The sequence below is a fragment of the Triticum urartu genome, chromosome 5 (assembly GCF_003073215.2).
Source record: "Triticum urartu cultivar G1812 chromosome 5, Tu2.1, whole genome shotgun sequence".
Lineage (NCBI taxonomy): Eukaryota > Viridiplantae > Streptophyta > Magnoliopsida > Poales > Poaceae > Triticum > Triticum urartu.
The window spans coordinates 45,718,377-45,790,465 of record NC_053026.1 but is presented as its reverse complement, the minus strand read 5'-3'; the positions used below and the strand labels follow the sequence as shown (position 1 = coordinate 45,790,465).

General features: G+C 44.3%; 5 protein-coding genes across 5 annotated transcripts in view; 2 read left to right on the top strand and 3 right to left on the bottom strand.

Moving 5' to 3' along the window:
* Nucleotides 1–27,644: 27,644 nt before the first annotated feature.
* Nucleotides 27,645–45,808, top strand: LOC125555599. The gene is made up of 10 exons (XM_048718501.1): nt 27,645–27,735; nt 27,823–27,888; nt 27,972–28,145; nt 28,226–28,360; nt 28,458–28,600; nt 28,687–28,995; nt 42,485–42,643; nt 42,728–42,826; nt 43,035–43,181; nt 45,732–45,808. The coding sequence occupies exons 6-10, from the start codon at nt 28,948–28,950 to the stop codon at nt 45,750–45,752; spliced, it is 474 nt and encodes a 157-aa protein (XP_048574458.1). The 5' UTR covers nt 27,645–27,735; nt 27,823–27,888; nt 27,972–28,145; nt 28,226–28,360; nt 28,458–28,600; nt 28,687–28,947; the 3' UTR covers nt 45,753–45,808.
* Nucleotides 45,809–46,397: 589 nt separating this feature from the next.
* LOC125507787 (U3 snoRNP-associated protein-like YAOH) lies at nt 46,398–50,802 on the bottom strand. Its single transcript, XM_048672284.1, has 7 exons — nt 50,275–50,802; nt 49,785–50,121; nt 48,374–48,598; nt 47,846–48,059; nt 47,387–47,559; nt 47,203–47,268; nt 46,398–46,959 (listed from the first exon to the last, which is right to left on the bottom strand). The coding sequence occupies exons 1-7, from the start codon at nt 50,724–50,726 to the stop codon at nt 46,864–46,866; spliced, it is 1,563 nt and encodes a 520-aa protein (XP_048528241.1). The 5' UTR covers nt 50,727–50,802; the 3' UTR covers nt 46,398–46,863.
* A 3,069-nt stretch (nt 50,803–53,871) lies between these two features.
* Nucleotides 53,872–55,264, bottom strand: LOC125555598 (heavy metal-associated isoprenylated plant protein 35-like). Its single transcript, XM_048718499.1, has 2 exons — nt 55,176–55,264; nt 53,872–54,866 (listed from the first exon to the last, which is right to left on the bottom strand). The coding sequence occupies exons 1-2, from the start codon at nt 55,191–55,193 to the stop codon at nt 54,123–54,125; spliced, it is 762 nt and encodes a 253-aa protein (XP_048574456.1). The 5' UTR covers nt 55,194–55,264; the 3' UTR covers nt 53,872–54,122.
* Nucleotides 55,265–59,740: 4,476 nt separating this feature from the next.
* On the bottom strand, nt 59,741–61,840 carry LOC125555597 (cationic amino acid transporter 1-like). Its single transcript, XM_048718498.1, has 2 exons — nt 61,324–61,840; nt 59,741–61,192 (listed from the first exon to the last, which is right to left on the bottom strand). Exons 1-2 carry the CDS (start codon nt 61,730–61,732, stop codon nt 59,811–59,813), a joined length of 1,791 nt encoding a protein of 596 aa, XP_048574455.1. The 5' UTR covers nt 61,733–61,840; the 3' UTR covers nt 59,741–59,810.
* Nucleotides 61,841–68,958: 7,118 nt separating this feature from the next.
* Nucleotides 68,959–72,089, top strand: part of LOC125555596 (glutamate receptor 2.8-like) — a 7,907-nt gene continuing 4,776 nt past the window's right edge. The window contains exon 1 of the mRNA XM_048718497.1: nt 68,959–69,217. Within this exon, the coding sequence (XP_048574454.1) occupies nt 68,959–69,217 (259 nt within the window). The remainder of the gene's footprint in view (nt 69,218–72,089) is intronic.

Below are 72,089 nucleotides of genomic sequence, written 5' to 3'. Positions count from 1 at the left end.
GGCATAGAGTGGAACTAATGCCCTTAAGATCATCAAGAGTATATCCAATAGCAGCACGGTGCTTCTTCAGAGTTTTCAATAATTTCTCCTCTTCCTGCTTAGCACTAATAATAACAGGATATATCTTCTTTTCATCAAGATAAGCATATTTAAGAGTATCAGGTAATGGTTTAAGCTCAAACACGAGATCACCCTTGGCTGGTGGAGGATCCCCTAGAATTTCAATAGGCAAGTTGTGTTTCAAAATAGGTCCCTGTTTAAAGAATACTTCATCTATCTCCCTTCTTTCATTCATAAACATATCATTTTCATGGTCTAGTAAATATTGTTCTAAAGGATCATTAGGAGGCACGGCAATAGAAGCAAGACCAATAATTTCATCCTTACTAGGCAATTCTTTATCATGGGGTTGTTTACGAACTTTAGCAAAATTAAACTCATGAGACATATCCCCCAAACCAATAGTAACAATATCCTTTTCGCAGTCTATCTTAGCATTAACAGTATTCAAGAAGGGTCTACCAAATATAATGGGACAAAAGCTATCTTGTGGGGAACGAAGAACAAGAAAATCAGCAGGATATTTAACTTTCCCACACAAGACTTCAACATCTCTAAAATCCCAACTGGTGAAATAGTATCTCTATTGGCAAGCTTAATTGTAACATAATTTCTTCTATCTCAGCAGGTGCAATATCATGCATAATTTCTTTGTATAAGGAATGAGGTATTGCACTAGCACTAGCACCCATATCACATAAGCCATGATAACAATGATCTCCTATTTTAACAGAAATAACAGGCATGCCAACAACAGGTCTATGTTTATTCTTAGTATCTGGTCTAGCAATTCTAGCAGCTTCATCACAGAAGTAAATAACATGCCCATCAATATTATCAGCCAAGAGATCTTTAACCATAGCAATACTAGTTTCAACTTTAATTTGCTCACGTAGTGTAGGTGTTCTAGTATTACTCTTACGAACCACAATTGAAGCTTTAGCATGATCCTTTATCCTAACAGGAAAAGGTGGTTTCTCAATATAGGTAGTAGGAACAATAGGATCATTATAAGTGATAGTATTTTCTTCAACTTTGATAGGTGCAACTACTTTTACTTCAGTGGGAGGATTATATTTAAACCACTTCTCCTTAGGGAGGTCAACATGGGTAGCAAATGATTCACAGAAAGAAGCTACTATCTCAGAGTCAAGTCCATATTTAGTGCTAAATTCATGAAAAGCATCGGTATCCATAAAAGATTTAACACAATCAAACTTAGGTGTCATACCTGACTCCTTACCTTCGTCGAGATCCCAATCTTCAGAGTTGTGTTTAATTCTTTCCAATAAATCCCATCTAAATTCAATAGTCTTCATCATAAAAGAGCCAGTACAAGAAGTATCGAGCATGGAGCGATTGTTGAGAGAAAGTCGAGCATAAAATTTTGAATAATCATTTCTCTTGAGAGCTCACGATTAGGGCATGAATATAACATTGACTTAAGCCTCCCCCAAGCTTGAGCGATGCTTTCTCCTTCACGAGGCCAAAAATTATATATGTAATTACGATCACGATGAACAAGATGCATAGGATAAAACTTCTGATGAAATTCCAATTTCAATCGGTTGTAGTTCCATGATCCCATATCATCATAGAGCCTAAACCATGTCAATGCCTCTCCCTTCAAAGATAAAGGGAAGACCTTCTTCTTGACAACATCATCAGGCATACCTGCAAGATTAAATAATCCACAAACTTCATCCACATAGATTAGGTGCAAATCGGGATGCAATGTTCCATCTCCTGTAAAAGGATTAGCTAGCAGTTTCTCTATCATACCCGAAGGAATTTCAAAGTAAACATTTTCAGTAGGTTCAGTAGGTTGAGGAGAAACTCTTTCCTCTACTGTTCGGGGTGAAGATACCCCGAACAAGCCCCTCAAAGGATTATGTTCCATAGTAACAACTGACAGTAAATTTCAGCACACTATATAAATTTTTCCTTACCAAGTTCCACTTACCAAAGGCGCTTCACTCCCCGGCAATGGCGCCAGAAAAGAGTCTTGATGACCCACAAGTGTAGGGGATCTATCGTAGTCCTTTTGATAAGTAAGAGTGTCGAACCCAACAAGGAGTAGAAGGAAATGACAAGCGGTTTTCAGTAAGGTATTCTCTGCAAGCACTGAAATTATCGGTAATAGATAGTTCTGTGATAAGGTAATTTGTAACGGGTAACAAGCAATGAAAGTAAATAAAGTGCAGAAAGATGGACCAATCCTTTTTGTAGAAAAGGACAAGCCTGGACAAATTCTTATATAGAGAAAAGCGCTCCCAAGGACACATGGGACTTATCGTCAAGCTAGTTTTCATCACGCTCATATGATTCGCGTTTGTTACTTTGATAATTTGATATGTGGGTTGACCGGTGCTTGGGTACTACCCGTCCTTGGACAAGCATCCCACTTATGATTAACCCCTATTGCAAGCATCCGCAACTACAAAAGAAGTATTAAGGTAAACCTAACCATAGCATGAAACATATGGATCCAAATCAGCCCCTTACGAAGCAACGCATAAACTAGGGTTTAAGCTTCTGTCACTCTAGCAACCCATCATCTACTTATTACTTCCCAATGCCTTCCCCTAGGCCCAAATAATGGTGAAGTGTCATGTAGTCGACGTTCACATAACACCACTAGAGGAAAGACAACATACATCTTATCAAAATATCGAATGAATACCAAATTCACATGACTACTTATAGCAAGACTTCACCCATGTCCTCAGGAACAAACGTAACTACTCACAAATCATATTCATGTTCATAATCAGAGGGGTATTAATGTGCATTAAGGATCTGAACATATGATCTTCCACCGAATAAACCAACTAGCATCAACTACAAGGAGTAATCAACACTACTAGCAACCCACAGGTACCAATCTAAGGTTTTGAGACAAAGATTGAATACAAGAGATGAACTAGGGTTTGAGAGGAGATGGTGCTGGTGAAGATGTTGATGGATATTGACCCCCTCCCGATGAGAGGATCATTGGTGATGACGATGGTGATGAATTCCCCCTCTCGGGGGGATGTTTCCCTGGCAGAACAACTCTGCCGGAGCCCTAGATTGGTTCCACCAAGGTTCCGCCTCGTGGCGGCGGTGTTTCGTCCCGAAAGCTTCCTTATGATTTTTTCCAGGGTAAAAGACTTCATATAGCAGAAGATGGTCACCAGAAGGCTGCTACGGGGCCCACGAGGCAGGGGGCGCGCCCAGGCGGTAAGGCGCGGCTCCCACCCTCGTGGACGGTGGGTGGCCCCCCTCTGGAACTTCTTCCGCTCAATATTTTTTACTAATTCCAAAAATGACTTTCATGGAGTTTTAGGACTTTTGGAGTTGTGCAGAATAGGTCTCTAACATTTGCTCCTTTTCCAGCCCAGAATTCCAGCTGCCGACATTCTCCCTCTTCATGTAAACCTTGTAAAATAAGAGAGAATAGGCATAAGTATTGTGACATAACGTGTAATAACAGCCCATAATGCAATAAATATCGATATAAAAGCATGGTGCAAAATGGACGCATCATTGGGCCATAGTGGAGAGGAGTTCTACCTCTTGAGCTTGTGTTGGTTTTTCCCTTGAAGAGGAAAGGGTGATGCAGCAAAGTAGCGTAAGTATTTCCCTCGGTTTTGAGAACCAAGGTATCAATCCAGTAGGAGACGACGCACAAGTCACCTACTACCTACACAAATAATCAAGAACCTTGCAACCAATGCGATAAAGGGGTTGTCAATCCCTTCACAGTCACTCGCAAAAGTGAGATCTAATAAAGATAGTAAAGTAAATATTTTTGGTATTTTTGTTGTATAGATTGGAAAGTAAAGATTGCAAGATAGTAAACGAGATGCGATATAATGGAAAAGAGATGCAATATAATATAAAAGAGACCCAGGGGCCATAGGTTTCACTAGTGGCTTCTCTCAAGATAGCATGTATTACGGTGGGTGAACAAATTACTGCCGAGCAATTGATAGAAAAGCGCATAGTTATGAAGATATCTAAGGCAATGATCATGAATATCGGCATCACGTCCGTGTCAAGTAGACCGGAACGATTCTGCATCTACTACTATTACTCCACACATCGACCGCTATCCAGCATGTCTAGAGTTTTAAGTTCATAAGAACGGAGTAACGCATTAAGCAAGATGACATGATGTAGAGGGATAAACTCAAGCAATATGATATAAACCCCATATTTTTATCCTCGATGGAAACAATGCAATACGTGCCTTGCTGCCCTACTGTCACTGGAAAGGACACCGCAAGATTGAACCCAAATCTAAGCACTTCTCCCATTGCAAGAAAGATCAATCTAGTAGGCCAAACTAAACCGATAATTCGAAGAGACTTGCAAAGATATCAAATCATGCATATAAGAATTCAAAGAAGAACCAAATAATATTCATAGATAATCTTGTTCATAAATCCATAATTAATCGGATCTCAGCAAACACACCGCAAAAGAGTATTACATCGAATAGATCTCCTAGAACATCGAGAACTTTGTATTGAGAATCAAAGAGAGAGAAGAAGCCATCTAGCTAATAATTATGGACCCAAAGGTCTATGGTAAACTACTCACGCTTCATCAGAGAGGCAATGGTGTTGATGTAGAAGCCCTCCGTAACCGATTCCCCCTCTAGCAGATCGCCGGAAAAGGCCCCAAGATGGGATCTCATGGGTATAGAAGGTTGCGTCAGTGGAAAAGTTGTTTCATGGCTCCCCCTGATGTTTCTAGGGTATAAGAGTATATATAGGCGAAAGAAGTACGTCGGCGGACCTATGAGGGGCCCACGAGGGTGGGGGCGTGCCTACCCCCCTAGGCGCGCCCTCCTGCCTCGTGGACGCCTCGTGGCGTTTCTGACTTCAACTCCAAGTCTTCTGGTTTGCTTTCGGTCCAAGAAAGATCATCATGAAGGTTTCATTCCATTTGGACTCCGTTTGGTATTCCTTTTCTGCAAAACTCTAAAATAGGCAAAAAAACAAAAACTGGCATTGGTCCTCCGGTTAATAGGTTAGTCCCAAAAATAATATAAAAGAGCATATTAAAGCCCATTAAACATCCAAAATAGATAATATAATAGCATGGAACAATCAAAAATTATAGATATGTTGGGGACGTATCAAGCATCCCCAAGCTTAATTCCTGCTCGTCCTCAAGTAGGTAAATGATAAAAACAGAATTTTTTATGTGGAATGCTACCTAACATATTTATCAATGTAATTTTCTTTATTGTGGCATGAATGTTCAGATCCGAAAGATTCAAGACAAAAGTTTAATATTTACATAAAAACAATAATACTTCAAGCATACTAACAAAGCAATCATGTATTCTCAAAATAACATGGCCAAAGAAAGCTATCCCAACAAAATCATATAGTCTGGCTATGCTCTATCTTCATCACACAAAGTATTTAAATCATGCACAACCCCGATGACAAGCCAAGCAATTGTTTCATACTTTTGATGTTCTCAAACTTTTTCAATCTTCACGCAATACATGAGCGTGAGCCATGGACATAGCACTATGGGTGGAATAGAATGGTGGTTGTGGAGAAGACAAAAAGGAGGAAGATAGTCTCACATCAACTAGGCGTATCAACGGGCTATGGAGATGTCCATCAATAGATATCAATGTGAGTGAGTAGGGATTGTCATGCAACGGATGCACTAGAGCTATAAGTGTATGAAAGCTCAACAAGAAACTAAGTGGGTGTGCATCCAACTTGCTTGTTCACGAAGACCTAGGGCATTTTTCAAGAAGCCCATCATTGGAATATACAAGCCAAGTTCTATAATGAAAATTCCCACTATTAAATGAAAGTGACAACATAGGAGACTCTCTATCATGAAGATCATGGTGCTACTTTGAAGCACAAGTGTGGTAAAAGGACAGTAGCATTGCCCCTTCTCTCTTTTTCTCTCATTTTTTTATTTGGGCCTTTTCTCTTTTTTATGGCCTCTTTTTCTCTTTTTTTATTTAATCTGGAGTCTCATCCCGACTTGTGGGGGGGTCATAGTCTCCATCATCCTTTCCTCACCGGGACAATGCTCTAATAATAAAGATCATCACACTTTTATTTACTTACAACTCAAGAATTACAACTCAATACTTAGAACAAAATATGACTCTATGTGAATGCCTCCGGCGGTGTACCGGGATGTGCAATGATTCAAGAGTGACATGTATGAAAAATTATGAACGGTGGCTTTGCCACAAATACGATGTCAACTACATGATCATGCGAGGCAATATGACAATGATGGAGCATGTCATAATAAACGGAACGGTGGAAAGTTGTATGGCAATATATCTCGGAATGACTATGGAAATGCCATAGTAGGTAGGTATGGTGGCTATTTTGAGGAAGGTATATGGTGGGTGTATGGTACCGGCGAAAGTTGTGCGGTACTAGAGAGGCTAGCAATGGTGGAAGGGTGAGAGTGTGTATAATCCATGGACTCAACATTAGTCATAAAGAACTCACATACTTATTGCAAAAATCTATTAGTAATCGAAACGAAGTACTACGCACATGCTCCTAGGGGGATAGATTGGTAGGAAAACACCATCACTCGTCCCCGACCGACACTCATAAGTAAGACAATCAATAAATAAATCATGCTCCAACTTCATCACATAACGGTTCACCATACGTGCATGCTATGGGAATCACAAACTTTAACACAGGTATCTCTCAAATTCACAATTACTCAACTATCATGACTCTAATATTACCATCTTCATATCTCAAAACAATCATAAAGAATCAAACTTCTGATAGTATTCAATGCACTTTATATGAAAGTTTTTATTATACCCATCTTGGATGCCCATCATATTAGGACTAATTTTATAACCAAAGAAAATTACCATGTTGTTCTAAAAGACTCTCAAAATATAAGTGAAGCATTAGAGATCAATAATTTCTATAAAATAAAAACCACCACCATGCTCTTACTATATAAATGTGGCTATTTCTGTTTAGATGTGGTTTTTGCTCCCATTTAGTAATAAATTCATCTAGTTTCTGTTCCAAAGGTTCTACTTGGCACAAACACTAATTAAAACATAAAACCACATCTAAACAGAAGCTAGATGAATTTATTACTAAATGGGAGCAAAAGGCAAATAACAAAAATAAAATTGGGTTGCCTCCCAACAAGCGCTATCGTTTAACGCCCCTAGCTAGGCATAAAAACGCGAATAGATCTAGGTATTGCCATCTTTGGTATGCAATCCATAAGTGGCTCTCATAATAGATTCATAAGGCAATTTAATTTTCTTCCTAGGAAAGTGTTCCATGCCTTTCCTTGATGGAAATTGGAATCTAATATTTCCTTCTTTCATATCAATAATTGCACCAATCGTTCTAAGGAAAGGTCTACCAAGAACAATAGGACATGTAGGATTGCAATCTATATCAAGAACAATGAAATCTAGGGGCACATAATTCCTATTTGGAACAATAAGGACATCATTAATCCTTCGCATAGGTTTCTTAATGGTGGAATCCGCAAGATGCAAATTTAAAGAACAATCATCAAATTCACGGAAACCTAGCACATCACACAACGTTTTTGGAATCTTGGAAACACTAGCACCCAAATCACACAAAGCATAACATTCATAATATTTAATCTTAATTTTAATAGTAGGTTCCCACTCATCATAAAGTTTTCTAGGGATAGAAACTTCTAGTTCAAGCTTTTCTTCGTAAGATTGCATCAAAGCATCAACGATATGTTTAGTAAAAGCTTTATTTTGATTATAAGCATGAGGAGAATTTAACACGGATTGCAACAAGGAAATACAATATATTAAAAAAAATTATCATAATTAAATCCCTTGAAATCCGAAATAGTGGGTTCATTGCTATGTAAAGTTTTGACCTCTTCAATCCCACTTTTATCAAGTTTTGCATCTAGATCTAAAAATTCTGAATCATTGGGACGCCTTTTAACTAAAGTTGACTCATCTCTAGTCCCATCTTTATCAAGATTCATATTGGAAAACAAAGATTTAATAGGAGTCACATCAACCACTTTTAGATCTTCATCATTATTATGTAGGTCTTCCGGTTTAGCAGCCATCTTATTAACTAAGGTCGCTTGTTTATCCGAAATTTGGCCTACTAAATTTTCAAGATGAGCAAACTGATATTTCAAACCATAAAATTCCTTAGTCATATCATCGAGCTCTTTATTCATGTACTCCATAAAACTTTTTTGTTCTTTAAACTCGTTTCTGAAGAAAATATTGTGCTCAAATTGCAGACATAAAGTTCTAACGTTGTTTTCAATTTCTTCCAACCTCCTAAGGTGAGGATCAACAATTTTTGGCAAAGACATCAAAGCAAACAGGCACACCAACACACAAGCACACAAGAAGCAAACGAAAAGAGGCGAACGGAAGAGGAGCGAAGAAAAGGAAAACGTTTTCGAAAATTGTTTTAGAAGTGGGGGAGAGGAAAGCGAGAGGCGAATGGCAAATAATGTAATGCGAGGGAGAAGAGTTTATGATGTGTACTTGGTATGGCTTGACTTGGCGTAGATCTCCCCGGCAACGGCGCCAGAAATCCTTCTTGCTACCTCTTGAGCTTGCGTTGGTTTTTCCCTTCAAGAGGAAAGGGTGATGCAGCAAAGTAGCATAAGTATTTCCCTCAGTTTTGAGAACCAAGGTATCAATCCAATAGGAGACGACACACAAGTCACCTAGTACCCACACAAACAATCAAGAACCTTGCAACCAACGTGATAAAGGGGTTGTCAATCCCTTCACGGTCACTCGCAAAAGTGAGATCTAATAAAGATAGTAAAGTAAATATTTTTGGTATTTTTGTTGTATAGATTGGAAAGTAAAGATTGCAAGATAGTAAACGAGATGCGATATAATGGAAAAGAGATGTAATATAATAGAAAAGAGACCTGGGGGCCATAGGTTTCACTAGTGGCTTCTCTCAAGATAGCATGTATTATGGTGGGTGAACAAATTACTGCCGAGCAATTGATAGAAAAGCGCATAGTTATGAAGATATCTAAGGCAATGATCATGAATATAGGCATCACGTCCATGTCAAGTAGACCGAAACGATTCTGCATCTACTACTATTACTCCACACATCGACCGCTATCCAGCATGCATCTAGAGTAGTAAGTTCATAAGAATGGAGTAACGCATTAAGCAAGATGACATGATGTAGAGGGATAAACTCAAGCAATATGATATAAACCCCATCTTTTTATCCTCGATGGCAACAATACAATACATGCCTTGCTGCCCCTACTGTCACTGGGAAAGGACACCGCAAGATTGAACCCAAAGCTAAGCACTTCTCCCATTGCAAGAAAGATCAATCTAGCAGGCCAAACTAAATCGATAATTCGAAGAGACTCGCAAAGATATCAAAGCATGCATATAAGAATTCAGAGAAGAACCAAATAATATTCATAGATAATCTTGTTCATAAATCCACAATTAACCGGATCTCGGCAAACACACCGCAAAAGAGTATTACATCGAATAGATCTCCATGAGGAGAACTTTGTATTGAGAATCAAAGAGAGAGAAGAAGCCATCTAGCTAATAACTATGGACCCGAAGGTCTGTGGTAAACTACTCATGCTTCATCGGAGAGGCAATGGTGTTGATGTAGAAGCCCTCCACGATCGATTCCCCCTCCGGCAGATTGCCGGAAAAGGCCCCAAGATGGGATCTCACGGGTACAAAAGATTGTGTCGGTGGAAAAGTGGTTTCATGGCTCCCCTGATGTTTTTAGGGTATAAGAGTATATATAGGTGAAAGAAGTACGTCGGTGGAGCTATGAGGGGCCCATGAGGGTGGGGGGCGTGTCTACCCCCTAGGTGTGCCCTCCTGCCTCGTGGCGTTTCTGACTTCAACTCCAAGTCTTCTGGTTTGCTTTTGGTCCAAGAAAGATCATCGCGAAGGTTTCATTCCGTTTGGACTCCATTTGGTATTCCTTTTCTGCACAACTCTAAAATAGACAAAAAAACAGAAACTGGCACTGGTCCTCCGGTTAATAGGTTAGTCCCAAATATAATATAAAAGAGCATATTAAATCCCATTAAACATCCAAAACAGATAATATAATAGCATGGAACAATCAAAAATTATAGATACGTTGGAGACGTATCAAGGAGGAGGCAGGCCGCAAGAGGTGCCCCCCCCAAGGGAGTCCGAATTGGACAAGGGAGAGGGGGCGTGGCCCCCCTTTCCTTCTCCCTCTCCCTCTCTTTCCCTCTTCCCCCTCCGTTGGAAAGGAAGGGGCGACTAGGATTGGGAATCCTAGTAGGACTCCCCCCCCACTTGGCGCACCCCAAGGGTCGGCCTCCTTCCCTCTCCTCCTTTATATACGGGGGAAGGGGGCACCCCAAAGGACAACAGTTGTTTTAGCCGTGTGCGGTGCCCCCTCCTCCGTTTACTCCTCCAGTTATATTGTTGTAGTGCTTAGGCAAAGCCCTGCGCGGATAACATCACCAACACCGTCACCACGCCGTCGTGCTGACGGAACTCATCGACTCCTTCGTGCCTTTACTGGATCAAGAGTTCGAGGGATGTCATCGAGCTGAACGTGTGCAAAACTCGGAGGTGCCGTATGTTCAGTACTTAATCGGTTGATTCGAGAAGACATTCGACTACATCAACCGCGTTAAGTTAACGCTTCCGCTTTCGGTCTACGAGGGTACGTGGACACACTCTCCCCCTCTCGTTGCTATGCATCTCCTAGATAGATCTTGCGTGAGAGTAGGAATTTTTTTGAAATTGCATGCTACGTTTTCGAACACTGTTCCCCTCCTCTCCTCCTCCTCCCCCCTCCCACCCGCGCCCCAACACCGCCGCCCACGCTCTCCGGCCGCCCGCTCTCCGACCTCCCGTAGTGAGCTCCGGCTGCCTTGGCCCCTTCCCCTGCGACGCTGCGCGCCGCCCCTGCCCTGCCTCACCCCTGCTCTCTGCTGCCGCCGCGCCGCCCCTGCCTACACCGCCCCTGCCTTGCACAGCATCAAGTTAGAATTTGCAAAGATTTTGCAGAAGTTAGAATTTTTTATGTGTATGTATGTTCATATGCATATATGTATGTGTATATATGTGTGTGTCTATGTATATATGTATGTGTATATATGTGTGTATGTATATAGCATTTTTTGGTCCATGTATATATGTATGTGTATGTATGGATGAATGGATGGATATGGATGGATGTATATATGTAGAAAATGTTCATATGATTTTTTTTGTTCATATATATGATGATTTTTTGTTCATACATGATCATATGATGTTTTTTCTGTTAATAGATAATCATATATATGATGTTTTTTTGTTCATATGTATGCATGGATGTGGATGGATGGATGGATGTATATAGAAAATGATCATATGATGTTTCTTTATTCATAGAATATTTTTTTGTTCATAGAAATTAGTTAAAATTTACTAAGTTACTAAGTTAAAATGTTCATATATTGAAAATGAGTTAAAATGTTACTTACTCCCGGTACGCTCGCCCGACCAACTCTCAAGGGCCACCCAAAACCTAGAAGAAAGAGCGACGTCCCTGCAGATCTACCCCCTCCTCGATAACTTCGACATGAGGGGGGACGTCGGACATGCATGAGAGAGAGGCGAACCGCTCATCGGACATGTCATGTGGATTTTTTTTGTCCATATAGAAAACTCCGATGACTTCGACATGAAGGGGGACGTCGATCAACCCCCTCTCGCCCAACCAACTCTCGAGTCCACCCAAACCGGCACTGAAAAAGCGTTGTCGAGGCCACCCCAAACCCTATAAGAGTTGTCGAGGCCACTTCCCCCAAACCCTAGAAGCATTGTCGAGGCCACCCCAAACCCTAGAAGCGTTGTCGAGGCCATCGTACCGACTTGTCAAGGCCACCCAAATTTACCAAGTTAAAAGAGCGTTGTCGAGGCCACCCCAAACCCTAGAAGTGTTGTCGAGGCCACCCAAATTTACCAAGTCTCTAGGCCACCCAAACCCTAGAAGAAAGAGCGTTGCCGATCTACCCCCTCCCTGCATAGCGATTATTTTTTGCAGAGTGTCCTCTCCTGAAAGTATAACCCCGGCCTAATAACTTCGACATGAGGGGGGATGTCCCTAGTAGAAAAAGGACCTTTTGTCCCGGTTTATAAGGGCCTTTAGTCCCGGTTCTGGAACCGGGACTAAAGGGTCGTTACTAAAACCTCCCCCTTTAGTCCCGGTTCTTACACGAACCGGGACTAAAGGCCGTCCACGTGGCCGCTGTCTGGAGCTCCACCTTTAGTCCCGGTTGGTAACACCAACCGGGACTAAAGGTATTTTTACGAATTTTTTTGAATTTTTTTTTAAAAAAATTGGAATTTTTTTGAATTTTTTTCGATTTTCAAATTTCTGAATTATTTTCCAATTTAATCTCTAATCACCCCTCATCATTGCTCAATTTAACCTCTAATCTCTAATCACCCATCATCATTCCAAATCATCTAACTTCCCGGCCGGTCACCCATCCTCTCACTACTCCAGCCTGAGCACGCTTAACTTTCGGGTTCTATTCCCCCTCGTTCCCAAGTCTGCACTTGTTGTTTTCGTGACAATATATAGTAAGATGTCAATCCTATTAACCCTCAGGAGTTTAGCTTGAGCATGAAGTCACACGTTTCACTGTTTGAGTTTGAATCTATTATTCTAAAAAACAATAATTATTTAGTAACACTAATATTTCTTCAATAAGTAGTTTGACCATAGTTTGACCAAATTTGACCAAAATTCAAAAAATTGAAATAATTATTTAGTAACACCAATATTCTTGAATAATTATGTAGTAACACTAATATTTCTTGAATAAGTAGTTTGACCATAGTTTAACCATAGTTTGACCACAGTTTGACCAGATTTGACCAAAATTCTAAAAAATTGTAATAATATTTAGTAACACTAATATTATTGAAAAATTATTTAGTAACACTAATACTTCTTGAATAAGTAGTTTGACCAAAGTTTGACCTGTTTTAACCAAAATTCAAAAAAATTGAAATTTGAGCATAACTTTTTTTCCTTTTAGAATTTGAGGATCTAAAAATTTGCAAACAGGCCGTACGCTGTCAAAATCGGATGCGGATTTTCGTGCTGAACATTTTGATATATTATACGTTTTTTCTGACATCGTATGCAAAAGTTATAGCCGTTTTACATTTTCCCTACACTTTTTGCAAAACATGTCCAAATTTAAGTTTTTAAATTTTCCTAACTAGTACATGTAGTAACATAACTACATCTGGAAGGATTTTAATTTTTGAAGTTTTTATCATTTTCTTTTGCTTTTTACATAACTGAAAAGGCGATCCACGGGGGGGTAGAGTTTGAAAATGGGACCATTAGTACCGGTTCGTGGCACCAACCGGTAGTAAAGGTGCCACGAACCGGTACCTTTAGTACCGGTTGGTGCCACGAACCGGTACTAATGGGCATCGCACCCTTTAGTCCTGGTTCGTGGCACCAACCGGGACTAAAGGTCCCATATGAACCGGGACTAATGCTTGTACGGTGCCCTAGCCCCTCGAACCGGGACTAATGCTCACATTAGACCCGGTTCATAATGCAACCGGGATTAATGCTCTTTCTGGCCGAACCAAAGCCCTGTTTTCTACTAGTGGTCGGACATGCATGAGAGAGGCGGTCCACAACTAATCCATTGCTCATATATGCATATGATTCCTTGTTGCGATTAGCTAGGTCTATGTTTGCCACTAATTAATCCATCTCTCATGTTTGTATATTGCCATGCATGTTGTAATATTTGCAGAAACTATGGAAAGAGACTACAAACAAGAACAATTGTTGGGGGATATAATCCTCGCTGGAGGTGATCCCTTGTCGTTTCACAATGACACCGATGGGCAGGAAGGAGAGGATGACGGCTCCGGTGATCCAACAATGGAGGAGGAAGGAGATCATGATGATGGCTCCAGTCACCGAATGGAGGAGGGAGCTGTTGCAAAGTCTGGCGAGGTATATACATTAATTAAGCCTGTGCTGACTTGATGCATTAATTGTTTTGGTATGTACATATATTAACACTTCTTTCTTCTTTTATAGCCCTCCGAATCGAGCCAAACTTCCGTAAGGAGACGAGGCCCGATGAAAAGATTGCGCCGAGATGAAAAGTTCAGGATCACAGAAATCGCGAATGATGGCCAACCGATTGCTCCCAATCAGACCAAGGACGCATTTGTACATCAGTGCGGACCTATTGTTAGGGACATGGTCCCGATCAGCGTCCAGCAATGGAATAAGAATAATGACGACCCTAAAGTTTTGTATGTTCAGGATAGACTGAAAGGTGATCTTTGGACCTCTCCAATGACAAATTTCAGCCTACCGCCAAAGGAGGATCTGAATAACCCAGTTATAGAGCCAAAGGTCAAGAAGTTTGCTATTAAGAAGATGGCAGATCTATTCAGGAACTGGAATAAAGTGTTGAACACAAAGTTTGTCGACAAAGGGAAGACTCCAGAATTCACCGGCCGATATGAGAAGATAAGAGATCACTAGCCCGCATTTGTGGCGTACAAGCAATCGGATAAGGGTAAGAAAAGGTCAGTGACAAACAAGAAAATGCTGCAAAGAAGAAGGATCACGATCACACGGGGTCAGGTGGCTACTACAAAGCTCGGCCGTTGTGGGACAAAGTTGAGCAAGACCTGCTTGCTAAAGGGGTCCAACCAGTGACATTGAATTGGCCAGATCATTCAAGGACTTGGTTGTTCGGGGTTGGGGGAACTTTGGACCTAGAAACAGGGGAGTGTCATTGGACGGAGGAGCAACTTGCAATACCCATCAAGAAGCTTCAGAAATATATCAAGGTAGCGCAAGAAGGGACGTTCATTCCCGACAGAGAGAAGGATGAGCTGACAGAGGCCCTCGGGAATCCTGAGCACCCTGGACGAACAGGAGGCACACCAGGCTCCATTCCGTGGGTGGTTGGGTTTCCCGATAGTGGTGGTTACAGAACCCGAGAAAGAAAGAGGAAAAGGAAGTGAGCAAAATGCAGAAGCTCAATGCAAGACTAGCAAAGCTAGAGGAACTTGCAGCTACCGGCCAACCATCTCAGCGGCATGAAGATTCTTGCTTCGACGATGCCCCAGAAGCTACCCCACCATATCAGCGGAGAAGCAGTGTGGCTTCCACGGAGCTCGTTCAGCCTGATTTCACGGCTCCTTGCTACCCCGTGGATACTATCATGGAGGCTCAACATTGCGAGCTAATGACGAAATGGCAGAGCTAGACTTTGAAGGCGGTTGTCGGCTCTGTTGCACCTCCTCAAGCTAATAGAACTTTTCATTATCGTTCGATTCCACATGGCTATGCTATTGTGACGGTGGATGAAATAATGGAGGGATTTGAGGAGCTGGAGATTGACTACCCTACAGGTGAAGGGGAGAATCATCTGGTGAATGCTTTAAGGAGTACCTGTCTATGGAGGAAGGAGTACATCAAGCTTCCAAACTGGACGCCCCCTCCTCCTCCTCCTCTGGCGAGTCAGGGCACTCCGCCTCCTCCTCCGACGAGTGATCAGGGCACTCCGCCTCCTCCGGCAGGTGACGGCACTCCGGCTCCTCCTCTGCCTCCTCCGGCGTGTCGGATCACTCCGCCTCCTCCGGTGCGTGAGGGCACTCTGGCTCCTCCTCCGCCTCCTCCGGCGTGTCAGCGGACTCCGCCGCGTCAGCAACGGCGAAAGAGAGACGCCGCCACTCCAGCTGCTAGTAGTACAAGCAGAGGCGGGAAGCAATTCAAATATGGTCCATGTCTCAAGGCTCCAGAAAAGTTACCATATGAGAGGACCGACAAGGAAAACACGGACATCTGTGCTGCCCAAGTGAGGGACCATTTTGCACGGAAACCTCCACCTCGGAAGGAAATGTTAGATCCAGTGAAAGTGAAGCGCACTCTGAATGCCCTTAAGCGACCACCACCGCCTCCGCCGCAATCCAACTATGAGCGCATTATTGAAAGGGCATATAAGGAAGCGCAAAGGTCAGGAAGTACTTCCAGTGATGCAAGATTAGCACAACGAAGAAGTGGGAAAACAATTCCCCATCTCAGCGAACAGGCGAAGCAATCGTGCCCCCCACTCAAGGTGTCTAGCGATATCACCGCTAATCATCTGGGGCTAGTGCCCGGTACCAATCCTACTGATTACCTGAGTGATGATGTACAGTTTGAAATGTTAGAGGTAGATATCTTTAGATATGAGGACGGGAAGCCTCTCGTCAAACCTGATCATCCTCCTCTAACAATGATGATGCGAAGATTGCATGAATGGTACATGGATACCTACAAGTCTGGGACTCGGAAGGATAGTTTGATGCTGGGAATTAAAGAGGAGCACGACCTCGTTGGAACTGAGGTGTTGCCTGTTCAATTTGTGGAGTTATTCCAGTTATACAATCAAGATGCCCTCGACAAACAACTCATGACTTGCTACTGTCTATAAGTATTACTTCTGTAATTAAGTCTTTATAGCTCAGCTCTTTCACTGCATGTATATAATTATCCTCACTATACTATGCATATTGCAGATCATCGAATGCAAAAAAGCACAAATCTGTGACATTGGGTTCATTAACCCAAATACCATAAATGAATGGTCAGTTCAAAACAGAGTCGAAGATACTGAGGACAACTTGCTACCATCGTTACTTCAAAATCAAAACAAAGGGAAAATACTCTTTCCTTACAACTTTAAGTGAGTGTTACTGTCTTGTGCATATTTCGTTTTGCTTACTCGAGGGGGGCGCCTCTCCCTGGCCGCCGGCCTTATAGGGAAGGAAAGGGGGCGCCTAAGGCAAGGGAGTCGCTGGCCTCCTCTTGCCTTCTCCTCCACCCACAAGAAAGGAAAGGGGGGCGCGGCCAGTGCAGGAGCCCAGCGCAGCCGCCGACCCTCTTGGGGGCACCCTAGGCTGCCTCCCCTCCTCCTCCCAACTATATATATGAGAGCAGGGAGAGGGGCAACACACACCACGATCCTCAAGCCGTGTGTGGCGCCCCGTCTCCCTCTAGTTCTAGTTCCTCCTCCGTCCATGTCCGTTGTGCTTGGTGAAGCCCTATGGATAGTTTCACTGCCACCGTCACCACGCCGTCGTGCTGCCAGAACTCATCTACTACTTCACCCGTCTTGCTGGATCAAGAAGGTGAGGACGTCATCGAGCTGAATGTGTGCTGAACGCGGAGGTGTCGTGCGTTCGGTACTTGATCGGGCAGATCATGAAGGTGTACAACTACATCAACCGCATTGATAAACGCTTCTGCTTAACGGTCTACGAGGGTATGTAGACACACTCTCCCCTCTCGTAGCTATGCATCTCCATGGATAGATCTTGCGTGTGCGTAGAAATTTTTTGTTTTCCATGCAACGTTCCCCAACAGTGGCATCATGAGCCAGGTCTATGTGTAGATGATATGCACGAGTAGAACACAAAGGAGTTGTTGGTGCTGATGTTCATACTGCTTACCACCAACTTCTTATTTTGATTCAGCGGTATTGTGGGATGGAGCGGCCCGGACCAACATTACATGTCCACATACATGAGACCGGTTCCCCCGACTGACATGCAACCTGTTTTGCATAAAAGTGGTTGGCCGGTGTCTGTTTCTCCTACTTTAGTTGAATCGAATTTGACTACGGCCGGTCCTTGAAGAAGGTTAAAACAGAAAATTTGATAATCATCGTTGTGGTTTTGTGTAGGTAAGAACGGTTCTTGCTAGTTGCCCGTAGCAGCCACGTAGATATGATCAAAATAGAGATGTTCACCATTGATGACTACCCGATCTCACGTGATGATCAGACATGGGTTAGTTGATTTGGATCATGTATCACTTAGATAACTTGAGGGATGTTAATTTAAGTGGGAGTTCATTAGTAATTTGATTAATTGAACTTAATTTATCATGAGCTAGTCTTAATAGTTTTTGAATATCTATGTTGTAGATCAATGGCTTGTGTTATCGTTCCCTTGAATTTTAATGCGTTCCTAGAGAAAGCTAAGTTGAAAGATGATGGTAGCAACTACACGGACTGGGTCCGTAACTTGAGGATTATCCTCATTGATGCACAGAAGAATTATGTCCTTGATGCACCGCTAGGTAACCCACCCGCTCCCGCTAATCTAGATGTTGTGAACGCCTGGCAAACTCGGACTGATGACTACTCGCTAGTTCAGTGTGCCATGCTTTATGGCCTAGAACCGGGACTTCAAAGACGTTTTGAACACCACAGAGCATATGAGATGTTCCAAGATCTGAAGTTGATATTTCAAGGTAATGCCCGGGTTGAGAGATATGAAGTCTCCAACAAGTTCTATAGTTGTAAGATGGAGGAGAACAGTTTTGTCAGTGAACACATACTCAGAATGTCTGGGTACCACAACCACTTGACTCAGTTGGGAATTGATCTTCCAGCTGAGAGTGTTATTGACGGAGTTCTTCAGTCACTGCCACCAAGATATAAAGGCTTTGTGATGAACTATAATATGCACGGGATGGAGAAAACAATTATCGATCTCTTCGCAATGCTTAAGGCCGCGGAGGTAGAAATCAAGAAGGAGCATCAAGTGTTGATGGTTAACAAGACCACTAGTTTCAAGAAAAATGTCAAGGGAAAGAAAGCGAACTTCAAGAAGAATGGCAAGAAAATTGCTACTCCCGTGAAGAAGCCCAAAGCTGGACCCAAGCCTGAAACTGAGTGCTTCTACTACAAGGGAAATGGTCACTGGAAGCAGAACTACCCCAAAATATTTAGCGGATAAGAAGGATGGCAAAGTGAACAAAGGTATATTTGATATACATCTTATTGATGTGTTCCTTACTAATGCTCATAGTAGTGTCTGGGTATTTGATACCGGTTCGGTTGCTCATATTTGTAACTCGAAATAAGAGCTACGGAATAAATGAAGATTGGCTAAGGACGAGGTGACGATGCGCGTCGGGAATGGTTCCAAGGTCGATGTGATCGCCGTCGGCACGCTACCTCTACATCTACCTTCGGGATTAGTTTTAGACCTCAATAATTGTTATTTGGTGCCAGCGTTGAGCATGAACATTATATCTGGATCTTGTTTATTGTGATATGATTATTCATTTAAGTCAGAGAATAATGGTTGTTCTATTTATATGAGTAATATCTTTTATGGTCATGCACCTGTGACAAATGGTCTGTTCTTGTTGAATCTCAATCGTAGTGATACACATATTCATAATATTGATGCCAAAAGATGCAAAGTTGATAATGATAGTGCAACAAGCGCATGAAGAAACTCCATGCGGATGGACTTTTGGAATCTTGATTATGAATCATATGATACTTGCGAACCATGCCTCATGGTGAGATGACTAAAACTCCGTTCTCCGGAACAATGGAGCGAGCTAATGACTTATTGGAAATAATACATACTGATGTATGCGGTCCGATGAGTATTGAGGCACGCAGCGGGTATCGTTATTTTCTAACCTTTACAGATGAATTGACTAGATATGGGTATATCTACTTGATGAAACACAATTATGAAACATTTGAAAAGTTCAAAGAATTTCAAAGTGAAGTAGAGAATCATCGTAACAAGAAAATAAAGTTTCTACGATCTGATCGTGGAGGTGAATATTTGAGTTACGAGTTTGGCCTTCATTTAAAACAATGTGGAATAGTTTCACAACTCACGTCACCTGGAACACCACAGCATACTGGTGTGTTTGAACGTCGTAACCGTACTTTATTAGATATGGTGTGTTCTATGATGTCTCTTACCAATTTGCCTTTATCATTTTGGGGTTATGCATTAGATACAGTCGCATTCACGTTAAATAGGGCACCGTCTAAATCCATTGAGACGACACTGTATGAACTATGGTTTGGGAAGAAACCTAAGTTGTCGTTTCTTAAAGTTTGGGGATGTGACACTTATGTCAAAAGGCTTCAGCCTAATAAGCTCGAACCCAAATGGGAGAAGTGCGTCTTCATAGGATACCCTAAAGACCATTGGGTATACCTTCTACCACAAATCCGAAGGCAAGATCTTTGTTGCCAAGAACGGGTCCTTTCTAGAGAAGGACTTTCTCTCGAAATAAGTGAGTGGGAGGAAAGTAGAACTTGATGAGGTAGTTGTACCTTCTCTCAAATTGGAAAGTAGCACACCAGGGAAAACCATTTCTGTGATGCCTACACCGATTAGAGAGGAAGCTAATGATGATGATCATAAAACTTCAGATCAACTTACTACTAAACTTTGTAGGTCGACCAGAACACGTACAACACCAGAGTGGTACGATAACCCTGTCCTGGAAGTCATGTTATTAGACCACGGATTACCTATGAACTATGAAGAAGCTATGATGAACCCAAATTCCGACAAATGACTTGAGGCCATGAAATCTGAGATAGGATCCATGTATGAGAACAAAGTTTGGACTTTGGTAGACTTGCCCGTTGATCGGCAAGCCATTGAGAATATGGAACTTCAATAAGAAGACGGACGCTGATGGTAATATCACTATCTATAAAGCTCGACTTGATGCAAAAGGTTTTTGACGAGTTCAAGGGGTTGACTATGATGAGACTTTCTCACTCATAGCGATGCTTAAACCTGTCCGAATCATGTTAGCAATAGCCGCATTTTATGATTATGAAATCTGACAAATGGACATCAAAACTGCATTCCTTAATGAATTTCTTAAAGAAGAGTTGTATATGATGCAACCAGAAATTATTGTCGATCCTAAGGGTGCTAACAAAGTGTGCAAACTCCAGTAATCCATCTATGGACTGGTGCAAGCATCTCAGAGTTGGAATATACACTTTGATGAGGTGATCAAAGCATATGGTTTTATACAGACTTATGGTGAAGCCTGCGTTTACAAGAAACTGAGTGGGAGCTTTGTAGCATTTTCTCATATTATATGTGGATGACATATTGTTGATTGAAAATGATATAGAATTTCTGGATAGCATAAAAGGATACTTGAATAAGAATTTTCAATGAAAGACCTCGGTGAATCTACCTATATATTGGGCATCAAGATCTATAGAGATAGATCAAGACGCTTAATAGGACTTTCACAAAGCACATACCTTGACAAAGTTTTCAAGAATGGACCAGTCAAAGAAAGGGTTCTTGCCTGTGTTGCAAGGTGTGAAGTTGAGTAAGACTCAAAGCCCGACCATGGCAGAAGATAGAGAGAGAATGAAAGTCATTCCCTATGCCTCAACCATACGTTCTATTATGTATGCCATGCTGTGTACCAGACTTGATGTGTGTCTTTCCATGAGTCTGGCAAGGGGGTAAAATAGTGATCCAGGAGTGGATCATAGGACAGTGGTCAAACTTATCCTTAGGTACCTAAAGAGGACTAAGGAAATGTTTCTCGGTTATGGAGGCGATAAAGAGTTCGTCATAAAGGGTTACGTCGATGCAAGTTTTGACACTGATCCGGATGACTCTGAGTCTTAATCTGGATACATATTGAACGTGGGAGCAATTAGCTAGAGTAGCTCTATGCAGAGCATTGTAGACATAGATATTTGCAAGGTACACACGGATCTGAATGTTGCAGACTTGTTGACTAAAAACCTCTCTCACAAGCAAAACATGATCACACCTTAGAACTCTTTGGGTGTTAATAACATAGGGTTGTGAACTAGATTATTGACTCTAGTGAACTCTTTGGGTGTTAATCACATGGCGATGTGAGCTAGATTATTGACTCTAGTGCAAGTGGGAGACTGATGGAAATATGCCCTAGAGTCAATAATAAAGTTGTTATTATTATATTTCCTTATTCATGATCAAGGTTTATTATTAATGCTAGAATTGTATTGACCGGAAACTTAAATACATGTCTGGATACATAAACAAATACCGTGTCCCTAGTGAGCCTCTACTAGACTAGCTCGTTGATCAAAGGATGGTTAAGGTTTCCTAACCATAGACATGAGTTGTCATTTGATAATGGGATCACATCATTAGGAGAATGATGTGATGGACAAGACCCATCCATTAGCTCAGCATATGATCATTCAGTTTATTGCTACTTCTTTCTTAATGTCAAATACATATTCCTTCGACCATGAGATCATGCAACTCCCGGATACCGCAGGAATACCTTATGTGCTATCAAACATCACAACGTAACTGGGTGATCATAAAGATGCTCTATAGGTATGTCTGAAGGTGTATATTGAGTTGGCATGAATCGAGATTGGGATTTGTCACTCCGTATGACAGAGAGGTATCTCTGGGCCCTCTTAGTAATACAACATCACAAGAAGCTTGCAAGCAAAGTGACTAAGGAGTTAGTTACGAGATGATGTATTACGAAACGAGTAAAGAGACTTGCCGGTGACGAGATTGAACTAGGTATGGAGATACCGATGATCGAATCTCAGGCAAGTAACATACCGACAGACAAAGGGAAATACGTATGTTGTCATAAAGGTTTGACCGGTAAAGATCTTTGTAGAATATGTAGGAACCAAAATGGGCATCCAGATCCCGCTATTGGTTATTGATTGGAGAAGCGTCTCGGTCATGTCTACATCATTCTCGAACCCGTAGGGTCCGCACGCTTAACGTTCGTTGACGATATAGTATTATATGAGTTATGTGAATTGGTGACCGAATGTTGTTCAGAGTCCCGGATGAGATCACGGACATGATGAGGACCTCTGGAGTGGTCCGGAGGTAAAGATTAATATATAGGACGATGCTATTTGGTCTCCGGAAAGGTTTCGGAATGCACCGGGTATTCATTGGGTCATCGGAAGGGGTTCCGGGAGACATATAGGGAGTATATGGGCCTAATGGGCCAAGGGAGGAACACACCAGCCCACAAGGGTCTGGCGCGCCCTCTCCCTGGCCGCCGGCCCTATAGGGAAGGAAAGGGGGGCACCTAAGGCAAGGGAGCCTCCGGCCCCCCTCCTACCTTCTCCTCCACCCCACAAGAAAGGAAAGGGGGGCGCGGCCAGGGCAGGAGCCCAGGGCGGGCGTCGGCCATCTTCGGGGAGCCCTAGGCTACCTCCCCTCCCCCACCTATATATATGAGAGGAGGGAGAGGAGCAACACACACCACGATCCCCAACCCGTGTGCGGTGCCCCGTCTCCTCTAGTTCTAGTTCCTCCTCCGTCCACGTCCGTTGTGCTTGGCAAAGCCCCGCGGATAGTTTCACCACCACCGTCACCACGCGTCGTGCTGCCGGAACTCATCTACTACTACGCCCGTCTTGCTGGATCAAGAAGGCGAGGACGTCATTGAGCTGAACGTGGCTGAACGCGGAGGTGTCGTACGTTCGGTACTTGACCGGGCAGATCGTGAAGGTGTACGACTACATCATCCGCGTTGAAAAACGCTTCCGCTTAACGGTCTACGAGGATACGCGGACACACCCTCCCCTCTCATAGCTATGCATCTCTATGGATAGATCTTGCGTGTGCGTAGAAATTTTTTGTTTTCCATGCAACGTTCCCCAACACTTGATGTATCGCGGGCTTTGTTAATATAGTTGGATCATATGGTGTTTTCTCCTCTCTATCTTGTTGTGATGAATTGAGTTTTCCCTTTGAGATTTCGTTTTATCAGATTGAATACTTTTATGGATTTGAGAGCACTTGATGTATGTCTTGCTATGAATATCAGTGGTGACAATGGGGTATCATATCGATTCACTCGATATATGTTTTGGCACTCAACTTGTGGATTTCTAAGGTGACATTGGGGTAATCTATGCATGGGGTTGATGCACATTTTCGTCCTTGTTTCTTCGGTAGAAATCTTGGGGCACTCTTTGAGGTTCTTTGTGTTGGATTAAGTATTATAAATCAGAAATTGTTTGATGCATATCGTATAATCAACTCACGGATACTCCTGGTGACATTGGAGTATTTAGGTGACATTAGAGTTGGTTGATGTGTATCATATGGTGTTATTTAGTACAAACTATTAGATAGATCGATCGGAATGGATAACTTGGTGTTATTTTAGTACGAACTCTTGGGTAAGATCGATCGAAAAGGATAATTTTGAGGTGGTTTCGTACCCTACAAACAATTTCGTCTTATATTCTCCGCTAGATAAGAACTTTGGAGTGATTCTTCATCGCACGTTGAGGGATGGTTATATGATCCAATTATATTAGCATTGTTGGGAGATTGCACTAGCGAAAGTACGGACCATAGGCCTCATTTTCAAGCATTGCAATACTGTTTGTGCTCACTTTTGTTACTTGCTACCTTACTGTTTTTTATTGTTACCATTACAAAAAGCAATATCTACTATCATTACGACACTTGTATCACCATCTCTTCGCCGAACTAGTGCATCTATATAATTTATCATTGTATTTGGTGTGTTGGGGACACAAGAGACTTTTTATTATTTGGTTGCAGGGTTGTTTGAGAGAGACCATCTTGATCCTACGCCTCCCACGGATTGATAAACCTTAGGTCATCCACTTTATGAAAAATTGTTACTGTCCTACAAAACTCTGTGCTTGGAGGCCTAACACAAGTCTACAAGAACAAGTTGTGTAGTAGACATCTCCAGGTTACTTATTATTAATAACAACAAGCATTTTTCATCTGAAAGTATATTTAAAAGTGAAAACAATGTATTGTATTGTTTATCAAAATTGGATGATGAGATAGTTCATTGTGTTGGACTAAAATAGGAGAACACAACTTCATTAGAAACAATGATGCTTCTTATTTCAATATATACATAAGATTGTATACTCTGATATATAAGAATAATTATGAAAATAACTTTAAATACCTTATACATATCTCCTTCAATTTGATTCAAAGTGAAAGACAACACATTAACTATTATGTGCTTTGTTTATCTGGTTGTCGCATCATCTTTATCCATCAAAAGCAATGTATTTCAAGCCTGGATTATGTTGGTTGGAAAAAGGATCACAACAGAGGCACAATAAACTGCCTACAACTTAACACCATATCGGCATAGTTGCAGTGGGTAAAAGGATGTTGCCTCCGGAGTTAGATCTTAAGTTAGGGCATATACTGTAATGTATGGCCAGCCCCTCTTATTAAATAACTGCGGGCAAAAAATCCTATTACTATATCAAGCGGCCAGCTTGGTGAGCTACCAACAAAAAATACAATCAGTGATGTAGATGCAGATAAATTTATGATTTAATTGTAACCTACTACCTCTCAAACTTAATTAAAAAACTTTTTTAACACTATGACAATGTAAAAAAAGGTAGGGCCATTTGCATTTCTGTCCCTAACTCGAACCACCTAATCAGATATACCCCTAATTCGAAAGCCTGCTCAAAAATGCCCCTCCGCCGTTACGTGCCCTTACAGAAATGCCCTTTTGCGCTGTTACCGTCCGGTCAAACAACTTTGACCGTCCTGAAAAAAATAGCAAAAATATTTAAAAAAATCTAAAATTTTGTGAGATCGAAGATACTCATGTGCGCAAGGTGCGTGCAAATTTTTGTGCTATTTGGACATTCCAGGAGCTCGTGGCGAGGAAAAACAGTTAATATGCACGCTAGTGAACAGTAAATTTGAAATAAAATAGCAAGAAAATTCAAAAAAATATAAAATTTTTTGGCATCAAAGAGGATTGGGTGCACAAGGTGCTTGCAAGTTTTTGTGATCAAATGACTTGCGAGGAGCTCTCGCAAGAAAAAACAAAATAGTCATTTTTTCCCAAGTTTTTTCCCGGGCCAGATTTTGTTTTTTTCTCCACAAGCCCCTCCAATGTCCAAACACAAAAAAAATTGGCACGCAGCTTTTAGACCATAGCCTCTTTGATGCCAAAAAATTTCATATTTTTTTGAATTTTCTTGCTATTTTTTTGAATTTACTGTTCACAGGCTTACATATTTACTGTTTTTCCTTTAACACGAGCTCCTGGAATGCCCAAACAGCACGAAAAATTGCACGCACCTTGCGAACCTGAGTATCTTTGATCTCACAAATTTTCAGATTTTTTAGATTTTTTTTTGCTATTTTTTTGGGGCCGGTCAATGCCCTTTGACCGGCTTTGACCGGACGGTAACGGCGTAAAAGGGCATTTCTGTAAGGGCACGTAACGGCGGAGGGGCATTTTTGAGAAGGCTTTCGAATTAGGGGCAAATGTGAGTAGTGGGTTCGAGTTAAGGACACAGATGTAAAAGACCCAAAAAGGTATTATATTTTTTAGTAATACAGAGGAGTATTATGTATTCGTTGAAATGTTTTTGAAGTTTAAAAATACTCCTACCATTTTCAGTATAATATACAAAAATAACTCTTCCCCGCAAAAGGAAAAGGTAGACGTGCTCTGCATGCAAGTTTTCTATACGTGACAAAGGGGAAAGACCAAACGTAGTTTCCGGTTACGCGCAACCGGAACTGGGCGGAGCACACGAGCCGCGTCCGTGGGTCGAACACCCGCACCCACCCCAGTCCCCTCGCCTCGCCTCGCCTCCCCTCCCCTCCCTAAACCTTTCTCCGCGGCGCAGAAACCCTACCTGAATCTCGTCGCCGGGCCGGGACGACGTGATCGAGGATCTCGTCGCTTCTCTTCTTCGGTCGCGTCTGCCGCAGTCGCCAGCTCCCGCAGGTGTGTCTTCCTCGCCTCTTCAATTTTCTGCGAGTGTTGGTTTACGCGCCATGAATCCCCTTTGCGAGATCAGTTCCCTGCCGCGGATCGCATTTCGATATCAGTTTCGCACCGGGGATCGCATTTCGATATCAGTTTCGCGCCGCGGGTCGCATTTCGACATCAGTTTCGCGCCGTGGATCGCATTTCGAAATCAGTTTCGCGCCGCGGATCGCATTTTGAGATCAGTTTCCTGCCGTGAATGCGAATCTGACCTGGTGATCTTCCCCGTTCATGCTTCGATTTTGCAATCTGGTCTACGTTTAGGGCGTCGTCCTTCTATCCTCCAATTTGTGAATTGAGACTCCTGATCTAGGACGTGACAGGGGTCGTACGTGCACTTATTATGTTTCAAGTCTTTCGGGATATGCGAATTTGCGACTTCAATTGGTTGATATGTGGTTTATTAAATTTTGCTTCAGTTTGATACATATGTATCTGTTATGTTATAATGTATGCATTATAGATCATAAGGGGAATGCTTGGATATTATACACTTGGCTATGACCATAATAGAAGTGATCTAGTATTCAGACAGTAAAGGTGGCAGTTAATGCTGGTATATTATGAGGACTATCTTGAATGCACATATTAGTTCTTATTCAAACAACTCCTATTATGTGGACTATCTTGAATGCACATATTAGTTCTTATTTAGACAGTAAAGGAGTATTTGAGTACACTTGGCCTTGACCAGTAATAGTAGTAGACATCTGCTATTAATCATACAGTTAGGTTAGCATTTATAGCAAGATGGCTATACATGCCCTTATATTTGTGTGGTTTAGTTTTTATCGGTTTATATGCTGCTGTTCATAGCAGTGATTTTGTAACAATACCTTTCCATTGTCACTCATTTTGCGTTTACTCAGCTTATATGTTTCTGTGTTTCTGCTGTATCAGGTTCTAAGAAAGATGCCTCCTCGAAGGGCGAGGAGGGGTCGCAGGCATGGGGGTAATCCCAGGACTCAGGAAGATAAGGATCAGCTTAGTAATAATCAATCTCTACCACTTACACTATATTTTCTCCTCTTTCCATCTCTCTCTCTCTCTCTCACGCACAATCCATTCTTTAAAGGGGTCCAACAACTCATAACCGCTACACTCTATGCCACTACTACGAGGGAGAAAAAGAGTATTAGAGGTATAAGATGTTATGTTTATTTTTTAACAGAGTTCTAGCATGTAGTTCTGGTTACTTATTTTCTTAATTTTGAAAAAATGCAGAGGAGGCCAAGACTATGGGAGAGAGTGAGAAATACGTAAACATTTTTGCAAACAATCAGATTCAAGGTGTGGGTGTGCTCAGCTATGCTTTACTGAATAAAAACAACTTGCTTGCCACTTGTTTACTGGAATATCTTCATTCCGACCCAAGCTCTAGGCTTCATGACGAGGCTGGTAGGCTTCCTACATTACTAGTTGTTATTGTTTTATGCAATAATCTAGAAATGCTCTCTCATGTGGTCTAGTAATTATAGGACGAACTCCCCTGCATTTTGCTGCCCGAGGTGGAAACATTGTTCTGATGGACAGTCTGGTGAACACTCATCACGTTGATGTGAATGCAACAGATAATTCAGGGTTAATTCCATTGCATTTGGCAGTTTTCTATGGTATGACTGCTTCTGTGGTGACGCATTTGTCACCATTTCAAATTTCTGGTTCTTGTTGCCGTCATGTTATGAATATTCATTTGTGTTTTCCTTTCAGATAATATTGATGCTCTACTTGAACTGATGAGGCTGGGAGCAACCATTGAGGGGAATACTTGTTTTGGGAAGGCTATCCACGGCGCTGCCTTTTTAGGAAGTCTTGGGGCTATTAAAGCTATTCACCAGGATTTCCCCAATGAGGTGGCTTTTTTTTCATACTATGCATCAGCTAGTTTTCTTTACTCGGTTCTGTAATGTGGTTTATATTTGCGTTTATTTGCTAATAGGTAAACATTGCTAGTGCTGGAAATTTCACGCCACTTATTTGTTCCCTGTTTGGCACTTCAGTTGACTGTCAGAACTTTCTTACAAGGGTAATAACATTTTACTTATTATATTTATAATGTTTTCCCTGTTCATAGTTTCACACTAATTCATATTTGCTCTTCTATAATTTTGCCATTTGAAAGGTATCTGATGTGGGTACTCTTCCCTTGTTCACCAAAGTGGCATTGGTTAAAACCAATGAGGCTGAAGCTCATGCTCTTATGAAAACGCTTTTAAACCATGGAGCAGATGTGAACATATGGGACCAGGTCTTCGTCGGTGTAACACCCTCGATGCGACTATAGCTCCCACGTGTCGAGGCACGACTTAGAGATATAATCGCATTGAAGGCATATGTCGCAAGTTAGGAAATCTTGACAACATCTCATGTAATAAGATAAAAAGGGAGATAACATAGTTGGCTTACACTCGCCACGTCAATCAAGTACATAAATAACATTACATCATCCAAACTCTCATGGCCCGACTACGGCGCCAAAATAAAAGAGAACCCAACATGCGACAACGGTCCCATTCACCCCCAACTGGGCACCACTACTGATCATCGGGAAAGGAAACATAGTATCGTTAAGAGTATTCGTCGAACTCCCACTTGAGCTGATACGCGTCACCTGGAGCGGAATCATCAGGCCCTGCATCTGGTGTAATAGTAATCTGTGAGCCACAGGGACTCGGCAATCTCGCACCCTCGCGATCAAGACTATTTAAGCTTATAGGTATGGCAAGGTAAAATATGAGTGGAGCTGCAGCAAGCGACTAGCAAGTATGGTGGCTAACTTATTCGCAAAGGAGAGCGAGAAGAGGAGGCAAAGCACGAGCGAGAAACTAGAGAACAACCTGCGCAAACATTACTCCAACACCGTGTCCACTTCCCGGACTCCGCCGAGAAGAGGCCATCACGGTAACACACTCAATTGATTCATTTTAATTAATTAAGGTTCAAGTTATCTACAACCGGACATTAACAAATTCCCATCTGCCCATAACCGCGGGCACGGCTTTCGAAAGTTCATTCCCTGCAGGGGAGTCTCAACTTAGCCCATGACAAGCTCTCACGGTCAACGAAGGAATAGACCTCCTCCCAAGACGTTCCGATCAGACTCGGTATCTCGGTAATTCAAGACAACTCCGACAATGGTAAAACAAGTCCAGCAACACCGCCCGCTGTGCCGACAAATCCCGATAGGAGCTGCACATATCTCGTTCTCAGGGCACACCGGATAAGCTAAGCGTACGGGAGCCAACGTAACCCAAGTTGCCAAGGGACGGCCCTGCACGGTGCTCTAGGTTGGACCAACACTCAGAGGAGCACTGGCCCGGGGGGGTAAAATAAGATGACCCTTGAGTCCGCGAAACCCAAGGGAAAAGGCTAGGTGGCAAATGGTAAAACCAAGGTTGGGCATTGCTGGAGAAGTCTTATTCAAGGCGGACTGTCAAGGGGTTCCCATTATAACCCAACCGCGTAAGGAACGCAAAATCCGGGAACATAACACCGATATGACGGAAACTAGGGCGGCAAGAGTGGAACAAAACACTAGGCGAGAGGCCGAGCCTTCCACCCTTTACCAAGTATATAGATGCATTAAGATAACTTAGCAATATAATGATATCCCAACAAGTAAATAAATGTCCAACAAGGAACGGCCTCCAATCTTCACCTGCAACTAGCAACGCTATAAGAGAGGCTGAGCAAAGCGGTAACATAGCCAATCAACGGTTTGCTAGGACAATGGTGGGTTAGAGGTTTGACATGGCAATTTGGGAGGCTTGCAAGCAAGTGGTAGGCATCGTAGCAATGGCATAGCAAAAGAGCGAGCAAACTAGCATAGCAAAGATAGTAGTGATTTCGAGGGTATGATCATCTTGCCTGCACAGTTGACAGAGTTGACTGGATCCTCAAGAGCAAACTCAACGGGCTCCTCGTTAGCGAACTCGTCTCCCGGCTCTACCCAAACAAGACAAACAAGCAATAAGGATACAATCAACCACGTGCAAACTCAAACAACACGATGCAAAGATGATATGCTATGCGGGATGCAAAATGCAAGATATGACAGGAAATGAATGAACCTGGCCTCAACTTGGAATTCCAAGGGTGCCACTGGAAAGATGAGATGAAATCGCTTGAAAACGATATAAAGAACGCCGGAATCGGAGTTACAGTTTGGAAATGGCAAGCGATTCAAAAATTGACACCGGTCTGCGATTTACAGCAAGTAGGCATCTAAATGCAATGAGATGAACATGCTACAGCACCCAAACATGACAAAAAAATACATGGCAGGGATGCACACAAGATGCTTAACAAAAGCCTAGCACTGAGCTACGGCCAATTCATCCATTAGGAGGTTCAAACAAGCATGGCAAAAACGCAAATGGTAAAACAGATCTCAGACTTAGTGAAATTAACACTTGTCTGGAATTTCAGATCATGTAGCCCTCTTCGGAGCAACAAAACAATATGCTACAGGACCTGAACATGACAAAGAAAGACCTGGTATGGAGCTACTCAACAAGTTTAACAAAAGTCCCTTAGTGACCTTGAGCCAAAAGGGATCACAAAATATACTAACAAGCACACGAACATAGCAAAAACATAATCAGTTTTCAGACTTAGTGAAAACTGGGACATGCTGAAACATAACTCACGAAGGCATGTTTACGAGCTCAATGCGCTCACCACGGTGCAAGTCATGGCAAGACAAGCATACATCCCTAAAGAAGGCACAAAATACAAGCTAGACATGGCAAGAACAATGGCATAGCATGCACGGATCAACTACAATAACATCGGCAAAATCGCAAACAAGTTGACGATCTGCCCAGATTCACAAGGAAGCAAAAGTAGAACTCGATTGACTCAAGCTAGGGTGCTCCATAATTACAAGTAAAGACATGGATGGATAGATAATAACAAGATTAACAAAACTCCTTTAATGATCATCCTCAAAAGAGGCACGGATCACTAGGAAATAGCAAGAACATATGGCATCATGAACTAAATAATCCCAGACTTAGTGAAAACTACTAAGTCCCTGAAAACAGATTTACCGGGTGCCTCACTTTGCAAGCTTGCACAAGTCACCACACACATCCTAAAAATGCATGGGTTGCACCTCTGGAAAGATAACAAGATGCTTAACAAAACATATGAAGGACTCACAGGCATATCATGCACACAACAATCATGGCAAAAATGACAAAAGTCTAAGATGAACTAGCAGATCTGACAATTTACTCATGAAGCCTCCTTCTAACAGCATTTCAGGCATCAAGATGCACTCAAATGAAAATGATGCAATGGAATGAAATGATGCACTCATTGAGACGAACATTTTGATATACTATATGCCCAAATCGGAGCTACGGATGCGGAGATATCACAGGTCAAAGATTGCATAAAATTAGGGTTTCGGGAGGAGAAAGTCAACCGATCCAAAATATCTCAGATCTGCACGGAAAACGAGGCACGGCTGGATCCGAGCTCGCCGGAGCTGTAGACGGCCGGAGTTGGAGGGGGCGGCCGGATCCGGGCTCCGGTCGCCGGAGAGGAGCGGGCGGCGGGGCTAGGAGAGTCCAAATGAGGTGCGGTTTTCGGCCACGCGATCGTCATCGAACGCTCTAGGTGATGGAGCAGAGTTTGGTGGGCTTTTGGGCCAAAATAGAGGGGTGTTGGGCTGCAACACACACGAGGCCTTTTCGGTCCCTCGGTTAACCATTGGAGTACCAAACGAAGTCCAAATGGTACGAAACTTGACAGGCGGTCTACCGGTAGTAAACCAAGGCAGCTTGGCAAGTGTCGGTCCAATCCGGAAATGTTTAATCCCCACACACAAAATAAAGCTAGAAATGATCACCGGAGGAGAACGAAGCGCCGGAATGCAAAACGGACAACGGGGAAAATGCTTGAATGTATGAGATGAACACGTATGCAAATGCAATGCACATGATGACATGATATGAGATGCATGACAATGACAACAAAACACGGAGACAAAACCCGAACCCGAGGAAATAAATATAACTTAACACCGGAAACGGCAAGAGTTGGAGTACAAATAGGGAAAGTTACATCCGGGGTGTTACAACACTCCACCACTACGAAAGGATCTCGTCCCGAGATCTAGGACTGAAAGAACGCCGGGTACTCAGAACGGAGGTGATCCTCGCGTTCCCAGGTAGCTTCACGCTCGAAATGGTGTGACCACTTGACTTTGAGAAATTTGATTGACTTGTTGCGAGTCTTGCGTTCAGTCTCTTCAAGAATAGCAACTGGGTGCTCACGATAAGAGAGATCTTCTTGGAGCTCAATGTCCTCGAAGTTGACGGTGCGGTCAGGAGTCTTGAAGCACTTTCGAAGCTGAGAGACATGGAACACGTCATGAACATTTGCAAAGTTTGAAGGAAGCTCGAGTTGATAGGCGAGGTCGCCTCTCTTGCTGACAATCTTGAAAGGTCCCACGTATCTAGGGGCAAGCTTCCCTTTGATACCGAAGCGACGAGTACCTTTCATAGGAGAGACACGGAGGTAAACATGATCTCCGATCTCGAAAGCCAAATCGCGGTGCTTACTATCATAGTAGCTCTTCTGACGGGATTGGGCTTCTTTGAGGTTATCACGAATGACTTTGCACATTTCTTCTGCCTCCGTGATTAAGTCATTACCCAAAAGCTGACGTTCACCGGTTTCAGACCAGTTGAGAGGGGTACGGCACTTCCTGCCATACAGAATTTCAAAAGGGGCCTTGCCCGAACTTGCTTGAAAACTGTTGTTGTAGGAGAATTCAGCATAAGGAAGACAATCCTCCCACTTCATGCCGAAGGAGATCACACAAGCCCTGAGCATATCTTCAAGAATCTGGTTGACACGCTCGACTTGACCGCTGGTTTGAGGATGGAAAACTGTGCTGATGCGGATGTTGGTGCCCATGGCCTTCTGAAAAGAATCCCAAAACTTCGAGGTAAAGATGCTGCCACGGTCTGAAGAGATCACTTGAGGAATACCGTGCAGAGAGACAATGCGAGAGGTATAGAGTTCCGCCAATTGAGCTGCAGTGATCGACTCTTTGATAGGCAGAAAGTGAGCCACTTTGGTGAGTTTGTCGATGACAACGAATATAGCATCATTGCCACGCTTGGACTTTGGAAACCCAGTCACGAAGTCCATTTCAATGTGGTCAAACTTCCATTATGGAATGGCAAGAGGTTGGAAGAGACCTGCTGGCCTTTGGTGTTCTGCCTTCACTCTTCTGCAGACATCACATTCATTCACGAATTGAGCGATCTCGCGCTTCATTCGAGTCCACCAATAAGCTTGCTTAAGGTCCTGATACATCTTCGTGCTCCCAGGGTGGATGGAGAGGAGAGAATTTTGAGCCTCGTTCATGATCACTTTACGGAGGTCACCTTTGGGCACAACGATACGATCCTCGAAGAAGAGAGTGTCCTTGTCAGAAAGGCGGTAGCACTTGTACTTGGACTGACTCTTGGCAATCCCAATCTTCACCTTTTTCACCATAGCATCAAGAAGCTGGGCTTGGCGAATCTGGTCTTCCAAGGTAGGAGAGACTAGAAGGTTGGCGAGGAAACCTTGAGGAACAACTTGCAGATTAAGTTTGCGGAAAGCTTCACAAAGCTCGGGTTGATAAGGCTTAAGAATCAGACTGTTGCGATAAGCCTTCCTGCTCAAAGCGTCAGCAATCACATTAGCCTTGCTTGGAGTGTACTCAATACTCGGATTATACTCTTGAATCATTTCGACCCATCGAGTTTGCCTGAGGTTGAGATTAGGCTGAGTGAAGATGTACTTGAGACTCTTGTGATCAGTGAAAATGTCCACTTTTCTTCCCAAGAGAAGATGTCTCCAAGTCAAAAGAGCATGCACAACTGCCGCCAACTCGAGATCATGAGTGGGGTAGTTCTTCTCATTAGGCTTCAACTGGCGAGATGTATAAGCAACAACTTTCTTCTCTTGCATCAATACTGCGCCAAGACGTTGGAGAGAGGCATCACAAAAGACCTCGTATGGCTTGGATTCATCAGGTGGAGTCAGAACTGGAGCAGTGATCAACTTCTCTTTCAAAGTGTTGAAAGCAATATCACACTCCGGAGACCAGACGTACTTGACGTGCTTCTGAAGAAGATTAGAGAGAGGCTTCGCGATCTTAGAAAAGTTTTCAACGAATCTTCGGCAATAGCTTGCGAGACCGAGAAAACTGCGGAGTTGCTTCACGTTCTGAGGAGGTTCCCAATTCACAATTGCAGACACCTTCTCAGGATTCACGGCAATGCCCTTGGCAGAGATGATATTACCAAGATAAAGAACCTCATCAAGCCAAAATTCACACTTGGAGAACTTGGCGTAGAACTGATGTTCCCTGAGCTTATCAAGCACCAAATGCAAGTGTTTGGCATGATCTTCCTTGTTCTTGGAGAAAACCAGAATGTCGTCGAGATAGACCAAAACGAAGTCATTGGTGTAGGCATTGAAGATGAAGTTCATCATGCAAGAGAACGTCGGAGGAGCGTTGGCGAGGCCAAAAGACATGATAGTGTATTCATATGAACCAAATCTTGTTCTGAATGCTGTCTTGGGAATATCTTCTTCACGAATGCGAATCTGATGATAACCCATACGGAGATCAAGCTTGGAGAATACTTGAGCACCTTTGAGTTGCTCGAACAGCTCATTGATGTTGGGAAGTGGATATTTGTTCTTGATGGTCTTCTTGTTCACTGGACGGTAATCAACACAAAGTCGGTCCGTTTCATCCTTCTTCTTCACAAAAAGAACACCACAACCCCACGGAGAAGAACTAGGCCGGATGAGACCCATTTTCTCTTGCATATCGATTTGCTTCTTCAGCTCCTTCAACTCTTCAGGTCCGAGCTTGTAAGGACGTTTGCACACAGGTTCCGTGCCAGGCTCAAGATCAATAACGAATTCAACTGGCCGGTGCAGAGGCATTCCTGGGAGCTCTTCTGGAAAGACGTCTTGATATTCGCAAACGACTGGAATTTGCGAGATGGCGTCCAATTCACCCTTCTCATTGAGAGAAAACAGACGAATGGTATCATCACGAGCGGCAAAGACAATTACATCCTCAGACGAATGAGTCAATTGAATCTGCCTGGCTGCACAATCAAGCTGAGCCTTGTGCTTAGAAAGCCAATTCATCCCGAGAATAAGATCAATATCCGAGTTACCAAGAACCATTGGAGAAGCCAGAAACTTGAAATCACCCATCATGATAGAAACATCCGGGACTATTGAAGTAGCCCTCATAGACTTAGCCGGAGAAACCACTCCCATAGGTTTACCCAACATTTGTGAAACGAAGTCATGCTTGGAAACAAATGATCTTGACATGAAACAATGCGATGCACCAGTGTCAAAAAGAACTTTTGCTGGAAAAGAGTTAACTGGAAAATTACCCATGATGACATCTGATGATTCCTCTGCCTGAGCTGCATTCATCAAATTGACCTTGGCATGCTTGGGGTTATGCTTGACCACAGCTGTACTTGTCGATCTGACAGGAGGAGGAGGAGGAGGAGGAAGACGCCTCTGGTTGAGACACTTGTTGGCATAGTGACCCTTCTGTTGGCACTTGTTGCACGTGACCTCTGAAAGCGGACGGTGATACGGAGCACTCGATCTTGGAGCTTGAGACGAAGTCTTGTTCTGAAAGCCAGGGTTGGGTGGGTGGGAAGAACCACTGCCACCTTTGCTCTTCTGCTGAAACGGCTGACGGGACGGAGGAGGAGGAAGCCAAAACTTCTGCTGCTTGGCCACTTGAGTAGAGGAAGAAGGAGTAACATCTCTGACTCGCTTCTTGGAAGCATCACACCTCAACTGAGCAGCCTCTTGCTTCAGTGCCATGTTGTAGAACTCATCGTATCTCAAGGGCTCGAAGAGGACAAGAGCGAGCTGAATTTCTTCTCTGAGACCACCCCTGAACTGACATATCATGCTCTTCTCATCGGGCACGTCCTGCTTGGCAAAGCGGGCGAGTTTCTGGAACAACTTGTTGTAGTCATAGACAGACAAAGAGCCTTGCTTCAGATTGCGGAATTCCTCACGCTTGCTTTCAACCACGCTCTGCGGAATATGATGAGCTCGGAAATCTCGACGGAAATCATCCCAAGTGATAACACGTCCACCTCTGGAATCCTTGTACTGCTGGAACCATTCTGCAGCTTGATCTTTGAGTTGGAAGGAAGCGAACTTGACAAAGTCCTCAGGCCTGACGTTACTGCACTCGAAATGCTTACACAGATCCACAAGCCAATCGTCAGCATCGGTTGCCTCAACACAATTGCTGAAAGTCTTTGGCCCGTTAGCAAGGAACTGGTTGAGTGTAGCAAAGTGACTCTGATTGCTGCCTTGATTCCCTTGACTGCCTTGATTGCGCTCTTGAAGAATTTGCATGATCAGCTGTGTGTTTGCATTGGTTGCGGCCATCACAGCTTGCCATGCCTCTGGAGGAGGGAGGTGGTGGCGGATCAGGATTCGGAGTCGTGCGCGTTGGAGGAGCCATCCTGAAGAGGGTGACCACCATTAGCACATTGATAGATAAATATTGAAGCTGAATCCAACGGAATGAAAATTGCAACATATAGTCTTCACATCCGAACAAAATGAACGAATGCATTCCTCTTGAAATGGTCACATATCCATAAATTGAGAAGCCACGTAGAATGAAGGTCGATAAATAAATCAACAAGGTACGGCTCAAGAACGAATAATCGGTAAGAAATCCCAATCTCAAACCAATATCCGTGGAAGAAGAACTAGAGCTACGAGAATTCCCACCTATGAAACTCCCGAACCTTTCCGTTTATGCAATCAGGTGTTGGGGATACAGGGGAAGCATAATATCTCACCCAAACTAGCAAATCCTACATCCAGCTGTATCCATCCTTCAACACATAACCAAGAAAACCTTCGGAAACCATCTACCTCAACCTTCGAAAAGCATCCGTTATACTAGTTATGGCGATACTCCCGAACTCCCACCCCAGTACTGGGTGGCGTCGAGGTTATCTCACCAACGAATTGCATAAAAGAGATTTTCGATGTCGGCGTACTAGACTCAGGTATTCCAGAACTGCAACGATAAAGTTATGATGACAACACCTCAGAGCACAACTCCCCGGGACACTTCCACTAAACCCCTGACAGGAGGCACCAAGTCAATGTTCTCATCATAAAACCATCCGAACGATTCCAAGATACCCGCGTGATCCTAAAAAAATTAGTGAAATTTGAGAAGAGAAGAGTCAAAACTCTACGCCAGGATGCCTTACCACAGCGATGAGGAGACTGGGAAGTAAAAAGAATTCCTAATCTCTCCGATATATAATTCCTAAATGACTCAAAACATTTTTCTAGACACAACTCGGCCGCTAAAACGATCAAGCAATGGGGCTCCTAAGGTCGGGGAAGGCTCTGATACCAACTTGTAACACCCTCGATGCGACTATAGCTCCCACGTGTCGAGGCACGACTTAGAGACATAATCGCATTCAAGGCATATGTCGCAAGTTAGGCAATCTTCACAACATCCCATGTAATATGATAATAAAAGGGAGATAACATAGTTGGCTTACACTCGCCACGTCAATCAAGTACATAAATAACATTACATCATCCAAAACACTCATGGCCCACTACGGCGCCAAAATAAAGAGAACCCAACATGCGACAACGGTCCCAATCACCCCCAACTGGGCACCACTACTGATCATCGGGAAAGGAAACGTAGTATCGTTGAGAGTCTTCGTCGAACTCCCACTTGAGCTCATACGCGTCTCCTGGAGCGGAATCATCAGGCCCTGCATCTGGTGTAATAGTAATCTGTGAGCCACAGGGACTCAGCAATCTCGCAGCCTCGCGATCAAGACTATTTGAGCTTATAGGCATGGCAAGGTAAAATATGAGTGGAGCTGCAGCAAGCGACTAGCAAGTATGGTGGCTAACTTATTTGCAAAAGAGAGCGAGAAGAGGAGGCAAAGCACGAGCGAGAAGCTAGAGAACAACCTGCACAAACATTACTCCAACACCGTGTCCACTTCCTGGACTCCGCCGAGAAGAGGCCATCACGGTAACACACTCAGTTGATTCATTTTAATTAAATTAAGGTTCAAGTTATCTACAACCGGACATTAACAAATTCCCATCTGCCCATAACCGCGGGCACGGCTTCCGAAAGTTCAATCCCTGCAGGGGAGTCCCAACTTAGCCCATGACAAGCTCTCACGGTCAACGAATAAATAGACCTCCTCCCAAGACATTCCGATCAGACTCGGTATCTCGGTAACTCAAGACACTTCGACAGGTTAAAACAAGACCAGCAACACCGCCCGAATGTGCCGACAAATCCCGATAGGAGCTGCACATATCTCTCTCTCAGGGCACACTCAGATTGTCCAAACTTCCGATAGGCCAGCCCAGAGTTGCCCCTGGTAGCCACCGGCGGCTGACAGTTTGGACCAACACTCAGAGGAGCACTGGCCCGGGTGGGTTAAAATAATGATGACCCTTGAGTCTGCAGAACCCAAGGGAAAGAAAAGGCTAGGTGACAAATGGTAAAACCAAGGTTGGGCATTGCTGGAAAAGCTTTAATCAAGGCGAAATATCAAGGGGTTCCCATTATAACCCAACCGCGTAAGGAACGCAAAATCCGGGAACATAACACCGATATGACGGAAACTAGGGCGGCAAGAGTGGAACAAAACACTGAGGCGAGAGGTCGAGCCTTCCACCCTTTACCAAGTATATAGATGCATTAAGATAACACGGCAATATAATGATATCCCAACAAATAAAAATAAAATGGTTCCAACAAGGAACGACCTCCAATCTTCACCTGCAACTAGCAACGCTAAAGAGGGGCTGAGCAAAGCGGTAACATAGCCAATCAACGGTTTGCTAGGACAAGGTGGGTTAGAGGTTTTACATGGCAATATGGGAGGCTTGAAAACAAGTGGTAGGCATCATAGCAATGGCATAGCAAAAGAGCGAGCAAACTAGCATAGCGAAGATAGTAGTGATTTCGAGGGTATGATCATCTTGCCTGCACAGTTGTCAGAGTTGACTGGATCCTCGAAAGCAAACTCAACGGGCTCCTCGTTAGCAAACTCGTCTCTCGGCTCTACCAAACAAGACAAACAAGCAACAAGGACACAATCAACCACGTGCAAGGATCAAGCGGTATGATGCAATCATGATGTGCTATGCGGGATGCGATGCGGGATGCAAAATGCAAGATATGACAGGAAATGCATGAACCTGGCCTCAACATGGAAATCCAAGTGTGCCACTGGAAATATGAGATGAAATCGCTTGAAAACGATATAAAGAACGCCGGAATCGGAGTTACGGTTTGGAAATGGCAAGCGATTCAAAATTGACACCGGTCTGCGATTTACAGCAAGTAGGCATCTAAATGCAACGACATGAACATGCTACAGCACCCAAACATGACACCAAAATACATGGAAGGGATGCACACAAGATTCTTATCAAAATACTAGCACTAAGCCACGGCCAATTCATCCATTAACAGGTTCAAACAAGCATGGGCAAAAACGCAAATGGTAAAACAGATCTCAGACTTAGTGAAATTAACACTTGTCTGGAATTTCAGATCATGTAGCCCTCTTCGGAGCAACAAAACAATATGCTACAGGACCTGAACATGACAACGAAAGACCTGGTATGGAGCTACTCAACAAGTTTAACAAAAGTCCCTTAGTGACCTTGAGCCAAAAGGGATCACAAAATATACTAACAAGCACACGAACATAGCAAAAACATAATCAGTTTTCAGACTTAGTGAAAACTGGGACATGCTGAAACATAACTCACGAAGGCATGTTTACGAGCTCGATGCGCTCACCACGGTGCAAGTCATGGCAAGACAAGCATACATCCCTAAAGAAGGCACAAAATACAAGCTAGACATGGCAAGAACAATGGCATAGCATGCACGGATCAACTACAATAACATCGGCAAAATCGCAAACAAGTTGACGATCTGCCCAGATTCACAACGAAGCAAAAGTAGAGCTCGATTGACTCAAGCTAGGGTGCTCCATAATTACAAGTAAAGACATGGATGGATAGATAATAACAAGATTAACAAAACTCCTTTAATGATCATCCTCAAAAGAGGCACGGATCACTAGGAAATAGCAAGAACATATGGCATCATGAACTAAATAATCCCAGACTTAGTGAAAACTACTAAGTCCCTGAAAACAGATTTACCGGGTGCCTCACTTTGCAAGCTTGCACAAGTCACCACACACATCCTAAAAATGCATGGGTTGCACCTCTGGAAAGATAACAAGATGCTTAACAAAACATATGAAGGACTCACAGGCATATCATGCACACAACAATCATGGCAAAAATGACAAAAGTCTAAGATGAACTAGCAGATCTGACAATTTACTCATGAAGCCTCCTTCTAACAGCATTTCAGGCATCAAGATGCACTCAAATGAAAATGATGCAATGGAATGAAATGATGCACTCATTGAGACGAACATTTTGATATACTATATGCCCAAATCGGAGCTACGGATGCGGAGATATCACAGGTCAAAGATTGCATAAAATTAGGGTTTCGGGAGGAGAAAGTCAACCGATCCAAAATATCTCAGATCTGCACGGAAAACGAGGCACGGCTGGATCCGAGCTCGCCGGAGCTGTAGACGGCCGGAGTTGGAGGGGGCGGCCGGATCCGGGCTCCGGTCGCCGGAGAGGAGCGGGCGGCGGGGCGGCGACCCGCGCGGGGCGGCGTCGGCGGCCCGCGGTGGCGGCGGCAGCGGCGGCCCGCGGTGGCGGCGGGGGCGGCCCGGCGAGGCGGCGGCGGCAGCCGGGCGAGGCGGCGGCGGCGGAGGACGGCGGGAGGCGGCGGAGGACGGCAGTGTGGGGCGCGGCCCGCGGTGGCGGCGTCGGGGGCCGGCCTTGGGGCTTCGGGCCCGTGGCCGGTTGCCACGTGGCGGCGGCGGATAGGGCGAGGGGGGCGGCGGCGGACGTGTCCGGCGCGCGGAGATGAAATTAGGGTTTCGGGGAGAGGGAGAGATCCGAAATTCGGGGGGGTCTATTTATAGGCATAAGTGGAGCTAGGAGAGTCCAAATGAGGTGCGGTTTTCGGCCACGCGATCGTCATCGAACGCTCTAGGTGATGGAGCAGAGTTTGGTGGGTTTTTGGGCCAAAATGGAGGGGTGTTGGGCTGCAACACACACGAGGCCTTTTCGGTCCCTCGGTTAACCGTTGGAGTACCAAACGAAGTCCAAATGGTACGAAACTTGACAGGCGGTCTACCGGTAGTAAACCAAGGCCGCTTGGCAAGTGTCGGTCCAATCCAGAAATGTTTAATCCCCACACACAAAAGAAAGCTAGAAATGATCACCGGAGGAGAACGAAGCGCCGGAATGCAAAACGGACAACGGGGAAAATGCTTGAATGTATGAGATGAACACGTATGCAAATGCAATGCACATGATGACATGATATGAGATGCATGACAACGACAACAAAACACGGAGACAAAACCCGAACCCGAGGAAATAAATATAACTTAACGCCGGAAACGGCAAGAGTTGGAGTACAAATAGGGAAAGTTACATCCGGGGTGTTACAGTCGGTCTCTTTGTGGATTTATTAGGTGTCATGTTATGTTGTTTTCTCTCCTTTTGACATGTATCTCTTAAAAATATAGGATTTTCTTGAAGAACCAGCATTGGTCATCGCCGCCAAAAACAAATGGAATCTGGTCATCGACCTTTTATTTGATAGAACAGAACAGATAGCTGGCATAGAGGACTGGACCGTTGCAAATTTACTCAGCCATGTCCAGACAGAAGAGTTCTTGCATGAGGTATTGTTTTGACTTCAGTGTTCAATGCTTCCGTTTTTCTTGTGGCATAATTTATTTACATTTCACAAATCCGTTATGCTTTAGGACCGTTTGAGGAAAGCAAATAAAGTCCAGCAGCTGCGCCCCAGAATAATTGTTGAACTGGAAGCTAGAAATGTTGTTGTCGCGACCTATCTTTGCAAGGTAAGTCCAAAAGTATGGATTTCCTGAGTAGCAAAGTGTCGGCTTGCCAGTTTCAGTCATGTTACAATTCGAATATGGCGATGCACCCATGAAACTGAGTCCTATAAACACGTAGAATTGTCGCCATTGCATCCTTATTCCAATCATTGCACCAGTACAAATTGTGATGTATCATGAAGACTTGAACTATATTTCCTTTATGTGGCAGGCTTTAAAATCTGATATGGATGAATGGGACTGGAGCAACATCAGCAGTCTATGCGACCTCTGTGTACACTTTGGAATAACGTCATCTGAATATGAAATAACAGTGGAATGTATTTCTACGTACATGAGTGCTTATTTCTCAAAAGAGGTTGGTCATGCAGTATTTTGTTATACCGATTACACAATAAGCTGTATCTTATTTTCTTAACAGTATCATGGTAAAATAAGCAGCTTGTTAATATGCTAACTAGGCACTTCGCAGGAACGCTGGATGCCCAGTTTGTGTAGTAGTTTTGGACTTCTGTTGGATGACCAGATTTGCATTGGGAATAGTTTATAAAAGCTGTATATCCTTGTGATTTGGGATTAGTTTATTGCTAGTATGCTTACATTTACATAAAATTGTGCTGTTGAATTGATTTACTGTTACTGAGGCGGCGTTGCCAAGGCAGTTGCTGCTGGGCACAGGGCCGGCCCATAGGCCGGGCAAAAGGGGCGACCGCCCCGGGCCCCAAGAGGGGAGGGGCCCAACTAAAACTTACACTAGTAAGATTTTTGGTAAGCACAAAACTGCAGCGAGAGGAGTGGCTGAGGGCAGATTGGGATCATCTGCAGGCCAGGAGGAAGGAAAAGCCTGGTCGGCACTTTGAAATATACCTATACTCTCGAAGATCAAACTATTCATCTGGCGTTTGGCACGGCATTCGCTGCATACCACGGATGTGTTACACCACAGGAATATGGCAACCCAGGGCACATGTCCTTTGTGTGGATGCCAAGACTCGTGGCGGCACACTTTGATCTCCTGTACGATGTCGAGGTGTGTGTGGGCACTATCGGATGCAGATGTGCTGCTAGCGATGGCAGAATTAGAGGAACCAAGTGCAAAGAGATGGCTGTTTGAATTATACAGTAGGATGGATCACTCCAAGTTTACAACAATGGTTGTCACACTTTGAGCGATTTGGTATGCTCGGCGAAAAGCTGTGTACGAGGCAATCTTTCAAGCGCCGCACCAAACTGTTTCTTTTGTGAACAACTTCCTTGCGGACTTGCAACATATCCCTAAGGTGAACATGACGGTGAGCATGTCAGCACGGGCGGCCAGGACTCAACACTGGCTCGCTTCGGGAACCACCACTGTCAAAGTGAACGTTGATGGAGCAGTAGCTCGGAGCAGAAGGGCGAAGCTGTGGCTGCACTATGTCGAGATGAGAATGGCAACTACCTAGGGTCTTATGGAGTGTTCTACAAAGGTGTCGTTGATCCAACGGTCTTAGAAACCTTTTCTTGCAGAGAGGGACTAGCTTTGGCAGAAGATCTGGATGTTCATGATGTGGTTCTGGCTTCCGATTGTGAAGGAGTAATTAATGACATCAACTGGGGAACAAGTGGACCGAGCACAACAATCACACATGAAATAATAGCTCGTAGTTCTGGTTTTTCTTCTTCCAAGTTTATTTTTGAGCGTAGAAACTTCAATTTGGAGGCTCACAATCTCGCAAAGTATGCATATAATCTAGGCATAGATAGAGATGTGTGGTTGGGCAATCCTCATGACCCAACTATTGTCCCTATGAACATGTCTCTGAATCAATAAAGCTTGCGAGATCTCTCCAAAAAAGAGTATACATTACATCTGGAATATTATTCAATGGATAAAATAGAGCCTCAATTAGCATAAGCATAAGTTCACACCACATACTGATAAGTTATACCACGCTTAGGCAAACCAATCTGACTGCGGAGTTGAGTTCAAATACATTAGTCTCTCTTTTACAATGCATGTCTTAGTATCATAATGAAAATTATGATATATCGATTTCAATGTTTAAACCAATGCACAATTTTTAATTTGATAAACGTTTAGGCATCTCATTTGCACCAAACTAAACTAAGTGAATCTGGACGAGCACATTAGGTAATCGAATCATGCATAAAAGCATAATCAACAACATTTTTGGTTCTTCGAATTACTGAACCTATTATGCAGGCCACATTTTCTATGCCCTAGAAGTTTCCATGAATATGACCACCTAATATATACTAGAAATTGCTATAAAAATATTTGTTGGTATATCTATAATTTATAAATCTATATCGTAATATTCAATATAACATGAAAAGATATATGAACACACGCATGTATATGCAAATGTGTATACACTACACCGTTTATGCAATATTAGAAAAATAAATATGAAAGATTGTCTTAACAATAAAGAAAAGTTTTGGTACATCATAAATTTTTCATTTTGTAAAATTAAGATGTTCAATTATATACATTACAGATGCATACCAAATAATAATATAAATGTTATTTGAAAACATTTTATGTGGCTAAGTAATAAAAAATATTAATTACAATTATAATATGATACACTTAGTTAAAATAAGTATAAAAGTTTAATATGATAAGGCTCTTTTAGCTATAAAGGCTTGTCTTGCTCTGGAACCGGACAACCAGGAATTCATCAGACTCCACACGAAAGATACTTTTATGACTACATATCAGTTAATGTTTATGTAGTTTTGTGACTACATATCAGTTAATGTTTATGTAGTTTTGTGACTACATATCAGTCAATGTTTATGTAGTTTTATGACTACATATCAGTCAATGTTTATGTAGTTTTGTGACTACATATCAGTTTGTGTTTATGTTCTGTAACTGTTAATTCACATTCAATCTTTTCAGAATGGTGAAAAGGTTATCTGAAGAGAATACAGCGAGTACAAGTGGGCCTTCGCAGTAAAGCTGAGTGTCTTCGATCACAATGTCTCTGGGATACACCTGTCGCAACTTCTGGTTACTGTTTGAATGATCTAGTGTAGTTAGCCTAGCTGTTTCTGGTTATGTTTGGAGTCTGATGATATATGCGAAGGTTTCCAGTCTTGAGACTGGCTTCGTGTGTGGATCTTGCATGATCCGGTTTTTATGTGCTGTGGTTCTTTGCAACCCAGCAATGCAAGGTAACTCTAAATGTTAGGTAACTCTAAATGTTTCTAGCTGGGAGTTTTGAGTCTTGTGCAGTCTGATGATATATGTGAGGGTTTCCAGTCTGAGACTGGCCTGGTGCGGGTAAACAGACCTTGGTTCCTGTGTTTGATGGAACCATGATGGTCTAATCAGTGTTCGGTGATGATGTGACCGGATACATCTTGGTTAATGGAAACATGATGTTCCCACTGTTCTTTAAACTGGAACGTTTGCGTTTGCTTAGGGGTTACGGCCAAGTAACATATTTTCTGTTGGCCGATTGGTTTACCTTTTGCCCAAAGGTAAAAGATACTTTCTCAATTACGTCTGAGATATATCTACCATCATATTTGTGTATCAAAGAGGAAAGAACATAAATTTCAGTTTCACCAAAGACCGCTACCAGCCATCAAAATTTGCTATTACATAGAATGTCTCCCGCCAAAGCCAAAACCACAAAAATGTTTCCCTGCAAAAAACTACCTCAACAATTTCCTGTGACAGTCATTTCAGGCAGGGCGCAAAAGAATAGGGTTTCAAACCTACACCTGCCGTCTACAATGGAAACAGAGAAGAAAACTGGACATGACATTCCCCAGAAATCACGCATTCTACATCCAATCATTCCAACACCTCTCCATCCGTGCTTGCACACAGAAATTGCTTCACTGAACGGAACGGTAAAGCTGGTGCATCATAGAACTATAGCATGCGTGAAGCTTGTGGTTCAACCTTCCTGTATCTTTCAGCTGCGAGCATGACTGACACTCATGGTGTTGGTACAATCTTTCTCGTCTTGACAGTGTATGAACAAGCCGCAGGGTGTTTCTCAATGCGCAGGCTATCTACCTTACAAATCTTCAGAGTCATCTTGTAGACTGAGCCGATGAATTGCAACCCCATTCTTTGCTGTTGCGACTCGGCCCCATTTTCCAAGACGAGGTTCCTAAGAAAATGGAGATAATCAAGTCATGCTGTTGAAGATACAATAGTGTATGACACTTTGTTTCGTGCTGGTACACGGAATTTCTTGAGAGCAGACATAAGAACGACCATCAGTAGTGGTTATCATGTTTGCATTTCTTGAGATTTTTTCTATATATAAGAAGAGACAACTTTCTTGGCCTCTGGATCATATTATGCACACAACCAAATTTCACCAGCTAAAAAAGATGGGAAAAACTCTTACTCGGCCAACACCAGCAACAATGAAGCGTCCCGATTTTGCTATTGCAAGAGAATTGACAAAGCCATCCTGTGCATGACAAATTGCAGATCAGACTTACAACAGGGTCATACGGAAAAGAGAGGGTAGTCATTACAGTAGTAAGTAATGACCACTGGTGTGAAGTAGAATAATGCGAGTTAAATACCAGTGGCAAGTCGAACAATGGCTGCATCCCTTTTGAATCAGGTTGAATTGTCCAAAGGCGAACAACACCATTAGCTGCTCCAGACGCAGCCAGATCAGAACCTTTTCTTGCAGCAACAGCACTAATCCATGAATGAGCTGATGAAAGGCTTTGAGGCTTACAAATTCCATTTTCTGCATAGTTGCACAAGGAATAAACATGACATAATCTCAGTTGTTGAAATGAGGGAGCATACAGGAAGGCAATGTTCTCACTGCATTGACCACAAGTACCGAACTACCAACGCATGGTGAAAAAGGGAAATATGACTAATATTGCCTGGTCAAATACCATCTTTACATGGTTTCCAATCACTACAAGAAGCTAAACAAATAAAATCCTACCATACCTTGCATCAAAATAAATGATTCTTTTTTTATCGCAGAAAGAGAGCAACAGGGTTGAGAAAGTATCTTTTACCTTTGGGCAACTTTTCATCAGCACTGTCAAGTGAACTAGGAGCTAATGCTGGATGGGCATTTTTTATTATGTGAGTAGGTTTCTTTCTCATAACACTCCAAAGCTCGAGGCTTCCATCATCTGATCCAGACAAATATTCCTTGTCATCGATAAAGCAGCAGCACTCCAAAGACACAGCAGGAGCACGAAAGACTAACTGTGACTCCTCCGGTATCTGCCAAGAAATGAAAGCTTATTAAATGGAAAGGTAAGTCCTTACATTACAAGGTTTTAGCCTACATTTCTTAACAGAGAAAGGCATGTCTGTTCGAGAATTAAAGCATCTCTCCTTGGTTGCATGAAACAGAGATGAAAGTGTCATTTACATGCTCACACATTGTTGAAAACCCTACTTGAGGTCTTATCAGTCTACCTATTTATTGAAAGCAGCTAGACATGCAGATGAATCACACAGCGTTATCTGATTGTATCACAAACATATGAAGCGTAGAAGCTACAACGAACGAAACAGAGCTAAGTGCAAATTACCTTCCAAAGATGCATTGTTCTATCCCGTGCTACAGTCAGAAGTCTATCTTTGCTGAGTGCGTCAGTTGTCAATATTTCACCCTGATGACCATATAGGCAGTGCATGTATGTTCTATCTTCAGCATTCCACTGCATTATTGAACGATCATAAGAACCAGAGAATAGCTCTGAAGAGTCCAGGCCGAAAGCAAGACAGGATACGGGCCCTCTATGTCCACTGAATGCCTGCAGAACAGCAGAAAACAGTACTGAATTAAATTACATAAGCAGCGCAAACAATTAACATCATCCATAGTAGTAAAATTAACTCTGGCTCATGAGGGCATCAATAGTGATAGTATATGTTACTTTCAGAAAGATGTTGACAACGGTAAAGAGTGGATCCAAAAGGATCATGGATCTTGCGAGATAAGCTAGTGCAGGGGCCAAAGAAATAAGAAGCGCCCAAAAGAGGGAAGGTCATCATTAGCAATTTAGCATTGGGCAATAGGTTATATGTATTTGAAGTTTGATAAATACAGAGTGACAGAATATTACATGGCAAAAGTAAGCTATACACACTGACATTAAACGAACATCTACAATCCAACTGAAAATGCTGCTCCCTGAATCATAAACAAACAGCTTACACTTGTAAACGGATCCTGATATGGAATTCAAGTTCCGTGTGAATTGACCTAAGAATACATCTGGTCAGTAGCAGACCCCAAACAGATATCTACGAAGGGCTACAGCATTCTAACATTGATCAATACTGACAGCAATATCTTGGGGTAGTAAACACTTGACATGGGGGGGGGGGGGGGGGGGGGGGGGGGGGGGGGGGTACTTTTCTACAAACAGCCTTGGCAAATGCAACATGTATATATATAACGTTATTCCTTCTACTTTGTGATTGTACTCCACCTTCCAGAAAAACTATGAGCACAGTAACAAAACAATGTTTGATAGCTTATATTGTCTAAATAACATTGCGAAGGCAATAACAGCTCAAGAGAAACATCTCAGATGAACTATAAGTGGTTTGCCTTGATTTGTTTTGGGTTATTCGACAGTATGACTCTGACATACAACACATATACAGGGAAATAATGTAAGCTACCCATTCCGTCACACAAATTAATAAAGAAAAACAATTTTCAATTTTACAAGCACGATAGTTCCTGCTAGCTAGCTCTACAATTTTGCTTTTCATCATTGTTCTGGTTTGCTTCTGTCGGGACCTTCTGGTTTGCAGTTTTTGTTTGCCTTGTTTTGGTTGGGCCGTTACAAATTCTGCGGCATCTTGACAGTTTCTTCTAATATACAATGACACATTAGGGTGCTTGTTCGAGAAAAAGGAATCAAACTTGCAAGCATTTCTCTGAGTAATATGGTTAGCTCTTATATCATCGACAAATGAATACCACACCTGTATGTGCTCCCGTGATCGAACATCCCACAAATGGATATGCCTATCGAAGCCACCAGTGGCCAAGTATCGCCCATCGGAACTAACAGCCAGTGCAAGCACCTGCTGGCTTCTCTTCTTAGAGAGAGGAGCTTTAGCATGGTGAGAAACCAACACCTTTTCAGTTGGCCACAAATACTTCTCGCTTTGCCCGGTCTCGACATCCCAATGGAGGATAACTCCATCTTTGGATGCCGAAAACCCCTTGTCGCTGTCCTTCGACAGAGCAACGGCAGTCACTGGCTGCCGGTGCTTGGCTATAAATTTGAATCCATCCTGCTGGCCAGGTGGTAACACCCTGCAAATTGCAATGCCTTGTCACATACATGAGGTGAAAAAAATCCTACTCCATTAATTTGATTTGAGCGAGGCAGTCGAAGCAACAATACAACCGGGTGGCAAAATGGAAGGACAGCAAAAATTAATAAACTCGCAGAGAATTGCTGCTCACCTTGCGGCGAGGCTCAGGCGCTGCCTGCCACTCTCCACGAGCTGCTTCTTCCGGAGGAGCTTGGCGACCCGCCTCCCCCCGGGCAAACCATCATCCTCGTCGTCATCTTCGTCGTCGTCCTCCTCCTCTTCCTCCTTGTTCCTCTTCACCGCGTCGGCGATCCTCTCCAGGTACTCCTTGGTCATCCGCAACCTCTTCTCCCCGGCCGTCTCCTTCTCCTCCTCCTCCTCCTCCTCCTCATCCCCGCCCGCGACGGCGCCGCCCAGCGCGAGGGTGTCGTCGTCGCTGTCCCCGCTCTCGATGTCCTCGTCCGCGCGGGCGCGGCGGCGCTTGGGCTCCGACTCGAAGAAGGGGTCGTCTCCGGCGGCGGCGGCGGAGGGGCGCTTGCCCTTGCCCTTGCCCCGCGGCGGCGGCGGCGGCTTCTTGCTGCTGCGGTTGCCGCGCGGCGCCATTGGTCGGTGTTGTGGGGGGAGGAAGGGGGCGGCAAGTTAGGGTTTTAGGTTTCCTTTCTGCGGCGGGGTTTTGCGCCGGAGCCCGACCGCCCAGTTAGCACCGTTTTGTGGGCTTTTTGTGGGCCAGTGTTGAAGCTGGGCAGGAAAAAACCTAGGCCCACTTTCACCTAAAAAAAAACCTAGGCCCATTTGTGTGGTTACAGATTCTCTTTTATTTATGCGGGAGTTCTTCTCTTCTCAAATTTTTTTTTATGCGGGAGCAACTAACGCTAAAACAATTCCCCTAAAAAGAATTAGCCCTAAAAAATGCGGGAGCAACTTTTTTTTTTACGGGAAGGCCTTCATGGCTAGTTTTATTCATCTCAAATCAAACTTACATCGTTAGCTAAGAGCTTGTAGATAAAACTAGGGGGTGTATCCAACAATGCTCTTCCCCAATTGTCCATCTCAACATCAGACACTTACATCGTTAGCTAAGAGCTTGTAGATAAAACTAGGGAGTGTATCCAACAATGCTCTTCCCCAATTGTCCATCTCAACATCAGACATTTCCCTAGAAAAGACACAATCTGTACATGGTCCAAATAAAAAATGGACATCCAATGGATTTTTCTATACATGGCTCAAACATCTACGAACCTCCAAACCCAGCTCGTCTACAAGGGATAAACCTTGTCGTTCCAGTGGCTAAGCTTGTGACCACATAATTCACTAAAATCAAATCGTCCACCATATTACATCAGTTTTCCTTTACAACGGCTGAATTTTTTTTAAACTTGTTTACTCTTCCTCTTTGACATGCTCAAAGCAGAATAATTCACTTTTATAAATATCTTAAGTCCGGACAATTGCACAAAAAGGTAAATGATTTGTTTCATACTATCTGTCTTGTTCACGTCGTGCTCCATAAAAATTATAGTATTACCCGCTTACTAGAGAATGATACCCACTTCCCGTCAATAGATTTCCTGGATGAGACCATCCACCTAGCCATCCTGCTTACCCCTTGCTATAATGACCACCAACAGATCAACAACAATGTTGAATAGGATTGGCGGCATAGGATCCCCTGGCTGCAACCCCTTCCTAGGTTTTAAAATAGTGGTCGATGTATTGTCACTGATTTTCACCCCAATAGTACCACCCTAAATGACTTTATCATAGGGTTTTCACAAATCCACTTTAAAATTAATCTCCTCGAGGTTCTTAGAGTGCAACTCATGAATAGTTTCATGAAGGACGACCACCCCCTCAAGGATGTGTTGGCAGGCATGGAAGTCATAGTAGTATGTACCACAATTTGTGCTATCATTGTTAGCCTATTTTTATCCATTCGATATAAAATTGAAACTAACATTTAGCAAATAATTTGACCGAAATCACTTAAACCACGCCACGCCACATCGTTCGACGGAGGCCAGGGAGCGTTTGGTTACTGCATCTGTCCGGTGGGAGATGGTAGCGCGGGATATCTTCAACCGGTTTGGATGGCGGTCATGTAATAGGATAGGCGATTAGTTTACCTATCTTTGTTATGCCAGCCGGTTGTGGCTTTTGGACCTATTGTTTTTGGCGTCGGGGCTCTTTGTGAGCTTGCCGTTATTTTGTTTTCAGACTATAAAACTTTGTTGAACCTCTTTATTTATCTATAAATGTGGCCGTATGCATTGTTCTGATGCAGAGGCCGGGGAGTCCCCCTTTTTCGAAAAAAAACATCGTCCTTCTTAGGAAGCAAAGTGACCATGCCAAAGTTGAGTTTAAACTTTAAGCAATTAAAGCTTTCGGTTGAATAAGTCCTCAAACATTGGCATCATGTCCCCATTGATAGTCCTCAAACTATGGTGTCTTCATCCATCGATATGAAGTTGAACATGGGGCGCCCAAACAATTGTTTATAGTAATTAGAAATACATGACTTGGGATTCTCCTGACCCACACTGGTTCACTCGTCTTTTTTAAGTTGGACATTTTTCGTTTTTCTACGCTTCACATCGGCGATCAAATGAATTTTGTGGTGTTATTGCCACCTTCCCTCACGTACCTCACTTTGGAAATTCAGGCCCATTTAATATGCTCCGCATGCAGAAGTTTAGCTATGCTCTTGCTGGCCTCTCTTTTAGTAGCGCATTCTGCCTGAACAAGGGGAGTCGATTATGCTTTGATATCTAATACATCAATAAGACAAAGTATCCTTTATTTTTTAATTTTATAAAATACGCTCACATTCTTAGTTCCCATGCAAGAACCGTCTAAGATGATGGATCTTATATTGCTACCTTTCTCAACATTGGTGGTATCCTAATTCTTTTTCCCATCCTATAACAATCATCTCAATAAAGCCGTCGTTCTCAAACCATGATAACTCGAAAGAGAAAGCCGCTTTGTTCCCCACGTGAGCAGTCTTATTAGAGTCAAACGGAAGGGGATCATGATCAGAAAGTCCCCTTCGCAATGCACACAACATAATTAGGGAAAAGAAATTATCCCCTCTCGGAGCTATCCGAAAGGTGACCCGACTTTTAATAAGTTGGTGTAGCAAGACTATTATTTCAAGTAAATCGACGTCCTGAGAGAGCTATCTCCATCACGCCAAAGATTTTCAATTATAGCATTAAACATAAAAAGTCCATCTAGCGCTGAAATTTTCATTATTCTTTTTGGCACATTAACAAATAATATTAAAACATCCTCCCACAACCATGAATAAATTTTCATCTCCACAAGTACGAACCAACTCAGTCAAGAAAGCGAGTTAGTGCTCAGGTTATGCAGCCCTCTTAACCACAACAACAGTCCTATCAAAGCCGTCAAGTTTAGACCGCATGTAAAACTTAATAATCAACCTAATCCTCCATTTCCATTTTTTCTAACATCAAGTGAACGCCTATTAACTCCTAGCAAAATACACTTGATCTCCCTAGAGAAGGAAGGCCTAGCAGTCAAGTAATATTACCAAGTAAAATTAGGCCTAGCGGTTTCCATAGAAGTGATAAAATCCGCCTTTTGCTTCCTAGTAGTCTTCGTCAGAAAACAACCCTTAGCCGTCAGAGTTTTCTAGGACTACGTCGCAACATAGAAAGGTATTTCCATGCCCGCTCGCGAATGACTTTCGTCGAGGACCATGGCTTTATGAGGTTCTATTGGATGGACGGCAATAAAAATAGCGACTATTGCCAGAAAGATTATCTCTCGACCACTACAAGTCAAGCATCTTATTGTTCCACATGCGTTACCTCTACACAAATCCCACGCCCCACCTTATGAAAAACTAAACCACATATCCATTTTACACCACATCATATATATAGGCAAAAAGCAAAAATCTATCTCACTTGCCCTTTCGGGCCGAAAGAGTTTACAGAAACAGATTCCTTACGCAAACGGCCTCTTTTTCAATTATGCTATGCTGCATGCGTTGGGGTTCTCCTCGCTGAACATCGAAGTGATCTGGCTCCCATCTCCTCTTCCCCTAGCAGCCGCTGGATGGTAGTAGCATCTTCCTTCTTGGGCTGAAGAGCCCACATGGCCGTACTCTGATATGCGAGGAGGACTGTAGCTACGACTATGTGCTGCGTAATATGGTGCAGCATCATCATATTCATATCCATATCTGACGCCATGAATGTTGCTCGGATGGGTTGCCCAATGACCTCTGTACGCATGGTGGCTGTATGGGCAGTCACGCACCATGTATATCATGGAGGTGGCTGGTGCTCCAGCCGGTGGTGGCGCCTCTTTGTTCTCTGCCGCGGTGGGTTCTGCTGGTGCCTCTTCTGCAGGCGGAGGCGGAGGCACATCAGCAACCGGGGCTTCCCCTTCCGCGGGTGGCGCCGGAGCTGCAGGCGGGGCTTCTCCCCCTCCCGCGGGTGGCGCCGGAGCTGCAGCCGGGGCTTCTCCCCCTTCGGCGGGTGGCGCCGGAGCTGCAGGGTCGGTGTGCGAGCAGATGGTGGGAACCCTGTTGGCCTTCCTGATGGCCTTGACGATCCTCGCAGGATCGGCGATCCCCACCACCGTGATCTTGTGGTTCGCTTGATCAACATGTACCTCGCCTACACCGTCAATGCCGGTCAGGGTCTTCCTCATCTTGTGCACGCACCCGTTGCAGTCCATCCTTACATGGAGCTCGGTTATTCGCGGTGTCTGCAGATTGATACATGTAGATATATTAGAAAAATGTGCTATCTGATACTCCCTCCGTTCCATAATATAAGACGCTCATATATTATAGGATGAAGGGATAGGACATAAGCGTCAATGACTAGTGTGGTTAGTTACATAGAATCTCCCTCCATCTCATAATATAAGAGCGTTTTTGACATTACACTAGTACAGAGGAAGTAGTTAATAAATCAAAAAAATATGCACAAGCATTACCCTAAAAAAAAGCACAAGCATGAGAAGAGAAAAAAATGGTTTGAGTTACACGGATAGATGGGCAGGCTCACAAACCTCTGGTTCGGAAGTCATTCTTGAAGCCTCCGGTTGGAGCTTGGAGCTGGAAGTTCTTGTGGAGAGCTCTCAAGACATTATAAGGCAGGCTGGTGGAATCATGGACAACGCAAGAAGTTGCATTTATATGGAGCTAATGAGCTGAGACGGAATATTTGTGTGGGTCACCTAAGGAATCGTTGGAAAGTGAAAAGAGGGGCCCTTTGATATATACAACCTGCTCTTCTTTTCCATGAGTTGTAGTCGTGGCCGTAAGTGGGTTCCAAGATGAGCTAACAACTGGCCACAACCATTCTAGACCTAGAATAATCCAACCGGTAATTGTTGCACCTGCTATACCTAAATAACACCCCTATCATAGATTTCGAGATGGAACATCATTTTACCATTCAACAGCGAGCGGTACATTCGTAAATTTCAAGATGATATATCGACTCAGTCTTTCGGAGATGCTTATAGGAGTAGGTTGTTAAAAGAAAAAACAGCAAGCGGTGCAGCTGCTGCCTTATTTACCTTGAACACCACAACCCCAATGAGTTAAAAATCGACCTGGTTTCCTACAAGACAGTATATGTAGAACGGAACTCGGCAGTCATTGAATTCTGCATGACTTGTTTTCCTTCTCGAGGATACCATGGAATGAAATATTAATTATGTTTAGGATGAAATACTCAAAGCAATATTGCTTTGAAACTATATGTCTGGGTTTTATTCAGTTGGGTATAGTTGAGCACCTCCATTTCAAGCACGGCCACCAGTTTGCATTTTTGGCATTCATCGATTGGAATGGGGATAGGAATATCCCTGGCCGGCCAACGGAGAAGAGAAAGCATGAGAAGATCATAGATAGTGGCTTCTTTGGTCACAAGAAGGGTTCTTTTAAAGGTGGAGGATAACCACTCGTGGGAATCCCCTCAGCTAAAGAAAGGTATAGCTTCGTAGCCATGTTAAAATCATATATAATGAAAATTTATGCACCTTTTTAGCACTCTAGCCATGGACCATGCATGATAGACATTTTCTGAAGTTTCAAAGTATTATGTTCTGGAAGAGAGTGGATTTTTTTTAGCTCCAGCGCGCTTTTTGGAAAATCTAAAAAACAAATCATATTTTGAAGTTTCAAAAAAATCGGAAAAAATACACATGAACCTACACTACGTCTTCATGGCGAAATATGTTTTGGTGTGAGCCGCACAAGAAAATGATGGACTTTTATAATGAATAGTGTATGTGCTAGAAATACACGGTTTTGTTTACTTGTACAACCCACACCAAAACGTATTTCGTCATGAAATTTTACAAAGATATAGTATGCATACCTAGGTTCATGTTTTTTCTATATATTTTGAAACTTCAAAATATGATTTTTGGATATTTTTTCCAAATAAAAAGCACTATGGTGCTCAAGCTCTATCTGGCATTTCAGGTTCTAAAAAGCACTATGGTGCTCAAGCTCTATCTGGCATTTCAGGTTCTTGAATTCTTTCTATAGCAAACAACAGTTTGTTTGACAGATAAAAAAAAGTGTATTTCTATGTTGTGTCAGTATAATGTGTCAGTAGCTCCAACGGGACCCTCTACTACTTCATCCCCATGTGTCCGGACCAAAAAACGCCACCCAACCGGATCCCTCAAATCCAACCCATATGTCTGGGTTGTCCGACACGGCGACACCCCCCATATGTGCGCCGATTTGGGGTCGCCAGGACATGTCCGTCACGCCAGATTCCGCCAGGACCCATCCAAATCCCTTCCTCCTGCGCATGCGCCGTTGCTCTCCTCCGTCATTGCTCCATGTCCACGTCGCTGACCTCCTCCAAAAAAACATATTTTGAAGTTTCAAAAAACAATCTGAAAAAATGCACATGAACCTACAGATTTATACTACATCTGCATGACGAAATACGTTTTAGCGTGAGCTGCACACAAAAAATGATGGACTTTTATAGTGACTGATGCATGTGCTAGAAATACATAGTTTTCCTTTTTTTTGCACAGCTCACACCAAAATGTATTTCGTCATGAAATTTTACAATGATGTAGTATACATATGTAGGTCCATGTCTTTTTTTTCTTCAGTTTTTTCGTGAAACTTCAAAATATGATTTTCGAATTTTTCAAATAAACAAGCTCTACTTGGCATTTCCAGTTTTTGAATTCTTACTAGTCAATGTGTATGTGCAATGCACGTTTTGTTTTTGCAGATGTACGTGCAATGCACGCTCATTTGGAAATATTTGTCAAAATGTACGTGCAATGCACTTAATTTAGAAATATATTAAGTGCATGCGGATATTAAGTATGATATTATTTGCGTGTTATTATGTGATTAGCACTATATTTGGCATGAAATTAACTGCATGCTAAACGTGTTGAGCGCTCGACATTGAAGCAGTCTAGGTCGTTAGATTGATATGATTTGATGGTCGAGATTAATTGAATCTACCTCTTTGAGTCTTTTTATATTGGTATAGGTTATAGAAAACAACAGTTTGTTTGATTAAAGATAAAAAATATTTTCAAATGATAAGTACCACACGTGTGGTACAAAGCAGTTCAGGCTCAGATGGTTTTTACAACTAAAGTTGTCATCCGAAAAGAATAACCAAACCAAAAAAAGCTGAAACTTGTCATCCGAAAAAAGTTGCCATGCTTGACAACTAAAATTGTCATCCTCGCGTCGCTAAACTTGCCAAAAAAACGTTAGAAGTTGCCATGTGTTCATGCCACACGTGTGACACTTATCAGGGCCCAAGATATCTGTACCTCTCTGTTGTATAAGTAATGGATCCTCTAGTTTTAACAAGATTAGAGCATCTCCAATCCGACCCTCTATTCCACCCCATGTGTTCAGACCAATAAACGGCACCCAATTTGATTCCCCAAATTCAGCCCATATGTTTGGGCTGTCTGATAGGGGAAGCTCCGCCTAAATCGAGGGCAAATGGGATGGCCCGCCCACTCTGCCTATGAGTTCTTTTTTTCTCTTTTGCTTTGTAGTCGGATTTTCACCAAAACCCGGCTATTAATTTTTAGGACCAAGATATTTTTAAAACTATCATTTTTTAAAAAATAGCTCAGTATGTTAAAGAAATCAAATGTATATTAAAAAATCACTGCATATTAAGAAAAGGTTTCTCTATAGTTAGTAAAGTTTATCAAATATTCAAAAATGTTCTATATCAAAAAAATATTCATCTTATATTAACAAATCATTTGAAAAATGTTTATCGTATACTAAAAATAGTTCAATGCATATATGTAAAAGCTTTACCGTATATTATAAAAATATTTATCGTGTATTATAAAAATTATAATAAAGAAAATGTGAAAAAGGAAAAAAAGAAGAAAAAACCAAATCTAAAAGGAGAAAAAGACATAATTTAAATAAAAAAAGCACATAGAGGTAAAAAGGAGAAAATGCCAATTTATAGTGAACAAACAAAAAAAACAATGCTGGGAACCCAGCACGCTGACCGTCCCACCTCCATCGATAGCGGCGAAGCCACCCCTCACTCAGTGAAGCCTTGTCTATTTGCCGCATGCCAACAAATAAGATCTACCCTAAACATACACGTTTTTTCGAGAAAAATCTCGACCTATTTCTCTTCAATGATGATAGTACAACAAACACTGAAAACAAAATTTACAAAGACAACTACAAGCACTGAAGCGAGTAGAAGGCGCGCCGGTATTATCGCCCCTCTGTCGCCGGAGTCAGGCAAAACTTATTATAGTAAACAGTCAAAAAAGTTGTCGGACTAAGGCCTCATAGGAACAATGTACCAAACACAGCAAGCACTGTCAATGAAGAGTATAGGTCGAAAGCATTCAACTTGAAGACACACGAATGTAGAAGAACGAAGACTAGATCCGAGCATATCCATTAAAGACAACCACCAATCAAATCATGTGACATACCTCCACACGTTCCCTGACGATGCAAAACGCACCATCGGGGCGGAGGCTAGGCGGGGGGAACATTATTCCAACTTCAGAAAGCTGTCGCTGTCTCGCCTTCCCAGGCAGGACACAAACCCCAACAAAACTCAAAAAAATATCTAATAAAAAAGCCTTTCCATCGACAAGGCCGAGATCCACCATGCCCCCATGGCCCTAAGGCCACAAAATATGAGGTGGATCGACGGCACCACCTCCGAAAGGCAAAAATCCTAGTCGACGAAGGGGTAAATCGAGCTTCTTGATGTTATTCTAAACATACACACTTGACATGCAAGTCAAATGGTCCTTCGAGACTTCAGTATTTTAATTAGGCCGAGGTATAAGATTTAGATTGCTACAAAATATTATACTGAAGGTTGTGGCTAGGTCTCAGTTGACTGAGATTTAACCAAGTTTTGGTCAAGTTGCATAGCATGCAAGAGAGAAAATAAAAAAACTGAAAACAAAATGTTACGCAAATCTAACGTAAGATTTGACAAATTAATATAGCATCGACTGAGACTTAATTAATTGAGACTTAGCAAGACTGCGTATTAAATCAGCTAACCATACTTTCGTCAAAAAATTCTTAACAAATAAAACGACACTACTAGTAGCTAGTACATCAACTAATTTGCGATTGTGAAAAATAATGGACGTACAGATCACTAGTCTAATGAATTCCTGTGCTAATTAGCTGCTAGCTCCGGCAATTTCCACGGCCTTGTGGCCGCCTTCTTCCACCCTGGCGGCGGCAGCCTCGGCCGCGAGCACCTTGGCAGTGTCGTAGGAGGCGTGGAGGCCGACGAAGAAGTAGTACACGAGCAACGCCACCGTCCATATCGCGAACCTCATGAAAGACTTTGCATCGATGGATCCGAGCAGGAAGATGTTGATGAAGATGGACGCCGACGGCAGCCACGGCACCAGCGGCACCCCCCACATCGTTGGCACCCTCGCCTTTGGCACCCCGAGGTGCAGGTAAAGCGTCGCCGCGAACCACGCCGGCACGGTCACCACGTATGCCGCCCACCCGCCGTCCACCGCCACGCCCCAGTACACCGCTGTACCGACGGAGGCGGCGAGGATCACGGCGACGCACGAGACGAGCTTGTTACGGTTGGCGGCGGTGGTTTCACCGGAGGCGTAGTAGCGGTGGACGAGCAGTGCGACGGCGACGAGCATGAAGATGAAGAGCGTGGAGATGGAGAGGAGGTTGGAGAGGATGCCGAGGTCGGTGAAGAACGCGATGATGGCCGTGGCGGTGAGCATCGTGACTGTGGCGCGCACCGGCGTTCCCCAGCGCGGGGACACGACGGCGAGGCACGGCGGCGCCATGTGCGTCCGCGCGATGTGGGTGAGGTACCTGGCCTGGCCCACGGCGCTGACGAGCAGCACGGTGGTCATCCCCTTGAGCGCGCCGAAGGCCACGATGTACTTGGCCCAGTCCATGCCGACGGCGCTGAAGGCGACGGAGAAGGGCGCGTCGGGGTCGATGTCCCGGTACGGCTGCATGAGGCAGAGCGTGACGGCGAGAATGCAGTAGACGACGGTGGTGAGCGCCATGGCGCCGACGAGCCCCACGGGGATGTCCTTGGCCGGGTTCTTGGTCTCCTCGGCCATGGTGCTGACGGCGTCGAAGCCGATGTAGGCGAAGAAGAGCACCGCGGACGCGGCGAAGATGCCGCGGGCGCCGTAGGGCGCGAACTCGGCGGTGAAGTTGGAGAGCTTGGCCTTGGAGAGGCCGGCGCCGATGATGAAGATGATGACGGCGAAGTGGACGATGGAGAGGATGTAGTTGAAGCGGGAGGAGCCCTTGGTGCTGAGCACGGCGAAGAGGCAGATGAGCGTGATGACGACGACGGCGATGGGGTCGAGGCGGTTGTAGTCCTCGGCGAGCGACGTGGCGTGGATGCGGAAGTCGTTGGGGTGGTGGTTGAGTAGCGTGGCGAAGTAGGAGGTCCAGGAGCGCGCCACCGCCGCGCCGCCGATGCAGTACTCGAGCAGGATGTTGCCGGCGGCGATGAAGGCCATGAAGTCGCCCAGCTCCACCCGCAGGTACGCGAACGAACCGCCTGCATGCATGGAGTCAATGAGATGAGAGTTCTACTCATCCATCTCATGCATGCATGGAGTCAATGGAAGTAGGAACGTAGGTAGGATACGATCTAGCCGTAGATCGGACATGAGATGAGATGAGAGTCACCTGCGACTGGGATCTCGATGGCGAACTCGGTGTAGCAGAACACGGAGAGCATGGCCGAGATGCCGGAGACGGCGTAGGAGAGCACGACGGCGGGGCCAGCGGCCTCCTTGGCCTCCTGGCCGGTGAGCACGAAGATGCCGGCCCCGATGACGGCGCCGACGCCGAACCACGCGAGGTCCCACCAGTTGAGCTCCCGGCGCATGTCGGCGCCGCTGCGGCCGCGGACGGCGTGCACCTCGACGTCTACGGCGGAGCGCGCCGTGAGCCGGTCCCTGAGCCGCGGCCCCGTCTCCAGCAGCGCGCGCCCGTACGCGCCCCAGCTCGCGAACGAATCCTCCGGGAAGACGCCGCCGCCGCAGCACCCGGCGGGCCGGCGCATGCCGACGTCCGTCGCCTCGCCGGGCGCCATGGCTGGTGGCGGCAGTACGCGCGCGCGCGAGCTGGCGGGTCGCAGGCACGCGCGAGCTGGTGGCCGGACGCGCGGGTATCTCGGGGCGGAGAATGAATCTGTGACCGATGCATGGGGTCGGGCGTGCGTATATGTAGGAGAGCCGGCGACCGGAGGGAATCCGGTGAGTTCGTTCGCGTCGAGTGGAATCAAGCGAGTTGGTTACGTCAACACTCAACAGCCTCACCGGAGATGCTGCACTACGTACGCGGCTGTGGAAATGTCGTCGATCGTGCCGGGCCGGGCCTGCTTGCGATAAGGAAGGAGTTGAAAGGCCGCCTGGCTGCCATTTGCACTGGGCCTGTCGAGAGGGTTCCTGCCTCTCGCAGGGAACTGGGCCTGCGCTTGACAGACGTTTTTATGAAACTAGATGATGCGCCGCACGTTGTTGCGGGAATATTTATAATATTTCAATAAGATTTTGATTATATGAAACATGAATTTTTGAAACAATAGTTTTTGAAAGTGTATAAGAATTAAATGTAAATAGCATAATAAAATGAAATTTACATGCATGCATGTTGTAGTGGATTTTTAATATGAATAGTTGCATATTAAGGTGGGCCTTTCCTAATGCATGTTGAATGATGAGGTGGCATGCTTGCGATAAGGAAGGAGTTGAAAGGCCGCCTGGCTGCCATTTGCACTGGGCCTGTCGAGAGGTTCAGCCTGCGCTTGACAAACGTTTTTGAGAAACTAACTGTAGAATTTCCCCCGCAAAAAAAAAACTGTAGAATTTCTCCAAAAAAGGGGGAGAAATCTAACTGCAGAAAAAGTAATAGAGAATTCACTGTAATTATTAGTCATAAAAGCTACTCCAGGAGTTCTGGAGTATTTTGCAATTTCTTGGAACTACAATACAGTTCGAAGCATGGTTATAATTTGGCCAGATTGAATAAAGTTAGAGGTCATCCTCAAAAGGAAATTGTTGTGCAAGATGGTGCTACAATTGTCAAATCAAACTTAAACGTAACTTTCACTCTCTCAAAAAAAATTTCAAATGTAACTTTGGGCATGGTGTGAAGAAAGATTAGACGTTTCATCTCTTTTAGTCCATCCGATCCGTATTAACTGTCCCTCGTGGGAGTACATTTTTGGCGGGGGCATTTATTGTACTTTTACAAGGCTTAGCTCCATGGATGCGGAAAATTTTGAAATTTTCAAACTTTTTACTTAAAAAAATTCTGAAAACAATTATACATATATACAAAGATGTAATGTATATGCATGTAAAATTTCACAATGAAATACCGTGAATTTTGAGCTGCACAAAAAAAATCATGGACTTTGAGAATGAATAATGCACGTGTTGAAAAGCCACATAGTATTTTTTATGTAGCTGTCGTTTTAATGCATTTAATCCTGAAAAATTACACACATATACATTATGTCTCTAGTTGTATGCGTATTTTTTCAAAAAAAAAACTGAAAAGTAAAAAAAAGAATTTCGAATTTATCAAATTCAGCCTCCATGGAACAGCATTTTGGCCGAGGAATCTCCTTTTGCTTTTCCACTATCTGTCTTCCATCTATTCTCTCCACTAAATTGGTCCACCAAATAGTTTGGTTTCAGATCAAGGCCACCCATTAATAAATGGTCTCAACGCTAATTGAATCTTTTCTTTTTCCAGACCATGCATGAGAATTTATTTATTTTTTGAGCAAAATGCATGAGAATTTATTAACAAAGAAAATGATGCAATGCCAAAGAGGCACTGCACAACTGACAAAATCTAAACAACCCAAGAGTCGGCGATCCACGGCTAGAAGATGACCAGACTCAGCCTAGAGTAGCGCAAAGTACATCATAAGAAAACTTGTAGTGAGTGGTGTGTGCCCCCCCCCCCCCCCCCCCCCCCCCCCCCCCCCCCCCCGCGCGTCGTCCGTTCTCGGGCGACCCGGGGGCGAAACCCTAGGCGCCGCCGGTCCCCCGCCTCCCCTTCTCCTCCTTCCCCGCCGCCGCCGGCAGCCGTCGTCGGGCTTGCCCGCGCGGCGGTAGGCGGCGGCGGGGGCTTCCCCGCGCACCCGCCTCGACCTCTGGAGAGCCGGCCCCCACCCCGCATCGGGCGCCGCCGCCCGCTTTTCCCTGGTGGCCGCCGAGGCCGGCCCTCTGCGGCGGCTGCCACCGGCGTTGTCGCCCCGCGCCTGTCGCCGGGGACGGCTCCGCCCATCAGATCCGGCCGCCTTGGCCCTGGGATCGGAGCCATACTCCGATCTGGCGGCTGGTGGGCCAGGTTTCGCCGGATCCACCCGGATCTGGCCGGCGTGGCCTTGCCTCGTCCTGCCCGGCTTGGATGATCGCGGTGTGGTGCTCCCTGGTGGCGGTGGTGTGGGTCGTTCTCCATGTTTCGACGAGATGTGTGCGGTGGGTGGATGCCGGGGCGGCGGCCTCGGGCGGTGTGGACGGCGTTGCCTCTTCGGCGGGCGACGGTCGTGGGTGCTGGTGGTCCACGACTTCGGCCATGCGGGCGGCGAGGTCTCGGTGGACGTCTACTACAGTGGGTCGGGGTGCCCCATCACCCGACATGCCTGCTTCGATGAAGTCCAACGCTTTCTCCGGCTGCGTGCGCTCCCCTGGCCAGGTCTTTGGCTGGGTGGATGGGATGGGGGCGGGACCGGGGGAAACCCTTGGCCGTCGGCGGAGGCCACGACAATGGCGGCGCCTTTGCTGGGCGTCGATCCCATTCTTGGAGGCCTTGTCGAGGTCCTCTCCCGTCTTTCACCGTGATCTTCCTTTGGGCGAAAGCTCTAGTTCCCCTTGCGGGCGACGGCGTCGTACCCTCGTCGCGCTCCTTCTTGAAGGCGTCGCCCGGGGTTCCCGGAAGCATGGTGGGCGCTTTGCGGTGCGTGTGAGGAGTTTGGCGGCGGCATTGTGTGCAGCGTTTCACCTATTCTCCGCCGGTCTTCGTCCTGTGGTAGCGCTCCTTCTGCTTGGAGATGGGCTAGCGTAGATGGTGGTCGTCATTTGGCGTCTTGATGGCGTCGATGGCGGAGGATCCTGCCAAGGTTGGCACCTCAATCTGCTCTGAAGATGGACCAGTGGAAGATGGTGGCGACGACACATGTGAGTGCGTCAGACCGGATTGTGCCCCGGACCTGGTATGTGGCTCGGTCGAGGCCTCCGATTTTAGATGTTAGGCTTAGGTGAGAGGTCTGGGTATTTGGCCCAGCTTGCACCCCCTTCATCATATGGATAGGAGTAGTGGCATATGTTGCCAAGATGGCGGATTCAAACATATTGTTGTACTACTTTGTAAGGTCCTCGAGAATAATCAATAAAATGACCGTATGCATCTCCCAGATGCAGATGCCGGGGGTCATCCTCCTTTTCTAAAAAAAAAACTTGTAGAAGAGAACTTGTAGCCCAACCACAACAACACGCACAGAAGGACTACCAAGACTATGATGACACCAACAACTGAAGCACGAGCATCGGTACATCACAAGGATGGATCCATCACCGGCCTCGAACCAAACCACTTACGCAACCTAGTCCCGAAGATCTCTGCAGAAATGCATACCTTGAGGCGTTAACTGAAGAAACCTGACAGTTTTACAGTTCCCGCCATCTCCGGCTCATCCCTGCCATTGGCTCATCACTGCCATCTTACTGCATCTAACATTGCCATAAATATCGTAGCAACATCACCGTGAATTCAAAAGGAACAACTAATTGTGATCCTGATGGGTGAGCCGAGCTTAAATGATCACTTGATGCCAATATATTCACAAGGACAAACAAACTTGATCAGGACTTTTTTTTTCAAAACGAAGGCAAATATTGCGTCATCTATTAATTAAGCAGAAAAGAATTACCTAGTTAATTACATAAAACCGGGCAAAAACCGGGACAACAAGAACCAAGCCCACTCCATAGACTGAAACACACAGGGCAAAGTTCACCTTAATCGACGACAAGTCGACCTACGGCCAGACAATGCAGCTCTGACTCAGACGGAGAACTCAGAAGAACAAAACCAGGCACGGCTGGCGCCACAGAAGATCGCCGAACGGGCCACCTGCAGCCAGTCATCGTACACCACAGGGCCCCGCCGCCGCAACTTCGACTCCACAGCAACAAGCAAACCGAGGCAAAACTGTGGACACGCCAGAGAAGAGTCGACTACCGCAACCATTGTCGTGTCGCCGACATCGCTCCCACCATTATCGTTGTCACAGAAGTCTGATCGCCACAGAGATTCTCTCGGGGCCGCCGCCCTGACATACCACCGCTCCCCTCGAGCAGCAACACCGCACAACCCAGCTGCCCGCAGCCCACGCTGCTCAGGGCAACCGCTCGCAGACCACGAACGCCGCACCACATCCGGGGCCGCCACCCCGACATAAAGTCAAATCGCCCCCTCTGGGGCGCATCGACCGAGCCGACACCCCTACCGCCCAAGTGGGATAAGGATGCCACCCAACCAATGTCGAGATAGAGCCCCACCTCATAGAGCTGCCACTCACATTGTTCCCGAGATCGCCATCTCGACGCACAATCATAAATCACCCGGAGCCGCCGCCCCGACGTCCACTGTCCCCGACGACGAAGAGATCCGTGCAAACTGCAACATGCTGACTCTCCAAGGCGATGCCTCAAAGAAGGAAATGACGTAGCCGCCATCATCACCCGCTTCGGCCACCCGAAGCTAGGGATTTCTCCCGGAGAGTCGTGTAATGGAGCTCCACGGCAACACCTTCAAGAAGGGGAACGACACCATGGCCATGGCGCCGCTGTTGCCAGCACCGACCCAAGGTCAGTGTTGGACTTTCGCCCGGAGCTCCTCCACACCTTCGAATCCGAGCAGATCCGGAGCACTGCACAGCACAAAATCCCCATGGTCGACGTCCACCGGCTCCACCTGAATCCGAGCAAATCCGAAGCTGTTGCTCCTGCATCCTTATAGCGAAGCCGCTCCACCATGCTGCCTGAGCAGCAGCCCCTCACCGCGCCGTCGCGCAACCTCCCGGCGATAGATCCGCGCCGCCGGACCCCTTGTGCAGCACCTTGCCGTGCAGCAGCACCTCGTCCCAGCTCCTCTCAAGCCCCTCACGCCGCGGAGCAGGGTACCCAGCAGCGCACGACCACAAATGGCCGCCCGAGCCGCCACGCACGCGCGGCGCGACCTCGCCGCGGCGCCCACGCAACCCCATCACGCTCCTCTCCGTGACCCGCTTAAATCTGCGCCCTCCGCTCCGTGCGCCCGTGCCAACGCCCGCGGCGAGCCGCCGCGCGTAGAACCGCGCCAGCTAGCCCCGAAGCGCGCCTGACCCGCCCCTGCGCTACCTTGCCGCACCGCCTCGAGCTAGCATCACCGCCGGCCGAGCTCCCGTCGAAGAGGACGGCCCGCGCCACGCCGCTCCGACCAGAAGGAGGAAAGGGCCCCGCCATCGCCGAGCCGCACGGGCTTTGCCTGGCGACGCCGTCCGGCGGCGGCGAGGGGAGGCGGGGGAGGTGGGTGCTGCGCTGCTGGCGGCTAGGGTTCGCTCCCGGCCGCCCGCGGGAGCGACCAGGAAGCGAGCGTGTTTCCTACACTCTACGCGAATTTACACATTTGCCTACTGCCACGGATGATCTTGACCAGGACTTTTGTATTGTTGCTAGTCATCTTATGGCAACTTGTTTAGCTTATGTCTGTACTCAGATATTGTTGCTTCCGCTGACTCGTCTATAATCAAGCTCTTGTATTCGAGCCCTCGAGGCCCTGGCTTGTAATATGATGCTTGTATGACTTATTTTATTTTTAGAGTTGTGTTGTGATATCTTTCCATGAGTCCCTGATCTTAATCGTACACGTTTACGTGTATGATGAGTGTACAATCAAATCGGGGGCGTCACAAGAATTTAGGGTTAAGGTTATGGTTTGGGGTTTAGGGTACCTGCATGGGGCAACCGTCTGGAGCCCTTGGAGCTCCTCTCCAGGTGGGTCTAGGTCCCTTGGGTCTCTTATTTTTCAAAATAAATCCTTGTAAATCCCCGTTTAGCTTCACAAGTATGATATTTTTTTTTGCAAATCGAAAACATGCATAAAATAACAACTGGCTCTGGGCACTGAATTAGTAGGGTAGTTCAAAAATAATAATATGAATTATTATAAAAAGTATCTAAAAATGATATTATAATAGCATGAAACAATAAAAAAATATAAATACGTTTGAGACGTATCACCTAGCACCCTCGTTCGTCGAACATAGATAGGGGAATAACAGAGACTGTATTTAGTTGTGTCCATGGGAGACCCTTTAATCGTTGTTGCGTCTATCCAGTAGGGAGGAACACTGGTGGCGTGCATGACACGGAATTGTGGTAGTATGCACATATCATTTTCCGATAAACCTCTATAAGAGTCAAATATCATTTTCCAAAGCTCTCTCTCGAATCGATACTTTTATTTCAAAAATGCTACAACTCAACCATATGCATTTGTAGGCCATCAGTTGCGCTCCTGCGGGATAGGCTATCGCCTGGTCTTGGAGGGCATGGTCTTGTGCAAGTGGCACATGTTGGCGTGTAAGCCGTGGGCCCCTCTCAAAGTCAAGCTTTTCGCATGGCCCTCCAAGACCTGTGCTGGACGTTGGATAGACTTGTGCACCGGGTCTGCCTCACCAAGCGTCGTGTCCGATGTGTGTGAAGGTAGACGGGAGGACCAACACCATTCACATCACACGCGTCTACCCCCGCAAGGTCAGGTTCAAGGTTCTTTACAACGGAACGAATACGTTTATTTTTCAAGTGATTCGTATCGTCATGGTGTATCGGTTCCTCCCAATCGTCGCCCACCTCTGATGGTGTTTAGGAACTTATAATTCTTGATTGACGATTTTTAAATGACCTCTCACATGACTGCACATATATAAAAAGATCATTCGTTCGCGCGGACAAACTAAGGATCAAAGTCAATCCGCGTTGAACGTGTGCACGCAGGTTCCATGGACCGATTCGTACCGTGTATCTTTGATCCCACTTGTCGTCTCATGCATGCGAGAATTCATTTATCCAGAGGCAATTCCGGTTGAATTTCCCGTAGTTTGGCCGCGAATAGAACACACCCCAAAGTCCAGTGACCAAGGTTAAACAACTAACCTGTCACAAATCAGCCAGTCGCTACTCTCAGTTTGACCACCAGCGTCCTCCTTGATGCATATAAGAGGGTGCAATCAGTGCATCTCAGCACAAGAAAAGTGTGATGGAGAGAGCACGCGGAGCCATCATCCTCTTCCTGTTACTCGCTGTCGATTTCGGCGTCGCCCAGAACACCACCGGCAAAACAGATGGATTCCATGTCGGGGTGATCCTCGACCTAGGATCGCCGGTGGGAAAGGTGGCGCGAACCAGCGTTTTGCTGGCCGTTCAAGACTTCTACGCGGCCCACCGGAACTACAGCACCAAGCTTGTTCTCCACGTTAGGGACTCCATGGGCAGTGACATCAAGGCCGCATCAGCAGGTACATAGTACGTGTGTATGCACTAGGCAGTATGTCACGTCGTCAGGATTCGGAAATATCAAAGGATTTTATTTGCTACTACTTCGTAAATATAAAAATTGGCCTAAGAAAGAGATCATATACATATACATTGGCTTAAGAATCTAATTGATCAGGACTAGCCTATATCCTAAGGGCTTGTTCGGTCACTCCTCTCCCGAGAGGATTGGAGGGGATTGGCGTGGATTGGGACGTATTTTGACTTACAAGGGGTTTAAATCCTCTTCAATCCATTCGGATCCACACTCAACCGAACAATGCCTAAGGATAAATTGCTTGACTGTCCAACTACTAGTCATTTCTAGACGCTCATTCTAGTGTACGGATCGGCTGCTTCATGCGCCTCGTTAAAGTAGAATATCTTACTTTTATGAAAGCAGTATCTTTGCTCAAATGTACCAAGCTAGTTTTAGGGTTATCTTTCATTGCCTTTCGGATGTCAAGATCCATAAATACGATGCATCATCCGCGTACTATAGAATAGATAATCCGCCATCCACCAGATGAAGCACCATCCCATTAATAAGATCCGCTGACTTGGCTCTCTCGATCAACTACATTAAAAAGGACAGGGAAAGAGGACCCCCCCCCCCCCTGATATAGGTCCTTTTCATTAGGAATGTGGCTCTAAATTATTGCTAACATTGGTGCCAACACTTCCTTCGGAAAAGTAAACCTTTTCACCAACTTGCAGCAAGATGGTGAAAATCCTTTCATCTGGAGGGTCTGAAGAAGAAAAGGTCACTTAAATTTATGGCACGCTTTGTCAAATCAATTTTAAAAATCACTCCTCCCATGTATGATGGAGCTCGCGAACAGTCTCAAGAAGAAATAGAATTTCTCCAAGAATGTTTCTACACTTAATGAATATCATTTGAGTTGGACGAACCATGTGATCAACAGCCTGATTAATATTCTATTTGTTGCCAGTTTAGTGAATACTTTGAACCTCGTGTTTAGCAGGCAAATGTGTTTGTAGTGTTGAGAGCCTAATTAGTCTGACACCAAAAGTTGACATACCAGATTTTGGCATATGCCAAATTTTGGCTAGAGATTGGTTGGTTACCAATTTTCATTGTCAATCTCACAAAAGGTTGCCAATGTTGGCAACTTTTAATTTTGCCAAATCTTGGTAGCAAACCAATCAGCCTCTAAATTCGCATGGCCTCTTTAAATTTTGGAAGCAAGTTAATTACCCCAAAGTTGAGATTACACAGTGGTAGGTCACTGCTATGAAATGCATGGAATGGATCCATCAAATCAACTTTTATTACCTCCCAAAATACCTGGTAAAACTCGGCCAGAAATTCATCCGGTCCAAGGGCTTTATTATGTTCTATCCAAGAGATAGCATCCCAAACCCCACTTTTCATGCAAGGAGTAGTGAGGAATTTATTTTCTGGCATGAAAAGTTGAGGGACATCTTACCCAAAAGCTGTAGACATCATAATATTGTTGTGCTCAGACGAATCAAACAACCCCTTATAACAGTTTGTGATGTTATCTTTGAATCTAGCATCACTCACTACCGAGCCATCATCTCTTTTTAATTTGAAAATATGATATTCCTGATGCTTCTAGTTTAGTTGGGAATAGTTGAGAGATCTTAGACCAAATGCAAAATGTATGAAAATCATAATACAGAAAAGGTGTTTTTTAATTAAAAGGTGGTCTATTTCTAGCTGAAACCCCATTCTTGAGTGACATATTAACTTCTCCTAACAGGCTCAATCAAGCAATCCCCTATTATAGTATGGCCTCAAAATTGAAATTAAAACATGTTCAAGCTCTCCACACTCTCAATTGATAAGCAAAATTTAGAACCTCATCGTTGTTAATGTGTTACTAAAAACATGTATTGAAAACCTCCACAAGTCAATGATATAATTCCATAGGAAATAGAAAATTAGTACCTCGATGGAAAAACATATGGCATACTTGGCCTGTACAAAGACATGCACCAGCCAACAATTAATCCAATAATACATGGATTATGGTATATAATCTAGATGCAATTGGAATTTAGATTGCTATTTAAATGCATTATATTCTAATTGTAATTTTGTACTATAAATAGAATGTTGTAATACGAAATTTAAGTTCAAGGTTTGAAACCGGACAGTCAAAATACACGGCAACCAACATCCGTAACAATCTAGAACCAATTGTGAGATGAGAGGTAACAACATACATGAGTTCTTTCTACCTATGTAACGATATGAAAGCTTTGCATTTTCACAGAAAAAGTGCAACGAAAGGAGTACATTTTACTCATGTCATTTCGCATAAGTTTGCTAATAGTTAGAATACCTCAGAAACTCGACTCTGGCATTTCTAATTGGGCGGGTTCATATTCTTGACTTGTATCTCGCATTTTGAATACAATTTGCTTGTAATCCCTTTGTTCCAAAATGCATTGCATATTGGTTTTGTCTTAAGCTAAAATATGTTAAGTTTGACTAAAATTATATTGAAAATATATAAACATTTGCAATACGAAATAAATACAATATGGAAATATATTTCACTATGGATTGATTTGGTATTGTAAATTTCTATAAACTTAGTCAAACTTTATAAAGTTTAGAGAACAGGCTTTCACCCTGCTCTATAGATATAGCTAAATTGTCGCCCGAGTTGCCCTATAGAGCATAAGGGTGACATTAAAGAGTGACATCTCAAACTTTATGAAGTTTGCTTACGAATATGGAATGTATTTTGGAGCGGAGGGAGTAAATATCTCTCCATGGTGTTACACTATTTTGTTCAGAAATAGGCTTTTGCCCCACTTTATAGATAAAGCACCAACCAAGTCCATACAAGTCATCCAAGT

Bases quoted from the DNA above. Each gene is read 5' to 3' on its own strand.
- LOC125507787 (XM_048672284.1), bottom strand. From the start codon at position 50,726: ATGGCGCCGCGCGGCAACCGCAGCAGCAAGAAGCCGCCGCCGCCGCCG. The intron at 50,122-50,274 runs GTGAGCAGCAAT...TGCAATTTGCAG, and splicing joins CGCCTGAGCCTCGCCGCAAG to GGTGTTACCACCTGGCCAGC. The intron at 47,269-47,386 runs GTATTTAACTCG...TGTCATGCACAG, and splicing joins CATTGTTCGACTTGCCACTG to GATGGCTTTGTCAATTCTCT.
- LOC125555597 (XM_048718498.1), bottom strand. From the start codon at position 61,732: ATGGCGCCCGGCGAGGCGACGGACGTCGGCATGCGCCGGCCCGCCGGG. The intron at 61,193-61,323 runs GTGACTCTCATC...CCATGCATGCAG, and splicing joins CATCGAGATCCCAGTCGCAG to GCGGTTCGTTCGCGTACCTG.
- LOC125555599 (XM_048718501.1), top strand. From the start codon at position 28,948: ATGAAAACGCTTTTAAACCATGGAGCAGATGTGAACATATGGGACCAG. The intron at 42,644-42,727 runs GTATTGTTTTGA...GTTATGCTTTAG, and splicing joins CAGAAGAGTTCTTGCATGAG to GACCGTTTGAGGAAAGCAAA. The intron at 43,182-45,731 runs GTTGGTCATGCA...CAATCTTTTCAG, and splicing joins GTGCTTATTTCTCAAAAGAG to AATGGTGAAAAGGTTATCTG.